At 37.2% G+C, this 60,948-nt stretch overlaps 1 protein-coding gene and 1 pseudogene across 2 annotated transcripts; both read right to left on the reverse strand.

Annotated features, from left to right (window-relative positions):
* Positions 1 to 5,159: 5,159 nt before the first annotated feature.
* LOC117406525 (arylsulfatase D-like) lies at positions 5,160 to 25,690 on the reverse strand (annotated as a pseudogene).
* Positions 25,691 to 35,635: 9,945 nt separating this feature from the next.
* On the reverse strand, positions 35,636 to 60,739 carry LOC117407505 (CD99 antigen). 2 transcript variants are annotated; one of them, XM_034012616.3, is made up of 12 exons: positions 60,438 to 60,730; positions 49,839 to 49,871; positions 49,469 to 49,525; positions 48,704 to 48,736; positions 48,552 to 48,614; positions 48,062 to 48,094; positions 46,060 to 46,119; positions 43,895 to 43,975; positions 43,370 to 43,408; positions 39,415 to 39,531; positions 38,901 to 38,957; positions 35,636 to 36,938 (listed from the first exon to the last, which is right to left on the reverse strand). In XM_034012616.3, exons 1-12 carry the CDS (start codon positions 60,493 to 60,495, stop codon positions 36,907 to 36,909), a joined length of 663 nt encoding a protein of 220 aa, XP_033868507.1. In that variant the 5' UTR covers positions 60,496 to 60,730; the 3' UTR covers positions 35,636 to 36,906. The 2 variants fall into 2 exon arrangements, with proteins under 2 accessions (XP_033868507.1, XP_033868509.2); XM_034012618.3 differs by lacking the exons at positions 35,636 to 36,938; positions 38,901 to 38,957; positions 39,415 to 39,531 and adding an exon at positions 40,151 to 42,232 and having other exon boundaries at positions 60,438 to 60,739.
* Positions 60,740 to 60,948: the final 209 nt, after the last annotated feature.

The raw sequence follows: 60,948 nt of genomic DNA on the forward strand, positions 1-60,948 counted from the left end.
GAGGGCCACTTTATCCTAGTGTTTTGAGTGTATACCAGCCAACTTCATGTCAATCAAATTGTCCTCGATTCATGTCCAGCATTCATTTCAAGCCACCAGAAGTGACCATTTAACAGCTGTCTCCTAAAAAAAATTCTTCCCGGGGGGGCATGCCCCGGACCCCCTTAGCAACTGCGACTCTGCCCCCCTAAAAAATTGTGTCCCCACCAATGTTTAAACCAAGCCTACGCCCTTGGCAGATATTGTTTATTATTTGGGACTGCATTTCCCGTTATTTACCCCGTGCAGTACACATTGGTGTGTATTGCCGGGGGATTACTGTTTTGGTCGCCAGACATAGGCTAGAAGTAAAATAATAACTTTCCAAACTGGATTACAAGGCTCTGTCTGTTTAATTACGCACTGCATTACTCCTGCACCTGTTTCCACTCAGCCACTTTGCCACACATCAATAAAACAAAATGTTATAGTCGCAGCTTGTAACACTAGTAAAAGACATTTACTTGCCTGAAACCATGCCAGACCAACTGAAGGAATCGTGAAAAATAAATGCTGCACAGCACAGTCAACTCCGTTGAAGTGAACTTTGTACATCCAACTTAAACATAAAAACTCCCTTTTCACCAACACAGTTTTAAAATGAATAAAGTCTGCTTTGATTGTAGTAAATGCAGCCGTATTTTTCCAAGCTGGCAGCAGACATAGAGGATTGTTCTGTACATTGTAGAAAATGTAAACAGTGTGTGTGTGTGTGTGTATGTAGCAACAACAAACCAGATACAAATTGATGCAGGAAGCCTTCTCGTGCACATTCTTTCTCAGCAGGGGATGTTGGGAAATGGTGAGGTGCACAAAGAAAAGAACACCATACCTACTGTCAAGCATGGAAGTGATAATATCCTTCTATGGGGCTGTGTTTCCTCTAATGGCAGAGGAAATTTAGTAGTTCAGATACATGGTAAAATGGATTCCATAGCATACCAAAAGATATTGGCCAATCACCTGAAACCCTCCGCTACAAAACAGGACGTTCCAACACAACAACGATCCAAAGCACACATCAAAATCTACTTCAGAATGGTTAAAGATGAATAAAATGAAGGTTCTGGAATGGCCTAGTCAAAGTCCCGATCTAAGTCCGATTGAGAATCTTTGGTATGAGTTGAAGACTGTGCACAAGAAAAGTCCATGGAATTTGAATGAACTGGAACAATTCTGCATTGAAGAATGGTCAAAAATCATTAAATAATAATCATTGACAAGCTCATTGACAAATATCCTAATCGTTTAAAAAAGGTTATTATTGTTAAAGGTGCATCAACTTGTTTTGCAAGAGTTTAGCAAAAAATAGCTGAAATAAATAATTGTAGACATCTATTTCTTGTAACCTTTTTTCCTGATCCACAAAAGGGAAACTTTTGCTACAAAAGATTTTTTCTATAATTATTTGTTTGAGAAATTTCTTGAAATAAAAATTTCCATTGGGGTATGTAAACTTTTGACTAATATATATATATATATATATATATATATATATATATATATATATATATATATATAGGGCTTCTGATTTTTGGTTTTAACCGATAAAACCCAATAAAGCACACCCAATACAAAAAAAATGAAATTGGTGGATAGCCAAAAAAAACACCGGAAAAACTGTGGAAATGGTTAATCAATTCACATTGACTTTACTCTTTTCCCATTAAAAAATAAAACCTACTACAAAAATAATAATAAACACATTTCCCAGTGCTGCTGGGCAATGTCCCGCCTTCCTGACTTGTATCTATCATTGATTTGTTCTGAATACATTAAACCCGCCCCAACTACTGAGTGACAACACATTCCTACATTTCTATTGGAGACTCCGCTTGCAAGATTTAAAACGAGATTACAATCAGGAATGGAGGCTTGTTAGCGGGATTTAAAGATGTATTACAGTTAAGATACAGAGGATTTAAAACAGAATTCTGGCGAAATGTAAAAGAATGCCTACACACAAAAACCCCAGAAGAATGTGCCTGTGACCATAGGGATTTCATTGTGGAAGACAGCAAAGGAAAGAAGGTACAACTTAAGTGTGCAAGTACTGTCAAGTTACAACTATACATATTTAGTGGAAAATTAGTCTTAATGCTTAATGAGAGGTCTATGCCTCATAAAACTCCCTATTCCCCTTGGTTTAAAAGGGGTTTTATTTGACTCACAAACGTTGGGTGAACGTTCCAGATATACAGTACAAAGCATGGCAGACAGCAAAAAAACAAAAATATTTCTGTTAAAATGTGATGGACAGAGTAAGAAAAGATGAAACTCAAGCAGCAGTTTCAAAAGATATTAATGTTGCAGAATCTAAATTGTGTGGATGGCTAAAGGACAAAGACAACCTAAGAGGTTTTCTTGAAAAGACAACCGCATTACCCTGACAACTGCATTATAACAGGGTAGCACTGTATTTAGAAGTCTAATGAAAATAAATTAATAAATTTGTTTACTGTACAACCCAATCTATCCAACTCTTGAAATAGTATGTAATACCCACTATTCTAACAACTTTGTTATAAAAAAGGCTTTAAAATTTTACATTAATTTGCTGTAACTACATACTGTAATTCTAGAAATATAAAATGATTCATATTCTGCAAAAAAAAAATGATATAATTTATTAGAACAGAATGGTTTCTCATTCAGCAACAGCAGTAACTTAATTCTAATTTGATTTGAGGGATCACGTCTATTCATCATCCATTTTGATGTCTTTACCACAGTCCCACAAACATTCTTTCTTTAGCTAGCCCAAAGGGAGTTTTCTCTGTCATAATTATTCTACTAAGCTTTCTAATGGCAAAAAACCCAGTCTGGCATTGTCGTGCTGAACAGTGGTATTAGCGAGCATGGGAAACAAAAATAAAGCATCTGCCCACATTGTCTATGTTTTCATGGCGCTCTGAAAAAAATAAAGAGAAAAAGAACATAAATGTGCCAGTTGTCAAATGCAACTGAACCAATTCTGAAAAGCATGCTAATTTCAGTATTGTACTGTCCTCTTGTGGTGATAAAGTCTTACTTCATGCTCTACAAGGGAGTTCCCCCAAGCTCACTTAAGAAGCCCATAATTCATAAAAAAAGGGTTCTGCTTGTCACTTATGAGTGAGAAATCAAGAAAACAAAACAGTTAGCATTTTAAATGCTAACAATGACATTGATCATTAACACTTTTCTTGGCATTTTGCACCATAAAGGATAACAATCATCCAATATTTTTGCCAATCAATTACTTTCCTACAAGATATCCCCTGCCTCCAGAGCCCGCTCCTTCTCCACCCTCGCCCCGCAGTGGTGGAATGACCTTCCTACAGATGTCAGGACTGCCCAGTCCCTGACCACATTCTGGTGCCTCCTTAAGACTCACCTCTTCAGAAAGCACCTGTAGAACTCCTGTTTTTCCCCTGAGACACATATCACCCTTCCTTAAATGCGCTTTACTTGCTCTTATCTTCCCCCTATTTTACTGCATTTAATCCTGTACTTCAGAGTACTATAATCTGCCAAGTGTTTAATCTGTAGTATTTTGTATTTAATTATATCCTGATGTAACTGTCACTGACACTGTTATCTGCTGTATTATTGAATTGTATTTTGTCACACTTGTACTTGCTTGAAACAAAGTCATTGTAAATCATTGTCTTGCTCTTAACTGTATTATTACTTGCACTGTGATTCTTGAAATGTATTTGTTTACGACTAAGTCGCCCTGGATAAGGGTGTCTGCTAAGAAATAAATAATAATAATAATATTACTATATTGACACGTGTGTCTTGTCCAGTGTTGAAGCTTTCTGTAATTTGGGCCACTGTAACACATCTGAATACTTTGCAAGCATCTGTTGGATCAATCCATCACAACCTGCTTCTGATCAGACTTGTGATTTCCGGTGGTGGTTTTCTGCAAATATTTGGGAACACCCAGGAGTCTGTCATGATGGACACAATAGCCAATGCAGCAACTTGGTTGTGGGACAAGATGGTTGCACAGGCAACTACTATCACACACCTTGTGAAGTCACTGAGATCCTTCTGCTTTCCAATTATTGTTGCTGAACAGTTGCACACAACTCTCAAACACGCAACAACACACAATTGCAGACTACGGAATTTTCTAATTTTACTTAAAGTTTTAGCAGTGTACATGTATTATGATTCTAAATCAAACAGCACATACAGTATTCAAAGAACTAGAATTTAGGAAAACTGTAATTCAAAATTAACCCCTGGATGTGATACGTGAGAGGTCCTGCTATATAAAAATGGGATCATCTCAATAAATCTCCATGTATTTTTTTGGGGGGAAGATTTTTTTTTTTTGCATATTACCTGAGAAGTCTTCTCCCAAGAAAGAATGAAAGCAGTATTTGCCTCTTTTCCAGAAACTACATTCCCTCCAACTTCATGAAATGTTAAAGTCATTAGGCAGAGGGAGGAAGTGTGGTGTTGCCATGCATACTGGCTGATGACTTTCAGTGATGTTTTTAACATTGACTGTAAATTGTTTCTTCTCAGGATTCAAGGAATGAAGTGAAGGCAGACAGGGATAGAAGAGGCTTTGTCTAGATGACCTTAAGCAATGGGGTCAGACTTAACGTTCCATTTGAAAAGTACCTATGTCAAAAGAAATGAGGGCATTTAAAAAGGAAAAGAAAAACATCTTATTTATTGTATTTCTAGCCAATATGTCCAAATAAATGTAAATGAGCCTAGAGTATATCCTAATTTTTAAACACATCCAGTAGAGGTTTAGACTACAGATTTTCTTTCCACTGAATTACTTCAGGCAGAAAACGGTATAATTTCTCAACATTTCAATGGAATACAGAGGGGTGATTTATCACTGATCTAAATCTATTAGATCATGTGTGTACAGTACATTTTTCCGCTGTCCCTGATAAACTGCTGTTTTTGTGTTTAGCCACAGGCTTTTAACGCATAGCGGAACATTTATTGCTTATTATGAATCACTTACCAAGGTATAGGAAAACAATCAATCAAAATCCTAGTCACCCCGTGCATAGAACACTACAGCATAACTGTAAAGATAGAAAAGCAAAACAACAACATGACTGCCCAAAACTGCTTAAAGCACACACACTGTAAAGACTAAGACATAACACAGAAAAATAAACAGACCAGAACATGTCTTAAATGCTAGATTTATTGGACAAACAGCACCATCTGCTGATTTATACTGCCAACAAACAGGACCAAAAGAATGGGAGGGCAGTTCAGCAAGCTGTAGTATCAAAAGAGGATGAAACAAACATAACTTACAAACTACTTGCAACCTACTAAGTCCTATGTTTCGTTTTCTAATTTTCGTCCGAGGAGTTTTCATCAATAACAAGAACAACAATCAATCAATCCTCAGTGTTCAAATGAAAATCATAATATAAATACCAAAGATCTTGCCAGAGGTAGCCGTATGATTGATGACAATTGTATTTTCAATTGGGCAAAAATTCAGAAACCCTTTTCATGTACAGTACTGGTAATGTTCATTTAAAGGCAACAGTGATACTCTGAATTCTTAATGCTACAGTAACACAATACATTTTGTAAAAAAAACAACACTTTCTCAGAAAAGGACCAATAGCTATAATTGCAAAACAATGTGTTTTAATTAGAATTGATTCTACTTTTAAAGTGCTGCCAAAAGACAGTTCCATGTTTACAAATATTCCAGTTGTCTCCGTTACCTGCCATCTATACTGATAATTATGTGGTTGTGTTTTTTTCAATACATGAGCAGAAAGGGAAGGCCCAACAACATGGCTGTAGCCATGGTTTCCAGAGCATATTACTCCAGGAAAGCTAATGCGGTACTTGTGTCAGCATTTCCTTGTGTTCTTTCACAGCCACCTGTATCCTCTGCATGATTTCGAGGAACAGTGGCTCTTCATCAGGGACAAGGGGTGTACTTTTCGAAGGCTCTTTTGAGAGGTCGAAAAGTAAAGGGGGGTTGTGAGGAGTGACAAACTCTTCATCGCACTGGCAAACATGAATTGTATAGCAGCCGCCTTCTCCTTCTGGACTGAAATTCGGAGTGAAAAAATGAACCTTATAGATAGCATCACCTGTAGATACAGAAAAATAAAATAAAGTAAGTCTGGCTCTAATGAGTTTACAAAGGGTGTGACCTCCTCTGCAAGTTGGTTCAAGACTCCCAAGACATTAGGGGCGAGTGAACCTGCTACCCTACAGCCTCCAGTCTAACATTTTAATAAATAATTGTACTGTGTAGGTAAAATAGGAAAATATATACAAAATATAGCTTAGTGGTCCTTTTCATTAAGAGATAGAGATTGCCAATTGCTACTATGGGCTTGTCTGCAATGGAAAATAATGGCCATTCTTGCAATAGAAATATCTATAGTACATTCTCAACTACAGACCCATTTATAAGAATTTATAAGATTAATACTAAATATGCAGTAACACATTCTGCTATTAATGTTCAACAAAACACAGGGAACATTTGAGCATAGGAGTCTTTCCACCCCCACCTCCCCAATTACAACATTTTAATGATGGAAAACACATTTTTAAATGGTACAGTACTTACTATTTTGCGGGTGCCATCGAACTGCATTTAAATAAATTCCACAATAATGAAACTTAAACTCATGCTCCAAGCGTAGGACTTTATCCTCCATCAGAGGCATTAGGTCGTGGCCATCAATAATCCTTTAGAAAAAAAAATACAAAATTTGTAGCACAAAGTCAGCAATATTTTTAAACATACCTAGCAAGAAAAAACTTGTATGTGCTCGTTCCTGCAACTAAGTAGTTTATTGAGTTTTAAAATATCACACATTTATTATTCATTTCTGAATAATGTGGCCCATAGCTTTAAATTAAAAAAGCAAACAAACATTGACATGAAAATATTTTTGTTTTTATCAAATGCAGGAGATAAGAGCCCTTCAAAAGTGTATTACATGTGATCGTATACTTATGAAGATATCCCTTAAAAAAGTTTACCACAACATTTTTGCATGGCATTTTTGCCATTTTACCGTGCTTGTCCCATGGTTATACTACGCAGTTACCATAGTTTACCCTGGCTTGCCATGTTTATTAATACTATTTACCATACCTTGCTATTCTTAACAATGCTTACGTATGCTTTACCATGCTTTCACTATGTTTTTACTACACTATGCTATGCTTTTACTGCAGTAAACTTTTATATGGGATAGCCTTTATTAGCTCTATTGTTTGGTCATCATGACCTAGATTCTGACCACTAAGAACTTGTGCCAGGAAATAAAATGCTCATGCTTCCACAGCATTCCTTCTCTAAAAGGTTAGGTTTGGAAAATGTTGTGGGTGGAAACATTCTTCATACATTATAAAACAGTTTTGAGCAAGAAAAGGTAGGAGCCCATGGGTATTTTTTAAGAAACAGTTTATGATATGATCCATTGTTTTAATGAGACATTTAGAGCTCAAGTACAGTAGAAATACACTGCTTATAATCTGAAGTAGTGTTGTCAATAGCAAAAGCTTCAAACTGGAATCTGCTGCATTACAGACCTACTGTAATTGCGGTAACCAGTTTTACAACATTCTTTCACAATGAGTGCGTGAAATCAGATGGAGTGAAATCTGACACAAAACAGTGTCTGTAAGCTTACAGAAATATGCATCAGACAACCTGGGGTCCTTCAGTTTGTCCTCATAATCCCTCGCATAACCCACACTGGGAAAATCCAAAAATGCCCATAGATGATTAATTATCTGATTACCTAACCTCCTGATCTTTTAAATAACACACATTGAGGGCAGTACTGAAACCCAGGACTGGGTGCCAGACTAGTGTGCTTCAAACTGTGCCAGCAATAACAACAGACAGAAATATTTGTCAATAAGGCAAATAATGGGTTAACTATCTTAAACTTAAAGGCATCTTAAATGCAGGACTAACACCCAGCATAGCGGAGTCCCCTGCTAGCGAGCTGATGAATAGAAAGCCTTTGGAATCTGAAATTTTTTTGGTTTCTTAAAGGATTCTCACCTGGTCTATAAAAACCGAGTACAGACTTAGTGCAATCTACTAAGGACATCAATACATTAGACGGTATATATAGTGCTGCCTTCGGCTAGAATAACTGGGGAGACAAAGCATTATGTGAGAAACATCCTTTCGGCTCTCCTTTACCTGTCTTTTGGCAATTCTCCTCCAGCCAGATTCACTAGTGTTGGGAACACATCCATAAGACTGGTGGGTTCATCAATCACACTGCCGGGGGATAGTGTTCCAGGCCATCTGAAAATACCAGGAACTCTGATACCACCTTCCCAGCCTCCCATACCTTTTCCACCTAACGGAAAAATGAAAAATAAACAAAATAAATCAACAAGTTTGTAGAATTGGGTTTTGGTATCAGCTTTCTCATACATTTTTTTATGCATATATTTACATGTATTTATATATTTATTTAGGTTGTGACCTTATTATAAGCTTCAAACCTATAACAAATTACATTTGGAAATAAAAGGTGATCCAGTTTTTTTTAATGTGAACATGTCTTGAAGAACTATTTTTTAATATTAAGTAGAGTAATATCAGGAGCATGCCATTTTGACTGAATAGTGGAAAGATTAATTTTTTTTACAAATTTAATTGGCTTAGCTCTAGTCTTTAAGAGGCTGAACAAAGCATCTATTATTGTACAAAAAGTATTATTTCCATGCAATCTAATAGCTGAAAGGTTGCTGAGCCTTACCTCCTTTCTTTAGGTTTTAAGCCGAACACCCACTGTAAGCTACCAACTCCTATTTCAGAATTGACAGTGAAAAATCTGTGTTCCTGTACCAGCACTAAAAAAATGTAATGACATGGTCACGTAGCATGGCCATTTACCTTGCTTTACAACTTCATCACATTTCATTGTGTTTTACTATTTGTATCATACAGTAAACTACAGACTTATAAGGGAATGTCCAGGCTTTTATAAAACAATAAATATTTCAACATGCAGACATATAATGGAGGATACAGTATTTTAACAAAAACAGTTGCATGCAGTGGTTTGCAGAACTTTTAATAAAAACAGGAGCTAATTTCTGATAAGCATGCAGTTTCATAGGATGTGGCTGAAAACCATAAGCCTTCATAACATTCATCAGGAGCCTGATCACAGGTTTACTTTCCAACTCATCTTGTGTCTAAACCTTTCCAGATTTTCATTATGCAGAACCACTGTAGTAGCAGAGCTCCGTTCGGCTGTGTGATGTCATAGGAATGCTTACCCTTATAGATTCCATTCCAGCCCCCCTTCTGTCCCCTGGAGTCTGAATCCTCAAGATGGCCTCCGTGGTCAGATGTAAAATACACCATTGTCTTGTTTGACAGGCCCAACCTTTCAACCACATTTGTTATTCTGCCTGTTCATATTATACAACATCGAGGTAAAAAAAAAAAAAAAAGTAAGATTATTAAGCTTTTAAAATTAACTTAAAAAACCCACTCAGCTGATGAGTAGTTTGTCATGAGGCTGTTTGAATACACTATTGGAATTTAGTAAGAAATAGTTTAATAATCTGGTTTAACCATAAAAAAATGAACCCATGCCTTTATTTATGTTGACTCCACCCTACATCAACCTCCTTGAAAATAAGTACTGCCATTATTGTAAAATGTTCAGTCTCCTATACTGGCAGACCCAATGTAGCAGCAGTGTTTGAGAGAATAGGTTTGATACTAAGGATGTGACCCAGTTACAAATACACTATTAGGAATATTTGGCCAAGTTAACAAATGTTTTGTCCAACTGGTCTCCAAGAGGATTTTAGCACCAATAATATACCAAGTCTACATAACTACTGTTTGAAAATACACCTAATAGATGCAGTCTAACTGTGTTACACTAGTCTTTAATGTTACTAGTTGTAAACAGTAGCTGCAAACATTCATAAAATCAGGTTCAATATAAACTTTTTGCCACTTACCTACCATCCAGTCCACCTCTTCCACATTGTCCCCATACAAGCCGGCTTTTACCATACAAGCTGGCTTTTACCCATAAAGTCCTTTGATGTAAACAACGGAATGTGGACATGAACAAATTAATGCTGGTTTCTGCAATACAAACAGCCAAACTTAAGGTATATTAAACAAGCTAACTGACCCCAAAGACTTTCTTTGCTAACTGCTACACAGAAAATACTTATCTGAGGAGAGTTTACTATGCACCTTATTTCAGCTGTCTGCCTATAGTTTCAGATGTGTGCACATTTTTTTTTTTTTTTTTTTTTAAAAAGACACCCACCCCTCGTTATATTGCCCCTTGCTATACTGCGGATTCAAATATATCGCGGTCCTGGAGTTGGCTCCCCATTTTTACTGTCTATAACTGTGTATGCCTTATACTAAGGCACTTAGAATTACTGTTAGGTTTATTTCGTATTGCACATCACAAACAACAATATACAAAACAATTAAAAACAAAGCATTAATATTGTACTGTTATCATATATACACACATTGCACAATAACATAAAGCAAATTAAATATCTGCTTGCTGAAGCGTTTTTTATTTTAGCCAACTGTCACGTGTGGCAGCAATGCACTAGCATAAGTCACAAGGCAGTGACATCAGCTCCCCAGCAACAAGCCTCCTATGTTGGGAATGGATTATTTCAATGCAGCGGGTTTGTGCATTTGAGAAAGGAGAGGAAGACTCATGAGATTAATTGGTGACTGAAGTTGATGAGAAGAAATTAGCCTCCACAGTACGAATTAAAACTGTGTGTTGCTTTTTATATGAAAAATGAGAAAAAGCAGGTTGCTTTTATTGGACCTGTATTGAACTTATATTGGACACTGATGCCCCCGATAAAACGAGGGAGTGGTTGTACAATATTTGTTAGCCTTTGTTTTTCTATGGATCTCTGGCTATGTCGCGGCCCTTGACAAAACAGACTTATATTGGACCCCGACATCCACGATATATCGAGTGGGTGGTGTACTGTATAACATAAACAAGAGCATTACAACCTTCTGCCTATTCCTGGTCATTTTACTTTACTTTTTACCTGCTTTACATATTCAATAACAATGTGACATAACCCTGTTATAGGACACAACAATATCATCTCATAATTTCATAGAATTTTAAATCCTGGTTTTAGATGGAGCACATTAAAATATGATATAAAATACCTTTCTATGAAGTATTCTGCCTCATTCAAAAGTCTTTGGGGGAGAGTTTCCAGGGTCATAGGCTGCTCAATGACATCTTGGTTTTTGATGATAATACAGTTCCAGGTCTGGACAAGTGCAAAGGGTACATGCCATGAGCCGAAACTCACAAGGACAGTAATAGTGAGCAGCACTATGAGCTTCCAGCTGACCAGAAAAAAACCAGCGAGTCGAGCAATGAGCAGTGTAAGCAGGGCCAGGCCCAGCACTTGTGAGGCTTGTCTGAAGAGAGCTTGCAGGTCTGCCAGAATATCTGTGCCTTCGCCTGGTTTGCAGTCATTGAAGAGGGTGAAAGGCAGTCCATAGAAGTAATCAAAGCCGTGGTTAACAGGATGATGGCAGTTATCATTTCGGCTGTCACAGTTCACTCCCAGATGCCATTTTCCTGTAACACCCCCCAAACACACACAAAAATACACATGTTACTGTGGCCAGGTGTTAACACAGTTATATCATTAAATCATGAATATTTCAGACTGGCATGGCCATTAAAAACAGGATTGAATAATAGGACAGATAGTTTTGTTGTCCTTGAAACTGATGAGAATTTTCAAAAATACCATACCTACAATCCCAGTAGAGTAATCGTGTTTCTGTAGCATAGTCGCAAAGGTTGTTTCATTAGAAGGAAGTCCTCCAGAAGCCCCAGTCCACAAAATGACCTGAACCCTCCCAGTGCTGCCCATGCCTGAAATACACCACACTGGAGAAATCAGAGGAAAAATGAAAATAAAGCTAAAACAATACAGTGACATTCAGCAGATCAGCACAGTTTTCATGTTTCTTATCAATGACTTTATTATGACTATTATAATTTTCCATGCCACAGCACAAAAAATGTACTTCCTGCATTACTGGGAATTGGACCCTAAGTGAGCCCTGCACAAATTTAGGAAATTAAGTGGAAACTAACAACCCTACCCATGACAGGCATCCTGACAGAGAACCCAACCAATGATCTCATTGGGTTAATTTACAGGAGTGTTTGCTTTTTCTCAAGACATTTCTGCCTCGTGAAATAAACGTGGACATGGTACCTTTTTGCGTTTACATGTAAAGCCTCTCATTTTCCTGAGAGTTGGTTAAACAATTTTCGTGTTGTGCACTGTATCAAGCTGCCTCATCATATCCTCTTCCCTTATTATGGATATTTACACCGAGTCTCTTCATCACTCCAGCGGACGTAAGTGGAGGGTGGACACAGGTTTTGCTCAGACATAGCTGGGAGAAACTGCATGGGAGCATAGATATACACATTTAAACATAGTACTTAGTAGTACTTTACAATAAAGTTATTTTGACAGTTGTTTGGAAAGATATTTGCAAGTGTATTCTGAAGTAATGTACAGTAGTTGTAACCACCTGAATTCACAAACCCACGATGCTGTTTATCAAACATTTTTAGTAATACAGTACACCCTTACTATAATGCCCCTAATTATGTCACCAACTCACTAAACTCTGCCCGAGCTGCCTCTCTCTCCTCTGTCCTAATTCTCCTCGACCTCTCTGCTGCCTTTGACACTGTCGATCACTCTATTCTACTATCCTCTCTCGCTAACCTGGGAATCTCTGCCACTGCTCTGGCCTGGTTCTCCTCCTACCTCTCCAACCGCACTTACCTGGTAACCTGGCGTGGAGCAACCTCCACACCTTGCCCTCTCTCAACAGGAGTCCTCCAATGGTCAGTCTTGGGTCCTCTCCTGTTCTCTCTCTACACCCGCTCCCTGGGCCCCCTCATCGCATCCTACGGTTTCTCATACCATTTCTATGCTGATGATGCTCAGATTTTCCTCTCCTTCCCCACCTCTGACTCCACCATCCCCTCCCGTATCTCTACCTGTCTGTCTGCTATCTCATACTGGGTGCACTCGCATCACCTCAAACAGAACCTCTCTAAATCTGACCTCCTGTTCTTTCCCTCCTCCCCCTCCTCTGATCTCTCTATCTCCGTTCCTCAGGAATCTACCACACTCTCTCCCTCCTCCTCAGCTAAGAACCTCAGAGTCACCCTGGACCCCTGCCTCTCTTATTCCCAGCACATCTCCACTCTGGCACACACTTGCCGATTCTTCCTGAGCAACATACGAAGAATCCGACCCTTCCTCACCAACTACGCCACCCAGCTCCTGGTCCAGGCCCTGGTACTCTCTCGCCTAGACTACTGCAACTCCCTCCTGGCTGGCCTCCCTGCATCCGCCACCCGTCTGCTCCAGCTCATCCAGAACTCCCGCTGCTCGCCTGGTGTTCTCTCTGCCTCGCTTCTCCCACGCAACTCCACTGCTCCGCTCACTCCACTGGCTCCCAATCACCGCTCGCATCCAGTTCAAGACTCTTGTACTAGCCTACACATGCCTTGACCAGACTGCACCCAGCTACCTCCAGTACCTCTCTCCCTCTCTCTGTCAAGTGTTATTTAATCTGTAGTGTTTTGTATTTATTTATATCTTGATGTAACTATCATTGACACTTATCTGCTCCGTTACTGAATCGTATTTTGTCATACTTGTACTTGCTAGAACCAAAGTCATTGTATTTATCTTGCTCTTAATTGTATTACTACTTGTACTGTAATTCTTGAAATGTATTTTTGTATATGACTGTAAGGTCGCCCTGGACAAGGGCGTCTGCTAAGAAACAAATACTAATAATAATATAACAAACCTGGCCCCTGGCCCTTGCCCCCCCCCCCAAAAAAAAGATCATATAAACACACACTGTCAACATCCCGGTCTGTATGCACGGGATACCTCCGCAGTGAAGTCAACTCTTTTGTCTTAATAAAAAGCGCGCGCTGTGTAACTACATCCAAAACGAAAATAATTTTATGTTGCAACAAAGCGGGAAACTATATTGATCATTTGTAAAGGAGTAATGCAAGCATATCTCTGTCATGAATATAGGTTGTCAGAAAGCATTTTTTTGGCTTGTTCAGCAATGATGCGGCAAAGCAAAATTGATTAAAGAAAAAAAAAAAAACAACAACAAAAAAAAACTTGAGGATCTGATTAACTTTTCATGTCAAACTTTTCATGTTGGGATGATTTGGAATAAGAGCTCAGTTTGGGATTCTTGCATGTTGGATTAAGATTTGGTGCACTTTGAAACGATTCGTCACAGATTGATTTTGAATAAATGTTCAGCTTCAATTCAGGATTTGTGCTTTCTGTACTGTGTTTTAATGAATAGGACAAAGCAAAGGCAGAATACTGCATACATGAGAGGAACAAATACATATAATTCTCATCTCATTAACTTTCCAACAGTTTATTGTTCATTTTGATTGTCCTTCCGCTATAATGAGCACCTCGATATAACGAACAAAAGGCTTGGACCCCAACAGGTTTTTTATAGCGAGGGTGTACTGTAGTTTTAAACACAAACTTAGTACATACAATCTGTATGATACTTGACAAACGCATTTCAATCCATGCATGATTAGCATTATGCAAAGTTTTAGGGAAGATGGAGAAAAGCAGGGTTATCTGCAACCTCAATCTGATAAGGAAAATACTGCAAACAAAAAATTAACTTTCCTGCTGCCATGTTTGGACCATGGTAACTTATGTATTCCCATGTGTCTTTAGGCAAGGCACTTGAGTGAGCTAATTAACATTTTCATGAGAAACTTGTGTTTCCATGTGTAAGTGATGTTGATTTCAGGAGAATTTCCTTGATTCTCATGAGTAAATGAGACTTTCCCGTTAAAATACTACGGACGTTTTTTGGGGCACTTTCACAAGCTTTTCTTTCCAACATGCACATGCATGGCCACTTCACGTGAAAAAAAAAAACACACACACACATGTAAACTGGCCCATTGACAATCGGGAAATGTCATCACCTTTACAATAGAGCTAATGTCAAAATAACCCTAAGCACCTAACATCAGCGCTCATGTAAATAAATTGATCCGCTTGTCTGGAGAACATTGCTTTTTCAGGTGTCAGGGTCATTGGAAGAGAACATTTTTATAGATCCCCTGAAACCTTTTTGCAAAAGAAGGGAATAGAGAGAGAACACCAAGTACTTCTATCGGATCAGCATTGTGGTTTTATCCATTTCAGGTTTTACTGTGAGGTTTTGCTCAAATACTCCAAGCAGTATAGGGACAGTAACAAGCTAAATGAAGCTAACTGTTAAATGTCTTAAACTGCTATGCAATTGAATTCTTACTTCTTTTCCAGGTGTAACTGTATAAGATGAGAATTCAGAAACATCAGACCTTTTAAAACTTCCAAAATCAGAATCTACCTCATCTTTACCTTTGCACTATCAATGTATTCTCGTGGCTACAGACCTGATCGGATGGGGTATCTGCCTGTCATGAAGGCAGCTCTGCTGGGGGTGCACAACAGAGCTGCAGCAATGTGCTGGGTCAGCTTCACTCCCTCCTGGGCTAGCCTGTCAATATTGGGGGTTCTACAACAAAAATATTAGTACATTTTATTCTGAAGTAAGAATTGTGGTTTGTTTGAGAATAAATGCAAACAAACAAATATACCTATAGCACTTGTTCACAGTATATGAAGTAACCAAAATCACTTGTTATTTTCAAGAAGACGACACACGGTAATGTGTTGAACTGAATTTCAAGCAGGACCAGTAAAACAAAAGCGCTCATATATCATGTTGTTAGGGTGGGTTGGACTGTTCTACCACAAACCCCTTGAGGCAAAGACAGTGAATATTGTACAGGGTGCAACACATCGTCTCTCCGTCTCTGTTCTGCACGCGTTTCTATGACTTGATAATGATAAATCAATTGAAATACCTAACAGTGCTGTTGCCGTAACATCCAATGTCACCAATACCCAGATCATCTACCATCATCACGATAAAATTGGGCCTTGCATCAGTATGATCACTTGCTCTCAAATACTCTATACTGCAGAGCAGCTACAATACTGCAAACATCCAGGATCTGCAGTACAAAAAGAACAAGCATGGCCCCTGAAGAAATACATCAGCATTCTACAGGAGAAAGAATTCAGTACTGGGAAATGCCTTTACGGTTATAAAATATTTTGCATTTTGTGGCCCCATAAAGTATTTACAGAAAGTGGGTTAAAATGGAGGGAAAAAAAAGCCATTGCTTGTGTTTTCTATTTTCTAATTTGAATACTGTACAGTATTGGCAACAAATGTTGCATACATTCAGATTTGGTGGCTTTTTAAAATCTTAATAGAAACAGCTAGAAACAGAAATGTAAGTGTGATGTGTTACATGGCAAAAGACCACCTAATTTGCCTAAAGCAGTCTACCAGTTTTGGTCTTATACTAAACTCTTTCATATGCTTTAACAGATCTGATTGACCCTACTTCACTGATAACTGTCTGAATGTGTTTCAGTCTTCTGGCTTAGTAACAAATACACTTTAGCAAGGACACGTGTACCTGATTTTATTACAACTGTAAGCATGTATATCCTGCAACACGTTTTAACTACGAATGAAAAATGACATAGCTTTAATATAATTGTGTATGCTCCCTGTTAGTCACATACAGGAAGTTGCCTACAGTACATACTAAATAAATATAAAAAAATAAATAACAAATAGGCAGCAATAGGTCCTATTCACAATTATTCACCTCAAAACTGCAGACTGCTGTTCGAGCAGACCAGTAAACTACTGTTGTACAGACAGTGTATGTCCACATGTAGTTTACTGATGCCCATTATTTTTCTTTTTCAGTATAAAACGACAGTAAATGTGCAGTTTTCCCATGGTTATACTATGAATGTAAATCCGGTGAACAGCACTGCATGAAGTAACTGAAAGAGTATAGCCATGACGATTACCTTTGATTTATGAAGCACTCCATGTTATCTGTCTATTGTTGAACATCTGGAACGTCAACCTATAGAATGATTTTAAAAACAAAACAAAAAAAAAAACAGTTATTGTACTGTACTGTAAAACGTTGCTGATATGCATACGAAGATATACAGTAGTTAAATCGACAAAAATAAAAGCCTAACACTAAACCACTACAGTACTGTAAATGTTACTGTATTTTTGTAGTTTAGTGTGGTGCTGTGTTACTTATTTTAAAATAATTGTAGTTATTTACTTCTGTGTTTGAGTGAGTTAAAAAAGATGGCGACACAATAAAATAAAATAAAATAAAAATGTATCAGTGTTAATTCTCCAGGGTGGGGCGACGACGACACGTCACCGAAAACCTGCTGTACATTTAAATTAGCTATATGTTGCAGTTTCTTCCACAAACTGTATTCTTAAATACAACCTTTTCTAAATATTATTTCTACAAGCATAGCGTACCTTTAACTTCATAGCAGCTGCCCCCTCTCCCAAACCCTACTCTTCATAATGAGTCTGAACTCTGACTGGAAGGTCACCTGGTTATATTACATAACTTTTTTTTTTTTTTTGACATGTGGCAAAAGAGTCAAGTGGGGAAAAAAGCCAAGCAACACATGGTATACATTTCTGGATAAAAAAAAAGATGCATGGGAGTGAAAAAAAAACCCCAGCTGTATTGCGTTTTAATTGCCGTAATGTATCATATGTGCAAAATATAACATAAAAGTTAGTGTTGGCTAATACAGAGTTGAATGGTATAACTAAGTCTATACCGTTTTATCTTCACATAGTGTGTTGTTCATAACCATTTGTAGGACGAAGCAGCCCAACAACAAACCGTTTCAAATTCAATTCTAAATAGATTTTAATAGTGTCTTAACTAGTGAGCTCTGGAGTGCACATTGTTTAGTTTCAGCTTTGTTAAAAGAGCCTAGTTAAACTGCCAAAACCAACAGCGCCGATTTAGGGCGTGGCAATGCTTGAGAGACCATTACATTTAAGCATAAATAATTGAGAAAACAAGATTGTAATGCTGTTATAATGGTTATTTAAAAAAAAAAAAAAAAAAAAAAAACCACACACACCATAACTAAGCAGTTGTTTGTATTTGCCTTCTGTCCTGAATTAAAAATACCATAGTTCCCAATTTACAAAACGTGTTGACTTGAACAATAATGTACGATACAGTACATTAATTGTTGAAGTTATCGTTGTAGGGCCAGAAAGTGTTGCATCGTCAGAATGTGTTTACGTGGACCAAAACCTAATCTCTGCAATGTAAGAAAGTGGTACGTTGGCAGATTTTGCTACAGGGGCAATCAATTGCTATAGTCATAAGGTTTGTAGGAAAATGTAATGCAAATGCTAAAGTTAATTATACATTCTTTTTTCTACAAACTTAAAACTGGAAACAGACAACCAATTTCTCTTAAAAGAAAAAACAATTCATGACGAACAAGACAAAATGAGAAGTCACCGCAAAGTTGCACAAGTAAACAAATTTACAAGAGCCAATGTATTGCATGTGATAGATATTTGCATACTACGTTCTTAATGGTGGTAAAATATGATAAATTACATTAAAAAATATGTAAAAGACCAGATTTGAATGGGCGTTTCCATGCTTTCTTAGTAGAATCTCTTTTAGGCATGCGTGAGCAAACACAGTGGGTTGAGTACCACTTTTTAACATGAACCTGAAAATAACACTACACCGTTACTTCATTTACTAAAAGGTACTTAATTCCAGTGCTTTTCTAAAAGGGAAATCAAATCTTAATTCTATCCAAGTCTTTAGAAAAAGAAAACAGTGTTAAGGTAGAAACTCATGTCAGACTTGTAAGCATACTGGCTCAAAAACTGCTGGAAAAGTCAAATGTCTGAGGGCTCTATGCATTCATTCCGCTCTAAATTCTAAGGGGTGGTTCTTCTGTTGTCCAGTTTCCTAGGTTGAGAGGTGAAATGCAACCTGTTGCACCACATTAGGTATTCAGAAAACAGGCTGTTCAAGAAATCTATCCAATTTCTTCTTCATGTTTTCAAAAGAGTCTTTTCCCATGTAGTCCATGTGTCCTTCCTCCCACTTTTGCCTTCCCTCTGGGTCATATGGCTCTGGTTCGGTACCAATTGAGAGCTCAGATACAGAGGCGGCAAGATCCAGCTCTAAATCCAAAAAAAAAAAAAAAAAAAAAAAAAACTTCAATAAACCTTCTGCTTCAGTATGACACAATACGTTTTAATACTGCAATGCTATCTTAAAATGTTACTACCAAAAGTGATGTGCAGGTAGCTGTGAGCTGTCAGCATCAACTAGTTAATTAGATCTGTGTTTATGAAATAGCTGTCATGTAGAAAACAAAGTTATAAAGTACCATTTTCCTGGTGAGGGAATTATTGAATGTGTGTGCGTGCGTGCGTGCGTATAATATAAAAATTTAAGAAACCAGACCCCTCTTGCCCTGTACGTTTCCCTTCATCCACTAGAGAGCAGCCTCTAACCAGAAAGTAAACTGCTGGGCAAGATGAGACTTCACACTGTCATGCTGCAGTTATTCTGTAGAGTGGCACAAAAAAAATGTAGTACTTTTCTTACATTAACTGTATACCCACAAACATATCTAGAATATATATATATATATATATTTTTTTTTTCTAAAATGTTATCATTAACTATTAAACACTGTATAGTGCTACATTTAGCAATACTAAAATAAACCAAATAGAAGACACTGAAAAGACCTTGTTGAAACATTGTCATTGAACGTAAGTTTCTTTTAGTATTTCCTCATGTTTTACCATGAATCTGTACAAACCTGCACAAGAGTGAGGATTCACTTTAGAATCTAACATAGATGCTGCAGCCCATTTGTTATTAGTGAAGCATCTCTGGTGGTCAAGATACAGTACAATTAAAGCTCACAAGTGAATGAAAAAAAATATTTTCCAGAACAGCAGTATTTTATTTATTTATAATATGTCTATTATTTTTCCTAGAATAGGTAGACTCCTTTTTTATAGACAGTTATTTGATTGTAAATAAAGTTGTTACAATCATTTAATCATTTACACACATTCTGAATTACATTTATTTTCATCAATTCATCTTCAGAATTGAAGGGAGAAGTTTCAAAGGAACAAATCAACAGACTTCTAATAAGTCTTATTTTCTCAAAAACACCATTTTGCATTGCCTTTCAAGTCATACAACACACTCACAGCTAACTGATACATACAGTGTTAGAATCAGATAAGACGATTAGTGCCACATATTTATATTATATACCATTGTTCCCAAATGTTAGTTTAACATGAAGCAAGATATGTTAATGTACCGGTTCCATGTATGCCTTCACCGGTTGGTGAAGGCATTTGGATCTCGGACTCTGGAACTTTGTCATCAAAACTGGGGGATTCCTCGATATTTATCAACTGCTGAGTCAAAAGCAACCATTTAACAAGAACGCTTAGGATTGTGTTTTCATGAGTTCCAAAACTTATATACGAGACACATTATAAACATGACATCAATACTCTATGCTGTAGGTACTCCATGGTAGAATCTTTTTTAAAACTGCTAAAAGTTTAATTATAATTGCATATTTGATCTCTTACTTGCTTAGGAAATGATTAACTTATTATTGCTGTTTCCTTCTTTCCTTCCTTCCTTCCACTTGTGGGCAGCCTCTCCTGAGCCAGGCAGAGACAGCCAGCAATCTTATGTATGTGACAGAGCATGGGCTCTGCTCATGGGTGGATGTGTGTGTGTGTGTGTGTGTGTGTGTTTGGAGGCTTACATGGTTAGAGAGGATAAGAAGTGAAAGCCTGGGTGTGTGAAAGCCTGTATGGCATAAGTTTAATGGTAACATTTTTAGTGTGTACTTTATGGCCCCTGAGCCTTTTGTTTGTTTATTAGATTTTTTTTTTTTTAATAAAACCTTGTACTTGTTTTTGTGTATGGAACCCCTGAAGACTGCATTAGATAGGCACAACAAGCCCTTTTGTATATTGACAATGTCACAGTACACTGAAAATGATATACAGTTAAGTAGCTCATAGAAACAAATCTGTGTTTTTTTCATATGGTGTGTGTATATATATATATATATATATATATATATATATATATATATACAGTGCCTTGCGAAAGTATTCGGCCCCCTTGAACTTTGCGACCTTTTGCCACATTTCAGGCTTCAAACATAAAGATATGAAACTGTAATTTTTTGTGAAGAATCAACAACAAGTGGGACACAATCATGAAGTGGAACAAAATTTATTGGATATTTCAAACCTTTTTAACAAATAAAAAACTGAACAATTGGGCGTGCAAAATTATTCAGCCCCCTTAAGTTAATACTTTGTAGCGCCACCTTTTGCTGCGATTACAGCTGTAAGTCGCTTGGGGTATGTCTCTATCAGTTTTGCACATCGAGAGACTGAAATTTTTGCCCATTCCTCCTTGCAAAACAGCTCGAGCTCAGTGAGGTTGGATGGAGAGCATTTGTGAACAGCAGTTTTCAGTTCTTTCCACAGATTCTCGATTGGATTCAGGTCTGGACTTTGACTTGGCCATTCTAACACCTGGATATGTTTATTTGTGAACCATTCCATTGTAGATTTTGCTTTATGTTTTGGATCATTGTCTTGTTGGAAGACAAATCTCCGTCCCAGTCTCAGGTCTTTTGCAGACTCCATCAGGTTTTCTTCCAGAATGGTCCTGTATTTGGCTCCATCCATCTTCCCATCAATTTTAACCATCTTCCCTGTCCCTGCTGAAGAAAAGCAGGCCCAAACCATGATGCTGCCACCACCATGTTTGACAGTGGGGATGGTGTGTTCAGGGTGATGAGCTGTGTTGCTTTTATGCCAAACATAACGTTTTGCATTGTTGCCAAAAAGTTCGATTTTGGTTTCATCTGACCAGAGCACCTTCTTCCACATGTTTGGTGTGTCTCCCAGGTGGCTTGTGGCAAACTGTAAACGACACTTTTTATGGATATCTTTAAGAAATGGCTTTCTTCTTGCCACTCTTCCATAAAGGCCAGATTTGTGCAGTATACGACTGATTGTTGTCCTATGGACAGAGTCTCCCACCTCAGCTGTAGATCTCTGCAGTTCATCCAGAGTGATCATGGGCCTCTTGGCTGCATCTCTGATCAGTCTTCTCCTTGTATGAGCTGAAAGTTTAGAGGGACGGCCAGGTCTTGGTAGATTTGCAGTGGTCTGATACTCCTTCCATTTCAATATTATCGCTTGCACAGTGCTCCTTGGGATGTTTAAAGCTTGGGAAATCTTTTTGTATCCAAATCTGGCTTTAAACTTCTCCACAACAGTATCTCGGACCTGCCTGGTGTGTTCCTTGTTCTTCATGATGCTCTCTGCGCTTTAAACGGACCTCTGAGACTATCACAGTGCAGGTGCATTTATACGGAGACTTGATTACACACAGGTGGATTCTATTTATCATCATTAGTCATTTAGGTCAACATTGGATCATTCAGAGATCCTCACTGAACTTCTGGAGAGAGTTTGCAGCACTGAAAGTAAAGGGGCTGAATAATTTTGCACGCCCAATTTTTCAGTTTTTTATTTGTTAAAAAAGTTTGAAATATCCAATAAATTTTGTTCCACTTCATGATTGTGTCCCACTTGTTGTTGATTCTTCACAAAAAATTACAGTTTCATATATTTATGTTTGAAGCCTGAAATGTGGCAAAAGGTCGCAAAGTTCAAGGGGGCCGAATACTTTCGCAAGGCACTGTATATATATAAAATCAGACCCAGAAACAGTGCTAATTAGCACTTTCAAGAAGATTGGATTCTACATTCATGTCCATATTTTTCCAGCATCTGTGATACAGTGTGAATTAGTGTATGTTATCTGTTGAAGTTCTCTTGAGTCTGCCTGGGAGCTGTGAGTTTTGCCATGCTCCTTGATCTTTGATACTATCATGTCCTGAATTGATAAGCAGGCTATAATGACCATTCAATTCATGAAGGTATGTCCATGGTCATCATCACTGAAGGGATCCAAAGAGGAAATCCCTTCAAATCAATTGTTTGTGACAATCAGCATGCCAGACAATGAAGTATCCGGATACGTCAAGTCTGACAGGAAGTCCATGAAGGCCTCTGCATTAGCCCTATGAGGGAAAGCTTGTTCAACCGCAGACATTAGCCCTAGAACTCCCCTCTATACTATACTGACATTTATAAAGATGAAGTTGAGGTATGATACAAGTTCTTTTGGTTAGGGGCAGTTTGGTTAGGGGCAGTTCCATTTCAATGGACTTATAATAAACTACATTTATATTTTATTTAGCCCTAAGACTGAACAGACCTCCATAAAAATGCCATTATTAAAAAAGTGTTATTAGTATTCATGGGGGGAGGTCTGGGATGCCACTGGAGATAATTATAGGTATAATGCTGATATTACACTGTTACCAAGTACTGGTGGCAGCTTACAAAAGGAGGGAGAATCCACTTTGGAGTCTAAACTAGCATAACTGTTTGCAGTTCTAGACCTCTTCACCGCTGAAGATTCTCACTAAAATTACAGGTGACAGATAGCAGATTCTCAGAGAATTTTTCTGGCCACATTGGGGGATGGAAATGAAGTGGCAGAGGGACAGTATGTCCCATGCCTTAACCATACCTTTGATTTTACACAGGCTCCAGATTAGATTTCGACATTTTTCTTCCTCCAAGATGTTTTCAGAACAACATGCAGGGAAGGAATATACGGTCCAATTGAAATTAAATCTGAATTTACAATTTAATTTATTTAATATGTGTCTTAATTGTGATTAATTTCCTAGAATATGCAGAGTCCAGGTTTAAAAATGTAAAGTTAAAATATTAATTCTGACCTAGAAAAAGCCGACACATGGAAATGTAAAAATGATAACAGTATGTACAGACTTTATATCACAATTAATTCAGAAATACGAGTTTGAGTATGGTATATTCATTTCTAGCATTTCATTTTCAGAAATCATCCAGCACACCAACAGCTACTTGATATATACTGTACATGTGTTAGAAAAAATAGATGATTATTGATACTAGATGATTAATGTATAACCACAGATGCTAGTTTAAAATGAAGCAAGATAACTTTAATGTACCAGTTCTACATCAGGACTAGGTTGTGGTGAAGGCTCTGGAACTCTGTCATCTGAACTGGGGGATTCCTCGATATTTATCAACTGCCGAGTCAAAATCAAGCACTTCACATGAAGGCTTAGGAATGTTTTTAAAAAGCTCCAACACATACAATTTATAGTGTGTTAAATAGGAGATCTTATTTTGTCCAGTAAAACTGACACAAGTTGTATCTATTGACAAAATAAATCTAATACAATCGAGTTTTGTGCTGTAAAAACTAAACTATTTTAAAAAAATGGGTAACAGACAAAACACTTCAAAAGCATCTTTCAATCAAAAAAAGGAGTGAAATGCAGATCTTGAATTAATTCACATCAATTACAAATACTAAAATGTTTCTGCAGATATACAGCTACTGAATTACAGACATATTAACAAAATGTGTTATAACTATTTCAAGCGGTCTGTGGATTAGAATACTGTATTCAGGCATATTGTAATTGAGGGTCATAAGTCATGACAATGTTACTTTAAAGCAATGCAAGATTATTTCTATGTACCATTTCTTCTTTAAATACTTTGGCAGGTCTGAACGGTGGTTGCAGAAAAATCTCTGGCTCAGGAGGACTGGAATCTGAACTACAAGGTTCCTTCTTCTGTACAAACTGTTGAATCAAATTCAATCAATTACATTTGCAGAAAGGAGAACAAGTATATCCATATGCAGAAACAACCCTTAATTGTTGCTACTAAGTGTACAGCATTCTCTCAATAGTATATAATCAGTCATTAACTTATTGTACAGGTAAGCACCAATAAAAGGGTTTTTTTGTACAGAATATATCTTCACAGAATATATAAATACATCAACATATTCAAACAATGATTAAAAAGGGAGTTCAAATAGAAATGCATGTATATTGATTCACTCATGAAATTATCAGGTACTGGGATATTTTAATCTAAACAAATAGCAGTCATTTAACTTCAATTTTACATGCGTTAAAATGGCAATGCTCAATGTTATTCACTCTAGGAAACACCTGACGTTCATGCAATATGAAGGTAGAGTTGGCTGACACCGAGCATAAATAATTATATTGTAAAATCAGACAAAGACTACAATTATGTTTCTAGCCAATCTAACCCCGAATACAATTAGCTAATTTGTATATGTAGAGTAATCGCCCCCTAAGATCGAAGGTAATCAATTTAGATATTTGAGATATTGTTACAAGCAAAACCTGCAAGATGGTTGCCAGACAACCTTGAATAGTAGGCCAGCTGAAGGGCATTCCCAATATTATACTATGCTAGTGAATCACCTCCTCATAGGGATTCTTCATGAGCACAGGATGAAGGAATATTTGTTTAATAATAGATATGTATATACAGCTAATCAAACCATGGGAAGCTCTTTAAAAGAAAACAAAGTGACACATGTGCCTTAGGCACATTCATGGGCGTTGTGTCATTTGTCACACCCATTGTGAAGTTTTGGAATTTTCCTCACATTGTATATGTGGATGTTTAGATCAATACCCATGGTAACAGACAGGAATATTTCACCAGAAATTGTATCTGTCATTTACATAACCACTTTTTTTATTATTTTAGTGTTTATCTGATCAACAGCTCAGGTTCTGAGAGTGGTAATAGTCCAGAAAAGGGAAATGTTATTAATTTTGATTTAGATCTTATGAAGTTGCAAAATAATTTGCCTGATGGTGTTTCAGACAATGAACATGGAGCATGCTATGTGTATATTTAAAAAAAAAAAAAAACAACAACACACACCTAGATTCTAAAAGCTCTGTACTCAATTTTTATTAATGGGGGCTCCCGAGTGGGGCATCCAATAAAGGCACTCTGTGTGGAGTGCAGCATGCCCCCTATAGCCTGGAGATTGCCGGTTCGGGTCCAGGCTATTCCACTGCCAGCCGTGGACGGGAGTTCTCGGGGGCGGCGCACAATTGGCCAAGCGCCACCCAGGGTGGAGAGGGCTTAGGTCGGCCAGGGTGTCCTCAGCTCACCGCGCACCAGCGATCCCTCTAGACTGGTCAGGCGCCTGTGGGCCTGTGGGCCTGTGTGTAAGCAGCCCAGAGCTGCGTGGTCCTCTAACGCTGTAGCTCTGAAGGTAGCTGCATGGCGGCCTGCAGAATGAAAAGAAGTGCACGGCTGATGGTACACGTTTCAAAGGACGCGTATACACGTCTTCGTCTCTCCCAAGTCAGCGCGGGGGTTGCAGTGGTGAGCCAGGCTTAAGAATTGGGGATTTCAAATTGGGGTAAAGAAAACAATTGGCGATTCCAAATTTAAAAAAAAAGTTAAATCAACACAGGTTTTATTTTAGAAAGGAGCACACCCAATAAGCAAGCCAGAAACAAACAACTCAGACATTATATTAGGAGCATGTAAGCAGCCCAGAGCTGCGTGGTCCTCTGACGCTGTAGCTCTGAAGGTATGACATTTAATAGAGAAAAGTGTAAGGTACTGCACACAGGCAATAAAAATGTGCATTATAAATATCACATTGGAGATACTGAAATTGAAGAAAGAATCTATGAAAAAGAAAGACCTAGGAGTTTATGTTGACTTTAAATCAAGGGAAGTAATGTTAAAACTTTACAATGCATTAGTAAGACTTCATCTAGAATATTGTGTTCAGTTCTGGTCACCTCGCTACAAAAAGGATATTGCTGCTCTCGAAAGCGTGCAAAGAAGAGCAACCAGAATTATTCTGGGTTTAAAAAGGCATGTCATATGCAGACAGGCTCAAAGAATTTAATCTATTCAGTCTTGAACAAAGAAGACTACGCAGCGATCTGATTCAAGCATTCAGAATTCTAAAAGGTATTGACAATGTCGACTCAAGGGACTTTTTCGACCTGAAAAAAGAAACAAGGACCAGGGGTCACAAATGGAGATTAGATAAAGGGGCATTCAGAACAGAAAATAGGAGGCACTTTTTTACAAAGAGAATTGTGAGGGTCTGGAACCTACTCCCCAATAATGTTGTTGAAGCTGACACCCTGAGATCATTCAAGAAGCTGCTTGATGAGATTCTGGGATCAATAAGCTACTAAGAACCAAACGAGCAAGAAGGGCTGAATGGCCTCCTCTCGTTTGTAAACTTTATGTTCTTAGCAGCTATACATTTTTGCTATTGCCCAAAAAGGTTATTTAGTTTTATTAACAGTTTATGACTGAGTGCTTAAGTTATGCATAATATATTTCAATAAATTAGTCATTTATGTTTGTTTTTTTTTTTTTTCACTGGCTATATAAAATCAGTGGTACTCAATTCTGGCCCTCAAGATCCATTCCAGTCTAAGTCTTTATTCCAAGCAGGTCCTAAATTAGTTAATTGCCTCTTAGCAGCTTCAGTTGACTATTTTAGAACCTGCTTGGAGTAAAAACCTGGACGGATCTCGAGGCCAAGAATTGAGTTCCACTGGTGTAAATGATTTAGAAGATAATACAGTATAATGGATGTATTATACAATGGATATTGTGGTTTTATGACAGGCAACATTTAGTTTATTAAATGTATAACAAATTAAGAAAATAAGAAATGAAGTAAACCCTGTCTAATTTGGTGTTGACTTAACTACTAGGCTTTGAGGTCAAATGAGCCACTAGAGCAGGGGTGGGCAATCCTGGTCCTGGAGGGCCGACGTCCCTCCTGGCTTTTGTTCCAACTGTGCCTTAAATGACTTAATTAGACCAATAATCTGCAATAATTGGTTCAATTAAGTAATTTAGGGCACAGTAGTAACAAAAGCCAGGAGGGACACCGGCCCTCCAGGACCAGGATTGCCCACCCCTGCACTAGAGGCTGTTTCCATGTGCTGTGCCCAAGGAAAGGATATTGCTGCTCTCGAAAGAGTACAAAGAGCAAACAGAATTATTCCTGGTTTAAAAGGCATGTCATATGCAGACAGGCTGCTAATTTGTGGCTTGTTTGGACATTTTATCTAGCAATGTAAATAGGATGAAAAGAAGTCTACTGATCATCATTTTCTGGACTCGGAAACACTGTTTTCCAGGTAAATGCTATTTACCTGTGTAACCAAGTTGAAAATTGGCTCCATGACTATGTGAAATGTTTACTTTAAAATTATCTTTAGCTCTTTCTGACTCAAGTCTATCTTAATATTTGGACATTCACAAGTGGGCCCGAGTAGGGACTAAACCCTATTTATATAACCATATTTTAAGACATATCTATAACTACAATAATATAAGGCTGACTATGAAACCAAAACAGCAAAACACAAAAAAGATTCAAAATCATGTGAAAGCTATTTGTATGTGTCAAGCTGAACTGTCCTGTCTTCATCAATCAGGGCATAAAATAAAAAAATATGGGACATAGTGCATAACTATAGAATAAGCAATGACATGTTCACAATTTGATAACTGGTTTTCCAGATATATGCAAAAATGTAAGTGTGACATACAGACAAACAGACCCCCCCGCCCCCTATATCCCTAGAATCAGATCATGCCAATAACCTGTGTGTGACAGACGGACAGATGTACGGAGAGACAGACCTGTTCATATAACCCCAGAATCTGATCTGAATATGAACCCCAGAAACTCTCAATAACTCATGCTAAATAATGTTAATGCTAAGTAGCATGATAATTGGATGTGTGGTTCTCCATATAATTGGAAAAATGTAAGTGTGCATACTGGTATTTACATTATTTAGCATACTGAGAATATTAGATTGTGGAGAATATAGGGAGATGTCCGTGTATGCATCCATGTGTATGTCACATATCTGGATTATAAATTGTGGCTGTACATGTATTTGCTAATTCTTATTCTATACTATTCTGTAATACTGTTGATATGTCATGGTCATCAACGTTTCCATCATACTGATTACTGATAGCTCTGGTTTTGAATTTACAGCTGTGGTGGGGGATGTATGTTGCTGATATTGTCGTTGATATTTAACAAATTCAGTCCACTCACCAGGGTGTCGGCATCCAGAAAGACACATTTGGTGTACTTGATTAGCGCCCAGCAATGAAGTTTGGTGAAGGTTATCCCAAGTTCTGGATGCTTCATCAAGGCCAAGCGTGCAGCGTCTCTGCTGTCTTTCTCTTCCACCTCAGTAACCTCAAACACGCACCTGAGGACCACCCTGAAGATATATAGAGGAGAGAGAAAGCAGGCAATGAAATGTAGTGCAATTCTACTCAAACACACCACATTCCACTGCTTTATCTTCAACGCAGATTTACTCTCAGCAAAATAACTGCAAAGATCATATATCTAGGCAGGTTGCAAAACACCAACCCTGAAACCATCTTCAGTGATTAGATGACACAGCTCATTTATCTACTTAACATACAAGGTCTTTCACATATCTGCCTTTTGACACTGGGTAATTTCCTCTAGCAAAATTTGTTCTGATAGAATAAAAAAAAAAAAAAGTCAAGCAATCTGAAAATCTGAGTTCTAATCTTGCCCAAGCAGGTAACACAAAGTATATTTTTCTGATGACTTTCTAGGGTTTCGGTGTAATGTGGAATTTAAATTTACCAAGTCACAAAAACCTGCTTTTTTCCCCCAAATGTGATGCTTGTGAATTTACAGTAGTGCCCATGAAAAAGGAGAGCTTCCTTTAACAGCTCTGAGTATTCTCAACCTTGACATGAAAGTGCCATTCAGTCCTGGGCCTCTCATAAAACAGAACATTGTGTGCCTGGTTGTTCTGAATTGTGTAATTTTTTTGTAATGTGAACTCATGTTCACTGGGAGAAAAGCTGACCACCAAAATCATTTTACTTGTGACCAGAGGCAGATTCAAACCCAAACCTCTGGAGGAGAATGTGCAAGGCCCTAAATAAAGAGTCAGTCTGGCGAGTGTAACCAGCACCATGGCAACTGACGAGGTCACCTTCCAAGCTAAAAGCTATCTGTTAGAGCAGGGGGTAATGGAGTAATTAAAGCAGACAGTCAGTCTTCCACAAGAGGCAAAAGAATGAACACTTTGTTTCTTTATTATAAATTGTTGAGCACAAGCTTGCCACCTTAACAAATAATTTCACTGAATCTCCTGTCCTCCACAGAGCCTGAACCTGAAACTCTTAGAACATGAATGGAATCATATTAGCAATCCCTGGCAAACTGCTGGAAGATATTTTCTTCTTGGGGAATGATTGAGTAATTCACCCCAGATTGACAAATTAAAGGACTTCTCCAGTATGCACTGCATTCAGGACTAGTATACTCATTCTGGATGGTAGGCTGTAGGAACAGTTTGTGTAGTAAGCGGTTTCAGAACTGATACAAGTGCTACTAGAGGTGCTGATAAAAAGTTATGTGAATTAAAACGAAAGCATGAGACCAACATTGTTTGTTTTCTGTCAGCCAACAATAACAGTTGAAATGCATTTGTCTCTTGATCATTGAAATATGACTAGATCTTCTCGTGTTTCCATTTCATACTCCCTCTAGTAGCACTTGTATCAGTTCTGAAATGGCTTACTACACAAAACTGTTCCTACTGCCTACCTAGAGAACAGTAATATGCATGGAATTATGGAAATTATACTGATGATTAAGGTACTATTACTACTAGAGATGTGAAATTAAAGCTGCATTCACACTGGGTCCGTTTCAAACAGACTCGGTCTGGTTCGTTTCATTTGAAACAATGTATCAGTGTGCTTGATGTTCTCACTTATCTGCGAGCAAAGGGACAGAGTTCATTTGGATGCAAACTAAAGTGTGTTTTTTGGTCTTTCCCTTTCAGGACCGAGTACGTTTGTGTTCACATTGCATTTTTCGAGTGAACTCCATTATGTTTACAATATCTGCAAGGCGTATTGAAAGATGACAGCTATTGATGTATTGCTCTGGTTTTTAATATAGCATGTTTTAGATAATTACATGTTGCTGTGGAAGAAAGCACTGGGGGAGCACTTTGCTAATTTAATTAATGCATGTATTGAATGCCTATGTAACAAAGGGGCTGGCGTGAGGCAAAGCACGGAGGAGCCTGCCCTGCTACCAAAAGATAACACACATACTACCTATTGTATTAGTTGACTTATTTCATCAATACTTTTACAGTTAATGGCAGGTAATAATTGCAGTCCCGACTATGCCACTCTAGTTTTTATATAGAGGTGAAAGGTCCCCTAGAATGTTTTAATTAATTTCCACCCCAACTATAAAGGCAAACCAGAATAAAGTACTTAATCGCTCAAAGGTTATTTTATTTGGAAAAGCAGATGGACACTCACCACACACATAGAAAGGAGTTTACCACACCCAAAGGTTTGTTTAAAATGAAACAATTTATTGTTGTCACAGTACCATCCTACTTTAAAAAAGTAAGCCAGTTCTAACAGCCAATGTTTCTCAGCAATTATACACAGAAAGGCGGATATATGAACAGGTCATGATTAGCAGCCTTAAATACTTCAACGGGTTTCAACAAATTAACAAATAATATTTCAACAGATATCTATTCATTAATAGAATTTCAATAGATATCAATAATCATTAACACCACATAGTATTTAAAATAGGTAGCAACAGTCACTAGAAGTACATAGTAGCAGTCTCTTGTAAATTAGTACACTGAAGAAAAAGCACCAATCACTACCCACCCCAATGGCTAGGGTCCTGATATCCCGAGGGGACACACAAGCACTTGTAGCCGGGATGGCCCTAGGCAGCCAAGCACAGCACCACCAGTTCCCCCTTACCTGAATGGTGCCATTTCATTGATTAAGCTTTTTGCCTACATGATCAGCCAATCACCACCAAACCCTCTATTGTACAGAGGATGGTACACTGAAAAGCTCCTGTTCCCCTACAGGTAGCAGCACTCTGTACACACCTCACGACACCAGGAATGCAATGTAGATCAATTAAACAGTCCTCAACCAGGCTGGGACTTATCTTGTCAATTTAAATACAACATTCATTTAAAAATCAAACCTAAAACTAGTAACATAAAATACAAAAAAGAACTACACAAAACTAACGTGGAGGAAACAGCTGCTCTGTCCTGTACCAAAAGTTAAACTAAACTGCTATACAGAACCTGAAGGAGAGTGAAAGAGGTCAATTCATATTCATAGTCATGGTCTCTGCATAACTGTCAACCCCTGAAGAAATCACAGGTCTACTTGACTAAGCTACTTACAGTCCAATCAAGCTGATTTTCCTGCAATGTATGCACAATAAAATAAATATTCATATCTGAGTGGCTCCCAACCGATGTAATACCTGCAGTTAAGGCCTTCGTTTGTTCCTCTTTGAAATTATTCAACTTAAAAGCCCCACAAAATCAAAAAAATGTTTTCTCCACTTGTTGACAGGTGGCTTGAAAGCATATATATATATATATATATATATATATATATATATATATATATATATATATATATATATATATATATATATATATATATATATATATATATAATAATTACACACATATATACATACACACTGAAATTTGCAATAGATATTCCACAGTGGCTGTCGACATGCCAATGCCTTAAACTGTTTACATTTATGCTGATGGTGTTCTTAAGGAATGGACTCATGGAAAATGCAATTGGCATATTTATTCAGGGTTTTAAACTCCGGATCTCAGGAGTGACACGTGTTTGTGTCCCATCCAGGTTCTTACACACTCATTCTTAATATGTATGAATTGACAGTGCACATGTACAGTAGGTTGAGCAAGTGAGAGTAGGTTCAAAAGTGTAATAACTGGTTGTATATACAAACCTGGCCCTTTTGTGGAATGCCTAAGCTTGCTTGCAGAGTAAATTTGATGGACCATGACTATAGCTATAGCCAAAAGTTTTGCATCACTTAGAATTTTAGGACTGAGGCATAATTAAAAAAAACAATATGAACATCATGTAATCAAAGAAATTACTAAATCATTTCGCAAGAGTCTACCGAGAGCCATAATAGTACTACAGTAGTTCATGTTAGATTTCAAAAAGTCACATTTTTCAATTGTCAGTTTTTTGTTAAGTATATGGAAAACGACAAAGCATTAGGCAATTGAATACTAACATAACATTATTCAGCAGCTTTCACTTGACTTGAAGCTAAATGAATTAATTCTATAGGGTGATGTAAAACATTTGGCCATAGCTGTACAGTCACCCCATGACAGTAAGGGCTTTTATCAAGAAGGCACAGATAATTGTGCCAAATGGTGTGGTTTTGTGATGTGGGCAATGCTGAGATCACCAAACTCATTTCACTTGTAACCCAAGCTTGATTCTGGTGAATTAGCATGCTGTGGCACATAGCCCCAGTTGTGATTGGCAGTATTTCATTCTTCAATGCATTCTTGAAATACAATTTTTTTTGTTCCCTGGCACTATAGCACATTGTAACAAGTCTGACAAAATGATGTGTATGTTATCCTGCTGTCCATGACTGAGATAATACTGTACATTCAAACTATAATTAAAGGCAAGTTAAGGATTTAAATTACTTACCGGTGTTGTGTTATTTTCAGGTACATGGTAAAAAGTGGTATGCAGTGCACTGCGCTTGCTCGCACATGCCTAAACAACTTCCGCTAAGAAACACGTGTCCAGCAACACAAACACCATGTGTGTGCTCTATGCAGAGCACCACACAAGCTATCCAAAGCTATGCTTTTCAAATCAGTTACACAGTTTCCCTCTAGCCAACGTGGTGTAGACTATAAGTAAAGTCCCCGTTCACGGTTTGTATTTCCATGCTTGAGAAGTAAAACAAATTATTATTATTATTATTTATTTCTTAGCAGACGCCCTTATCCAGGACGACTTACAATTGTTACAAGATATCACATTATTTTTTACATACAATTACACCATTTATACAGTTGGGTTTTTACTGGAGCAATCTAGGTAAAGTACCTTGCTCAACGGTACAGCAGCAGTGTCCCCTACCAGGAATTGAACCCACGACCCTCCGGTCAAGAGTCCAGAGCCCTAACCACTACTCCACACTGCTGCCCAAATAAAAGAAACACCTACCTGGCATAATAAAATAGAAGATTTAGACGTATCTTGATGATGATAATATCCTCCTTCGGTCAACACTGTGTATTGTATATCCTCCTGTCGGGCCCAAAGAACAGAAAATGGCCAGGCTAGAAAATCTCTTGTAAAGACAAACAGATGTCAGGCAAAATGTTTTCCCTTTAGCCGCAAGCCACACAAGGACATTGTATTTATTTTTCCTGACATGAGCCCCAATTCCTACTACAATGAAGACTCTTGTTTCATTAGATATTTTAGTTTTCACTTCTTGAGTTGAAAATCTGGTTGTATGTTGGCTATGAGGGATAGCTAAATACTGTACTAATCCTCTACTATAATTTACCAGTTAATTATTCTCTGGCGCAGATATTCAAGAGACACAATAAAACTATGACCTACAGTACAGTGCAATCCTAGAAACACTAAACCTTTCAATCTGTCCTTGCTTTTGTGTTTATAACCTTTGAGTTTTTAAGGTAAACATCAATAACTCTCTCTATTATAGGCTGTGAAACACGAACAGACCCCACCCATCTCCGGCAGCTTTTAGTCACACTACTAAATGCAATCCAGTGAACTGTCAGTACCGGCCGGTATCTGGCATGAGGGGATTACATTGACTATTAGGCAGATTCAAATGGCAAATCTCACTAAGATTTGTTTTAGGCATATTAAAAGAGTAACTGAGCAAATTCACCAATATGATGCTCAATTAGATTTAATTATGTCAGTGTTTAAGGACATAAATCTCGAGTAGCAGCATCCATGCAAAGAAAAAACAAAAAAAAAAAAAAAAAAAAAAAAAACTGGGTTCAGAAAATCATATCTAAAACAAATCTTAAAATTGATGTTCCCAAAATGGGTGTTGACTACATCTTAAACTACATTGTGTTCTGTACTAAACTGAGATAATGTGGCACCAACATGCATTCTATAATTCTCAGTTAAGTTTAATGGCATCAATACATTACTTTCAAATGCAGATTTTTCCCCAAAGGCAGCCTTACAGAAGAATGAAATACCAAACTGACATACAGTAATACAGCATAAATGATAACTCACATTTCACAATAAGACCCATTTCAAGGGAGCTGAACAAGGTCTTCAGGCAAGGCAACCCTAACCTGCAACACTGCTTCAGGCTTAACGTAAACCTCATGTTAAACATAAAATGCTAGCACAGGTAGATATTGGTTCAAGCATTTCGAATAGAAAGTGCTGTATGCATCTTCTTCAGAACCTGTTGGAAATATCTTGCCATTCATTTAAATCTAAATATGGATGAATGCATATATTTAAAAACTATAGTATGCACTCTTACATTTTTTTTTATTCTACAAGTTTAAAAACCCAGGAGAAGTTAATTGTAAAACAAAAAGATCACAGAAACAGGACTACAAAAAAAGGCACAACTTTATTTAGTTAAAGTCAACAAAATAGTGCAAGATTCCAGCTAAAACAGTTCTGGTGATATTTTTTCTTTTTAAAACCAGGTTCAAGGATTGCAGCATTACAACTGTGCTCAAATGCAGCCACATTTACCACATTAATAAACCCTAGTTCTTGTCAAAATCTGATGTATGGATTGGGTGTTAACAGCAAAACATGAAATTAGGCATATATACTGCTGCATTCAACACAAACAAAGGAAAAAGTGTATACAAGGAACTTTGCATTTTATATTTTAAAATGTACAGCCTAGTAGCTCAGAAAAAAAAACACACATTTAGCCAAGTTGGTTTTAAAAAATGGATACACACCACTTTCTAAAATTACAAAAAGCACAGAAGTCAAGAAATGTCCCCATTCTCTCTGCTGTATGCAGATTTAAAATGTCAAGAAAATTTAAAAACAAACAAAAAATGTATTTGCCTTTCCAGTATAAAAAATGAAAGCAACTAATGTATCCAAATAATTCAATATTAAAAGAATGAAAGTCCATTTTGTATTGCAGTTAACTAGACATAGATTCTATGGAAGCGAGTGTTACAGTTGCATCAATCTTGCACTTACTGAATTACTAAATAAAAAACAGTGTCAGAATCTTTAGAAAACTGTTTTGCATGCTTAAGTATCTACATGACAAAATGCAACAGTGCCATATTTGACTAGTGTTTTCTGTAATGAAGGGTTTGACTAATTAACAAATATACCAATTAATAAAACCAAATTTCAGCCTAAAATTGTAAATTTATGTCTTAATAAATGCAGCCTTGTACACTAGATGGTTCAATTAATGAAGGGCGCAGATACACTAATTTAAAATATAATAAGTAATAAATCAATAGAATCCATTCAAGCCTTGAGTTTAACTGTAAACTGATTTCATGTCTGAGGAAGTCCATAGCATCTTGCACTGCAAATTTCTGTCTGCAATCTTTTTTACAGCATATAAAATCAAATTGTGCATTACAGCCAAGCATGGTTTGTAAAGCCATTTAAGCACAGCTTAGTTACTGAATGACTTTAAAAACAAACAAAATACTAACTCCTTGTGCAAAGACCCCAGGATAGAATTTAGTTGTTGCCCTCAAAATAGCAACCTTTCAAAATGTTAAATTAGCAAATTCAATGTGTTTAGCAAACTGAAGGAAATACAGATGATTCAGAAAGGTATTTGATGTACAGCAGGCTTCATTCTTCATGTAGATGTTTGCATAAAAGGGTTATGCCGATTGTTTCAGGAGATTGCTAAAAACTGAAAATAGAGGAGACATAAGAAAAGTTAAAACACAAAATAAAACAAATCCAAACTAGAACATTCTTGTAAGACACATCAACTTCATCCATCACTTTTAGCTAGGAAGTTGGACAACTTACTGCTAGCAAGGCCACCTCCAATGATCTTATCATCAAGTCTGCCCGATTTGCAAGCTTGTGCCACACACATACCGTATCCAGCCTTGCGAAGATAGTAAGTAAAGTACAAAGGCAGGTCTTTGTGGGTAAAAACTTATGGAAATAAACAAAACATGGCTTCGGAAGTGAGGTTTAGTCAGGCCATGTGATAGGCCTAAATTAGACTTATTTTGGTTAATTTTTTGTTTTGTTTTTATTAATGTAATTACAAAGATTTCCTTAAAAATTGATGCCCCAATGTATAGCATATTACCAAATCATAAGCAAGATAATTGATTTTTGGTTAATGCTCCTTTAACACCAAATCTCTGTACTCCTAAAAGTGCATTCTTAAGGAACAAGACAGCATTGATGAGACCATCGATGTGTTTCCTTCACCTAGTATTTTATTTCAAAAAGGACAAATGTTATGTAAAGGGCTCTTGGAGAAAAGGAAGGAAGGAAACCATATCTTAAAGTACAGAAGGAGAGCAGGACATTTCAAAAATTACATTTTACAAGGTCTGAAAAAACACCCAAAGCTCTATGAAAAACAAAACACAGACTGACACTCAGGCCTGGTCCAATATTAAACTGATTGAGGCCTGATCCAATATGATTAAGGCTGTATTTCTTGAATCTATTGGCATGTAATGTGCATTCCCAGTAAAAATTCCCCATTTCTGAACAATTATACATATTTTTTTCATCACTTAAATTCAGCAAACATTTGCCCTTAATGACACACTACCTGTTACAATGTATTTAGGAACCTGGCAGCCAGTTTAGTTAGCTTCCAGTGAATGATTGAACATAGCACTATTTCTTTAAAATGTCTTCAAAAAGAAAAAGAAAAAAAAGACACCAGCTGCATAAAAGATGAGAAATATTCATACTAAAAGATGTCTTATTTTCTTTACATTTATTTGTTTTCATTTTGTTTAATAATTCAGCATTTACTGTTTTCCAGGCAAGCATTTAAATAGGTAGGAACATTTGTTTTTATAGTAAGAGAATCATACATTCTGAATGTGATGAAACTATTTGCTTCAATACATAATGGGCCCTACTTAACACATATGTGCGCAGACGGGTGGGCAATAAAAACACAGTTGCTAATCACATAGGTGGGCAAATTGTTTGCCCACATGTGCTCCTGATTCTGGTTCACCAACGGTCCACAAAACTATTTAACCCTTTGCCATCCATTGTCAGCGCACAGAGACTATCAGACATTTGCAGAGCTTTTTTCAGATGTTATAGTAATAAAATAATGACTTGGATCGCATTATTGGGGAGTTTGGTGATAAAACGAGTGATCCGGAGATGATTGATCGGTATGTACGACTATTATTTTTATTTTATTTCTTACATAGGTGAAAGCGATAGCGAACGAAAGGGTGGGGCGGGGCTGGAGATGCCTAGTGAGTGCTTTGTTGATATGCAGGGCCATTTAAACCTGTTTGACTGTGGGAAAAAAACACTTTTAAACAGAGTGTCTAAAATTAACTGCTCGTGTGAAAATTAATTAGACCTGACGTGCACTTAATAAATGGACTGCAGAGGGTTAAGTACCCATTTTAGACTGTGAAATAAGCAAATGTTTTGCCATGAAATAGTCCTACACCATTAAGCTTATACAATTATCACAAAATGTCCATTCCTTCAAAAACACAAATCTGAGGAACTGGTTTCACCTTGAATTATTTTATGTAAAACAAAGTTAGAATGCCTTTTTTAAACAGAATCCGTGAACTACTGTACTGTATGTGAACATTTTGGAAGTAAAAGTGTTTGGTAGTCAAATTCAACAGATTCTTACGCTGAGGGTCGGACTGGTTTCCATGTTGGTTGTTCCGATTCACATTCTCTGCACCACCTGAAAAACGCATGACATTTGTTTTGCTATTTTTTTGCATGTGTAACATATGTGCTGTTTCTGTTGAAAGACAAGTCAAGATAATTATGAACCTAAATCACAATGCATTTACTATCATTCTAAGTTTGCATCAATTTATTTATTTTTTTCTAACAAACTTACGAACATAAAATGGTTAAGGTACTCTGAATAGACAAGTTTTCCACCCATTTGTGTTCTATTGAGATCAATATTCCAAATGGGTTGCATGCAAACCCTGGAGTGTTTACTGGCGATGAGGTCACCGTTCGGCGCATGCACGAAGCTCCAAATTATATCTAGAATATAATGCACATGCAACTCTTGTTACTCTGTTCCAAAAACAAAAGCAGCCCTTCAAGCATACAGAAATCTAGGTATATAAAACCACTTCAACAGTATGTAGAGAAGCTTTTCACAGAGCTCTCGTCATACTTACCTCCTTGGACTTTGAAGCACAGCTTTTTCTTCTGGTAAGCGAAGTAGCTTGATGCAGCCCCAACTACAGCCATTCCCACAGCACTAATAATGCCAGCAAGTTGGCCCGATCCAGCTTCTAGGTAAAGAAAGAGTGCTGTCAAAATACTGCACTTAAAGTAAAACAAAAAAATAACTTGGGCAATGTTGTAACAGTTATTTCACTGAAGTTATATTTGACTCTCTAATCACTACCACACAAGGGTTTGGATTTTTATATAGGCATATTAGGGTGTTCTGTACTTCAAAAAAAAGACTGCTGAAAATATGTAGCGCAATTTCAATAATCAAGGCATGCCATTTGATGACTCAAGGATTTGGATTTGCAACACATAGAAGCCAGATGCATGTTTTAAGATGCTCTCCACCAGCCAAGTACAATCAACACATTATATGTATATATATATATATATATATATATATATATATTATATATATACATATATATATATATACATATATATATACATACACATACATATACATATATATATATATATATATACATACATATACATATACATATATATACACACATACATATATATACACATACACACACATTATATATATATATATATATATATCACACACATACACTCACTCTCGCAACACCACTTCTACATCAAGCTTAGCAAACACACTTAAACAGAACAGTCCTTGAATTGAACTTAAACAAATAAAACAAATGGACAGTCTTTCAGGGGGAAAAAATATTTTATTTTACTAGGATACATTTATTGTACGGTGTACAACCCATTCACAAAATACATTTAAAAAACTAATGCCCCTTTGAAAAGTAATTTTATTCACTTTTAGACATTTTACAAGAGGGATTCTCTTTTAATCCAAAACCAAATCAGAATAGGAAATAACTACAAATCTGTTTCTTTAAAAGCATTTACCTGAAACAAAAGGTCACATTTACCAATACACGTCAAATGTTACTGTAAAAAGGACAGATCTATGACCAGTCACAATTATAAAAAAATAAAAAAGCCATCAATTATTGTCTTCAAACCACCAAAATTAGGTTTAAGCTGCATCCACACTGGATGCAAGCAAATAATCTGTAAGTCACTGCAGTCAAATGGGTGTATCCACACCAGCAGCGAGCAACGTCACTTTTTGAATGTCGCGTCGCTAAAATAGAACCTTTTTTTTTTGTTTCGCAACTGGAATGAAACTGACCAATCAGAAGAAAGGTTAACATCCTTAACACACGCCTCAAAATACGTCATGCCTGAAAAAAAAAGTTAATCATGGACGACAGTTTATATGCGGTACAGCAGTATCCATTACCATATGATTGCAAATTAAATGAGTACAAAGACATCCAGAAGACAGACAATGCCTTGGTGCATTTATTTCCAGTCTCTTGGATTGTTTCCATGTCGCATCTGGTGTGGATTGACATTCAGCGACTTCGCTTGCGTCGCTCTGTCCAGTGTGGATGCAGCTTCAGTGTAGATATAAAGACTTTAAAAAATGCAGTGCCGCCATTTAAAAGCACATATACAATTGAGAACTGTTAGAGTAAAAGTAGCATTTACTGGATTTAGTGACATGAACCAGTTTGAGATTTCGTTTTATGAGTAACATGAAATCTCTATTCATAATTTCTCTTTGGAATGCAATAGCAGGAGACTCAAAGTAAAAATGCTATAGCAATTAATTGCCACTGTAACCACTGTTCCTTTTCATAATGTCCCACCCCTTACATTACCCAGCTTCTTGATAGAAACCAAAACATCCATCATGGCAACTAGAGAGAGGGGAACTGACTGGAGGGGACCATGTTCACTAAAAACAAGAGGTTTGGTAAATTTCCACATTTAGCGGTCATGTTCCAACTTTTTTTTTTTTATTCAAGCCAGCACATGCAAGTGATCTAGTCGGCTACCAGCACAATCAATCCTTATTGTTAAAGGCACAGTAACATCTGCAAGACGGGCGGATCCGAGTTGTTGGCGGCGACAGTCACTTAGCCGGGCAGCTTGCCCAGCTGAAAAGTCCTGGAGAAAACCTTGACTTAACATGCTTAAAAAAGGTAATATTTCTAAATCTCAAGTAAGATGTTTGATAAACACATTACTACAAATATATGTGGATTTCTGTGTCTCTAGGTGGTATTTCAATTGCAATTTTGGTGCTAAAATACTTTTTGAAGCAGATTTCTTGCCATGTGGTCGTGACATCAGCAAAGTAACTTCTAAATACACAGAATGCCTCAGGATACTTTTACAAAACTAGTTTTGCAACAGGAGTCTTGTAAATATAAAAAATTAGACCTGCTAAAAAACCCTGCTAAACCCAGGATACTAACCTTTAAATATACCTGATCTGTTTCCTCTGAACAAATTACCAGACACTTGTTACAGAACACAAAAAGGTAAACCTGAACCACAAATGTGTGCACACTAGATTAAAGCTGTGCTTTGTATTCTAAAAAAAGAGAAGAATAACTGGAATAGGACAATCTAGAGTTCCCTGCTACACCCACAATTTAACAAGGAGGCCCACCCCAATATCCACAACATTTCACAAAAAGTTGTGGTAAAAATGTACAGCTTCCAGAATATTAAATTTAAGTGACAGTTGGCCTCCTATGCATTCAATGAATTGAAAAGGACTGTCACATTAATTAATGACAACATTGAGTATCTCCAAGAGATGTTTTTTCAAAGGCTCAACAACTTGTTGTAAATTCTTTATCCAGATTAGGACGTGCTCTGGCATATTAGCACATAGTAGCTCCAGGAGCTCTTTCCATGGGTTGTCTGGAATAGAAAATAAGTGTAGTGAAGTTTTAGATTGTGGTATGAATCTCCAAATGTACTTTCATTGTTTTCCCCCCCATAGTAGACTTGGCATCTGCAATAGCAGCCAACAAAACCTTCCCTAATATTTCAGTGAAGAAACCCCAAATAAAGAATCTGAACCCGTTTACTAAAGTCTTACTGAATAACAAATTAATTTGAAATAGCCATCACAGAATGTGCTCTGTCAACAAGAATGAGTTATTACTAAATCTAATCCACTTTAGGGGCTTTGACATGCCTCCACAAATGTCTGCACTCCAGACATGATTGCCTAGCATTGTAAAAGGAGACAAGTACAGTAGACCATGTGTAACACTAAAGCCCAGAACAAACTGCCCAATGTGATCATTGCATCTCAATGGAGGAGGCTGTGTCGCAAAAAATCTTTGCAAGCAGGCATCACACACTGCCCGATAAATCGCAGGAACGGAACACACAATTTGTGATTCTCTCCCAATGCCCCCCCCCCCCCCCCCCCCCGATGTCTGACCTGCCCTGGATGCATAAAGTACAACGGCAATAGGGTGAAAACAGTTTATGGCAGTACCAATATCTACAACTTTTGTTAGAAGACGTGAAAAGCGCATATGACTTTAGACATGCATGTATTCCCTCTCTCATTAGGCAGTGTGTCCTAGGCTTAACCATCCTTCTGATGTAGGAAGACAATACACTATTTACAGATGTTACTTTGTCTAGCAATTTCATTCAATAGTAACCAATACATTTACACATTAAATCCAAACCCTTATGCCGAAGTAAATGTTTTGTTCTCTACTTAAAAATCAAAGCTTAATTTAAATCTAAAAATAACTATTTTCTTAAAACAGAATACAATTCCAGAGATTGACTAATTTCCAAATGCCCATATAGTTCAGAATGCAAGTACAATTTAGTTTTGCTCTTGTCAGCTTACACAAGATTTTACGTGGCATGCTATATCATTTTTAAAAGCACATGTTTTAATTGAAATTAAGTACCAGCATTTTTCTGGTAAAGGTGTGACAAATGCAATAAATGTCAAAGTAGTTTTTAGGTACAAGGAAATAGTCTAGTCAGAAGTTATTTTTTTAAAAAAAAAGTAAATTAGGTTACCTTGAACATCTCCACCTACGTTGGTATCTGAAGAGCCACCTAAAAAATAAGTAATTCTTTAAAAATAAAAACCAAAACAGCAGAGAGAGGACATCAAGGTTCTATGAGTGCGAATTACTTGCTGGTTTATTTGCATGCAAGATATGTTGACAAATCATTTCAAAGAAAGAAATTAATGAATAACTCTATACTGTATGCATGTTCCGTTTGTTTTAAAACTGTCGTTCATCAGCTGTCTGTCAAGTTGTGCTGCTGTTCAAGTGGCAATTACATAATGTAAAATCAAGGGGATCACTTCGCTGTCAGTAAAACTGAGGTTGTCAGCAATACAGAGAACACACATCAAATCTTTTCTGTAACTCCATACAGCTTGCTACAACACACATATTAGTATTGTGTATACCTCACTAAAGCATTAGCAGCCGTTTCACAGAACCTTGTTAGTGCCGAGCCAGATAGAGCCATTGACAAAAATGGTTTGGCCTTATGCGACCCATGACATCAAAAGTAAAGCCCACATCATACCTGCACTTCTTCCTTTGTTCTCATCTGGATTGTAACCACCGTCAACAGCATCTTTCAGGTCATCCAGATCAAAGTTTCCACCTGCAAGACATATTTAATAGACAGATAAACTAAGTGTTTTGTAAATGAAGCCCAACATTAGCCCATTGCAATAGATTAACATTCCAAATACGATTTTTTTATTTGCCACACAAAGACTTGTATATGCTAAAATGCATTAACTACTGTATAACAATTGCATACAATACTTCCATACACTAAACAATTGTCAACTGGAAAAGTGGTTCTCTGGATCAGCGGTGCACAAACTTTCTATGACATCACCTTTTCTTAGCATACATTTTGCTGCTAATAAAGACCCTGAGAACAAACATGTATTATGTCATTGCAATCACTCAGGCGAAACAGTCTTGTAAATTTGCCCAAACATCAATATTGTTCAACAAAACTATCAGTAAGTATTGTAAAGTCTTCGCGTCACAGAATACGTTTTCACACATGTATCTCCAAGCAGAATACACAAGCAGAATCCCCCAGCCAAAAAATGCCTGGGGGAGCATCCCACTGAAGAATGCTTGGTCCCGAAAGGGTTAAACCCAGGAAAACACACCTGGTAATATTAGTGGTTTTTATTTATAATTTTTATTTTTCACACTTTGCGCCAGATACATGGAAGCCACCATTTCGGCTCTGTTCACTGCAGTTTTACTGACACTCGCCACTTCAAACAGTTTCTTTGGTTCTACAAGGCCTACAGTACGCTAACATCTCACTTGAAAGACAAGAACTTTGATTAATTAGCCATCATGTATATTTATTTAAAAAATGTACAGAACTGCCTCTTTAGTCAGTCACACGCCCCCGGGGCACCATTGCTCTAGATCAGGGTTGTCCAATATGTTAGACACTTGTGAATTTTGAATCCATTTTTGATTAGTAAATAAATGAGTAATGGACACTGTCATCAGGCATTTCAATGCTTGCACAGCGTATGCATGTGTACTTTGACCTCTGTGCGTTTGTTGGTAAAACTGCAAGACAAAAAGCAGCGCATGCAAGTGTTTTTTGATAGTTGTGTTCTTTATTTCCTAGGTTATCTGCTAAAATGGCATTGTCGCTCGCCCAAGTTGTGTGTGTAAAAATCCTCCAAACAGGTGAAAATGCCAGATTCCGGCACCTTGGAGCTGCTAGTTATTGGTTGGCCTTGCTTTCCTCTGCTGGCCTGGAGCAGTTATTCTGATTAGTCGAGCTGACCACGACCGACAGCTCCCTTTCTCCATACAACATTGTTCCTGTGGACGAGCTGGATCTGCTGATGCTGCAAAGCGGAAACATGACAGAGGGCTTCTGTGCTGAAAATGATCTGACTGAGGGTGAACATCTGGTTTTAAAAATTGCCGCTACAAGCTGTGTTCTATTATTGACTCAACATTAATCAGCAATCACGCGGATTAAGTCAACTGCTTTTTTTTTTATAATAGTGTTGAAATACATTTACCTGTATTGTGCAAGTGTATGCAAAGCATTTTCTACTCAAATTAAAGCACGTGGCTAGTCAGAAATTTCTATTGGACAACACTGCACCAGATACACATGGATGTGCATGTGCCCACCTCCTATATCCCCCAGCAGGGATGCCAGTATCAATAAAGGAGTAAAAATTACAATGAATTAAATCCACTGTATGCACCTTTTAGTACATTTTCTAATCAAGTTTCATCTCATTTGGAAAAGCAGCTCTCTAGATACAGTAGGGCATTATGATCCCCACCTTCATCCATTTAATAACTGGTCTGGGTCTTCAAGGACACTAGTACAGCACTAAAAGCAGCAGAGGCAGAAATAGGAAAACCAGAGGAATGATGTATTGGTTGTTGCTGTACTTGAGACTATTTGTTGTATTGACTTCAAAATATAGGCTATAACAATCAACAAAGGTGAATTCATTAAACAAAGACAAAACACACACCAAAAATCTCAATGTTCAACAACTGTATGTCTTACATGTTTACACATTATTTTATATATATATATATATATATATATATATATATATATATATATATATATATATATATATATATATATATATATATATATATATACACACATATATAAAGATAAGAACTCCTTCTTTACTACTGGTTTTACTGGAAAGAGTTTACCTGAACCTGTGTTGGTGCCACCTGGCACAGGCTTTCGGTCTGGATCTTTTGGCTTGGAATCTGACAAATGAAATGAAACAAAGTAATTTGGTAACATTTATGCTATCCATTCTAGAATCAAGCAGTCATTACCATCAGTGCTATGAAAGCATGTGGAATCTACTGAAAACTAGATGCAATTGTAAGGGTGTCCAAGAAAAAAAAAAAAAAAATAATAATAATAATAATAATAATAATACTAATACTACTACAACTTGGTATCTTTTTTAAAAAAAAGGCTTTAGATACATGCAAATCTCTAAATGCGACATTAAATGTGTACAGGCACCTTCAGTTAACCCCCCCCCCCCCCCCTTCTCCAGATCAATAGTATGTACAGACGTGCTCAAATTTGTTGGTACCCCTCCACAAAAAACGAAGAATGCACAGTTCTCTGAAATAACTTGAAACTGACAAAAGTAATTGGCATCCACCATTGTTTATTCCATATTTAATAGAAATCAGACTTTGCTTTTGATTTTTTATTCAACATAATATTGTAAATTATAAAAAATGAAAATGGCATGGACAAAAATGATGGGACCGCTAACCTAATATTTTGTTGCACAACCTTTAGAGGCAATCACTGCAATCAAACGTTTTCTGTAGCTCTCAATGAGACTTCTGCACCTGTTAACAGGTAGTTTGGCACACTCTTCCTGAGCAAACTGCTCCAGCTGTCTCAGGTTTGATGGGTGACTTCTCCAGACTGCAAGTTTCAGCTCTTTCCATAGATGTTCGATAGGATTCAGATCACGACTCAGAAGGCCACTTCAGAATAGTCCAATGTTTTGTTCTTATCCATTCTTGGGTGCTTTTAGCTGTGTGTTTTGGGTCATTATCCTGTTGGAGGACCCATGACCTGCGACTGAGACAGAGCTTTCTGACACTGGGAAGTACGTTTCGCCCCAGAATGCCTTGATAGTTTTGAGATTTCATTGTACCCTGCACAGATTCAAGGCACCCTGTGCCAGGCGCAGCAAAGCAGCCCCAAAACATAACCGAGCCTCCTCCATGTTTCACTGTAGGTATGGTGTTCTTTTCTTTGAAAGCTTCATTTTTTCGTCTGTGAACAGAGCTGATGTGACTTGCCAAAAAGCTCCAGTTTTGACTCATCTGTCCAAAGGACATTCTCCCAGAAGGATTGTGGCTTGTCAATATGCATTTTAGCAAATTCCAGTCTGGCTTTAAGTTTTTCTTTCAAAAGTGGAGTCCTCCTGGGTCTTCTTCCATGGAGCCCACTTTCGCTCAAAAAGCGACAGATGGTACGATCAGAAACTGACGTACCTTCACCTGGGAGTTCAGCTTGTATCTCTTTGGCAGTTATCCTTGGTTCTTTTTCTACCATTTGCACTATCCTTCTGTTCACTCTGGGGTCGATTTTCCTCTTGCGGCCGCGCCCAGGGAGGTTGGCTACAGATCTCCTCAGACAACTGTCTCCTTTGCTTTCTCTGGTCCATGTTCAGTGTGGTGCACACAATGATACCAAACAGCACAGTGACTACTTTTCTCCATTTAAATAGGCTGAATGAGTGATTACAAGATTGGAGACATGTGTGATACTAATTAAAGAAACTAATTAGTTTGAAATATCACTATAATCCAATTATCTTTAAGGGATATCAACAAATGTGGCCATTTTAGAATATCTTTGTAGAATAAGCAATAATTCATCTCTTCACAGCTTCTTTGCTTTATTCTATGACATACCAAAGGCAAGCAAGTATACATGGTAAAATAGCTTTTAATTTCATCACTTTTCAGGAGGAATGAAGCATTATTTCAATGAGCTGTAAGGGTACCAACAAATTTGAGCATGTCTGTAAATTATACCTGCAACATAGATCTGTGCTTTCTGCAAGTCCGGAGCACCCAATGTATTAATTGTGCATATCAACCTTGCTCAAACCTCAAGTGAACTCTCATATTGTACGTGTTAATGTTTAGTGCACATCATGTTTACCTCCTCCACCAAGAGCGTCAGACAAGTCGAAGTCTATAAAATTAAAGAAATGCATTTAATTCAACACACATTTAAATTTTATGGGACAAACTACATCATTGAATCAGGAGGCTTCCACGCGACAGATAGAGATTTTCTATCATGATACTTGACCAAAAAAGCACCATGGCTACATGTAGGTCAACAAAATTGTTTTTAAATGAACAACTGTGACATACTTGGTATAAAAATATTTCATTGAAGTTTCACCTTTAGAAAATCATTTTATTGTACAACATACAGAGTAGCCCCTCAGGACAATAAGAATGATATGAACCATTTTCTTGCCATCAAATAGAGCTCTGAATGAGCTCCTGCTGCAATACTAACAGCTTTTTATAAACAGGACCTTTGAGGGAAAACTCTCTACAGGGAGCGGTCGCTAGAGACCTTTCCTTCTATACAGATAGTGTTTTAATAAGGACTTCACTAAAGCAGAGCAACACATTACCTGAGTTGCCTTTGTCACGTGGGGCAGGCTTGGCAGCTGGCTTTGTAGGCTTTGGGTATGTTTCTATGTATATAAAAAAATGTAACACCAATTAAACCTACAGTTTTTACATTCACCATACAGATGACTAGTTCAGAAATCTAGCACGTTACCTCCTCCACCAAGGGCATCCCCAAGGTCCAGTTCTAGAAAATAAAGAAAACTGTTTAAATTGCAATATACTCAATAGCAGGGTTGGGTCAATTAGTGTTTCAATGCCAATTTAAATTTAATTCCTAATATATGCCTCCAAAACACAAGCGTGGCGTAAAAAACCTGCACCTGGGCCCATCTTTCTGTTCCTCCGCCACTGCTTCAGACTTTAGGAAAACGTCACTTTTTTTTTTTTTTTTTTAACAATTTAATTTCATACATGCTCAGCACCAATACATAAAGAAATAGATTTAGTTTCAAAATAACCCTTGTTTGCAACATTTCATTCCATTAATGACAATTTATCATTTTAAACTGCTAATAGAAACTATTCAGTTTTTTTTAAATCGACATGCGTTTTTTACGGTAATTGTTGCGATTGTTCAACTGCTTTCATTTAAAGCCAATTTAATTGACTGACAGCAACTTCAATTTAAGTAATTTGATCAATGATGTGTTGAAACTGATTAAAAAGCAGAAGGGAATTGATTTGTTTAGTGCTCCTAGGTTGCAAGTCAAAATGTTGTGGCTTCTTTTCAGTTTCTCATCCCATATCACGATCGACAAGCTTATTATATTTACATTATTGGAAGACTTAAAGGGTGAAGTTGCATAATGGTTGTTTATACTGCACATACATACATACATCAAATTCCCCAAAAGAGGTGTAGGGTTTTTTGGACCATGGAATACAAGGTGAAAAGTAATTTAAATTATTCAATTACCATTTGAAGGCTCCTTTGGCTTTTCAACTGCAGGTTTGATGGGAGGTTTTGTGGGGACTGAAAGACAAAGCAAGTACACCACATTTGAAACCAGTACTTGGCCATGATGCATCATTTATGTCCATTACCTTAATTGCTGGGACATGAACCACCACCCCAATTGTAGTATCATACCTGTGCTTAGGTATGATGTAATAACAAAGCATCTCTTACGAGAAACTGTACTGACCAGTTATCAAATATATAAATGTATTCTGCCTAAAAACAAAAAATCTTGAACCAACATTCTTTAGTAAAGGGTTTGTCCTACTGTAATGTCTTACTTGTCATGTTTAGAAACCAGTTAGGACCCAAATATGTTAATACATACCTGCATCATCGAGAGCATCAGAAAGATCAAAATCTGAAAACAAAAAAACAGGCTAGTAAGAATGTAGAAATGGGAGTTTTTATGCACAAAAAAAAACAACACATCTACATAGTACTGCATGTCCAGAGGTTAAAACAGTAGTGAAAGGGTTCATTTTTACTGGACAATGCCAGTAATGGAACAAAGAAAACAAAATAAATGTGGATATAAACATTAAGACATGTGGATATAAACATTAATAATTCATATCATGTCATGGTCAACACATTTAGCATACAGAGTACTGTATCTAACTGCAAATATAAAGTCACTACCGTGGTGGAGGCAGCGCTTGTAATGCAGAGCTACAGTAGTATATACTGTAGTCTGCTAATCCAGTAAAATAGATATTTAGCCAAAATTACACTAGCAACCAATTGTACCTGCTTTAGTTCCAGTTTCAGAATTCAAGGTTAAATGTCAACTGTCATTGCATGCAAAAACATGTCAGCTTTGAGCCACTACTTTAGGATGATGCCACAATGAAGAAATCCCTGACCATCATCATAAATCTATTAGATCTTAAAGTGCACCCCATCCCCTCCACCCACACTTAAACAGTATCTGCATCCATTATCCAACATCACACCTGCACTAATCTCCCATGAACAAGATGGCGGGTCAAAACAGAATTCCATTTACTGTAATGGATTTCTTAGAAAAAAAATAGTGCAAGTACTTTATCCAAATACTACATTATTTTTTTCATGAAAATTAGAATGCTTTCCATTTATGGCAGAAAAGTTGAATCAGTTATAGCCTATACCAGTTCACCATGTCAAAAAGTTAACTACAGCAGCAGTGTTCGAAAGAAAAGAATTAAGGCTGAAGCGATGCATCAAATCTTATCGTTTGACAACTATCGATAGGCAATCCTGTGCATCTTTTTATGTAAAGGGTTTAAGCAAAAGAGTTTTTATTTTTATTAATTTGGAATCTGCATTTATTTTTTGCATTAAGTGCAGAGCTTCTCTGCTCCCCTCAGGTCTGACTCACTGAATCTGCATGTGATTGAGCTCACCTTCTCCCCCCTGCCCCACCCCCTGTTTACTGGTGGGATTGGATCTGTGCAGGAGTCTTCAAAGTAACAGAGCAAGTTAAGAGTTGTGCTAGAATTACAAATACCGTATCGAACGAGCTACAATGCTTTCTGATGTTTGACAATTATTTTTTAAAGTAAGACAAAGTGCCAGTCATCGCTTAAATTAAAACAAAATGTGGACACTATCATGTTCCTTAACACAATTCAAATATAAGCCATGGACAACACTTGTTACTAAACTGCTGTGGACAGTGATAACTTTTTTAAATCATTTTTGTTTTCTCTTGCTTGGTTGTTACTCTGTATAGATTTAAACAACTGGTACAAACCAACACGAAAAAGGGGAAAAAAATGTTGAATTACTATATGTATAAACGGATTTAATCAATTTAATATGCATAATAGTTTTACTAGCAATGTCACACAGTAATCCACAGCTCCACATGTATTACTGCGTTTGATTCTCTTTTTTTTACCCTTTCATAAAGTTAATGATCACTGCATCTGCTTTTTTGGAGAATGATACATCAATAGTGAAAAATTAGGAAATCGCCCCAGCCTTATTGTTCATTAAATGGACTAGAGAGCCACCACGTTGTTTCACCTCCACCCCAGTTCTTTGCGTCTGGCGTGCTGGTTGGCACAGTTTCTTTTTTATTGGACATGTTCTGTCTTATTACATAGTTGCTGGGTAACTGTCAAAGACAATATATTCCTGTATGAGTCAACTTATAAATATGTTCCAAACCCTGCCAGTCACACAACAAACAGGATACAGCAACTAGATATGATAATGTAGATTCTACGTGCAAGACTTATTTCATGCTGGAACTAAATTGTACTGACCAACTGATCCTTAGGAGACTTGTATTCAAGTACCGTATAAATCATTAAATATACTGCAAGGCAATGCAATCTCAAAATGTTACTATGTATACTGTAGGTCCTGTAGACTAATGCTTCCTTCCCAAAGTCCTTTAGCAAAGGCTGACAATGCGCAGAATGACGGGAGTGTAATAAATAAAAATACTTTGACACTGGCTGCAAAAGTACTGCGACTATTGTCGTTTGATACACAAATAAGCTTACCTGACTTGAAAAATATCTTGAACGACTGAAGCAAATTCCTACTTGGTTTGATTGAATGAATCATCACCTACTTCACTAAAGTAAAAACATGCTTTTGTTATTTTGAAATACCACTGCTTCATATTATTACTAGTGCTTAACAGCAAACATTTTATTTAGAGTTGGTGTTGAACTTAAACCCTCCACGATAAAATACACCCACCCCCCCAAAACCTGTATTTTTTGGCACTGGGAGAGGCCATTTTGATGGAATTCCATCTGCAGATGGAAATCTTACACCCATGATATCACCATTTATTTTTTTTTGCCATTGACACAATTTCATTCAAAATTAAACCCTAAACTGCAATACCACACAAACAAGATACAACAATAATACACATTTGGAGTGATTTAAAATTTCTTGATCATAAAGCTCAGTAGAATAAACTTGACTTCATTGTTTGCCAGGAAACACAACCTCTGTGTAATGCAAAAACAAGTCTCATCTAAAGCAGAAACTGGTGAGTCAGACAAATATTCTGGCATCTCCAACAACACCATTCCCCATTGATGCAAAACAAAGAAATGGGGGGGGAGGAAGGCAAAAACAACTTGGCACGAGGCCAGGGGTACTACATTCTGAAGTTCCTTTCAAAACAGGGTTAGAATACAAATGTCAGTTTTAAAAACAGGTGCTTAAGTCTTCAACAATATCTTTAATTATCTTATACTGTTTGTGACCCTTTATGCTTGTTTATTAAAGTGAATATCCTTAGGACTACTTTGTTTAAAATCCAGGCCTCAAAAGCAATGGCTTTACCAGACACCAGCACACAAATCATTGTTGGTCTACTCTTGTACATCTTCGTGATAAGCAAGTTGAATTTGTAAAGCAGAATTTACAAATATGGCAGACCGCAGTCAAGAGACTTCCTCAAAAACACACTGACATGCAGGGTTTTTATGTAAAAAGGAGCCTGGCTCTTTCATGCTGTGGTTAAGATGCTCTCTTGCAGCATTTGTGGTAACCAGTTAGTGCCCAGCTTCCTCTATGCTACACATGCACACCCCATCTCATGTTTTCTCCGTTCAAGCAGATTCTGGTTTCACAAGTGTGGTACAGGTACTGTACATGGGCTCATATCCACAGGGCATTAAAACAAGCCAACTGACCAAAATCTGTACATTAGCAAAAAAACACAAGGGTTCTGTGTAGGCTCACAAGCAGAGGCCGACAATTGTTTTGTATTGTGTGGCAGGTGGACCAACATCCAGGAATAGCAAGCACCTGTTACAACATACAATAACATTGCTGTAACATAAGCAAACATTCACACACTTCCTACAGTACATCCTCTAAAGTCCTGTACACTTCTCCAGGCAGAAAAACAAAACCATATGCTTAGTAAGGTTAGAGATTAATTAAGAAAGGGTCAATGGTATTGTGAAACTGAATTTAACAGGAATGGGTTGCTTGTGTATTTGATGGTTTAAGCATGTGCTAGACTAGTAGTGGTCTGCTTGTAGTGCCCAACAAAGTACTCCATTAGTGTAATGAAGGAGTTTTACTTCAGCACTACTCACAGTAGGCAGAATCAACAAGACAAATGTACTTTTGGAGCATCAAACTGCAATACAAGACTGCCTGAAAATGTGTGTGGAATTGGTGACCGCACCTTTAATTGTGTACAGTTGTGATATGGGGAACAGCATTAGACAAGTCATGGTCCAACAGCATGTACTATAACAGACAGCTCTTACGATTACATTTCACAGTTTATTTTTCAGTAAAAACAAGGTTTAAATTGCAGAGTGTTCATTCTGCTATTCCAACATTAAATGCAACACAGCAAGCACATTGTCTTGTATCTTGGATATTTTCATTAGCCCAATGAGATCTAAATTTAGTGAATGTTTATTTTACTGCAGTCAAGTAAGCTGCAGTGCATTTCATTTGTAATTCTCCAAATATTTAGCTTTTTTATTCTCAGCAGTAAATTGCTTAATTACAGTCTCAAGTATTTCTATGCATTCTTTTTTCACCTTTTGGGTCAATTTGAGAAATAAACTTTTTTCCCCTGCAACAGCTGGCCCTGGTTTAGTACAAAAGTCATGCTACATTACTGTTTTTTTATTGTGGCAATGTCTTAAAATGACCGTGCTTGCTTCTTTGGCAAGATGCATCAGCTCATCATCCAACTAGAGAATCTAGGCTACTGCGCAATTAAATTACAAATTGCTATAGAAGAACAGACAAAAAATATATATGTTTGTAGGACTCAAAGCTTTATTTAGGCACTCTGTGATTTTACTGGCTAATAACGTAGGTTTACTGGAGTTCACAAAAAAAAAATCTATGTTAATTATTCTCTATGTTAAGTTTTCAGGGCATTTTGTTAACGCACAACAGTTTTTTTTTGTTTTTACACAACAGTACTCGCACACGTTTGGTCACCATCACAACTGCTGCAGGAAACAGAGTATTCTGCTGTTAATATAAAGCACCTCTCTGCACTTAAGCATCTGTAAATCAGCGGACAAGGTTTCAGCCGATATCCCATCATGCCTTCTTAAAGGCATACAGGCTACACATGAACCCCCAATATCTCCGTGGTTAGCTTCGTGGTTGTTGAGCCTGTTGCTAAGCAAATGCTGCATTGAAGTTCCTTGCGTTTTCAAATGGAGCGGGCATTACTGGATTTCATTTAAAGTCACTAGATTTGGCGAGAAATTTGCTTAAATTGGCAACACTGCTTGAAGGCGCAGAAAAAAAATGGATTTCCACAGTTTATTATTGCCTTGACACAACAAGGAAGAGAGATCGCTTCATCGGTGCCCAGGCACTGAATTTAAAGCGGCTGTGTGCCATTTAAGCATTTTCATAACACATCGGTAAAGATTATTTAATTCTTTAAAGTTAATTCTTAAGTCAAGGATCCGCCTATAGAAAAAAAGCACCAGAAGAATTTTTATGCACGATGATATGATCACTAACCTACACATTAGATACCAGTTAACGAACGCAATACAATACTGTACAAATAAGGTACAATGAGGCATACCAATTTTATTTCCACCATCTAATGGTCAACATAACTAGTATTCTAAAAGTGCTGCTGTAAACCTGTTTTCTGCCATAACACATATAACACATACATCAAAACAGAGCTCTCCTTCCACATGCTAGCAGTACATAGGCAGGTTACTATAAAAGTTTAAATTCACCTGCATGGATAATCAAATGTATATACTTCCTACTATACAACTGAGGTTCAGATTCAGGCCCAGGGTCTGGATTAAAAAGAGTCTAATGTACATTTTGCATTTTAGTCATTTCCTAAGCAATGAAACTCCTAGGACAGCAAATCTGCTTAAATACAGTAGGTTATTCATTACTTGAGCAGTTAATTTTAGGTTATTACAGAACATAGTGCATACTAAAATATGGGATACTGTTCTAACAATCCAAAAAGTGAACAATTTCCCATTTGATTTATTGTGCAATCGTCATTGTGTTTACTGTGATTCTCAGCATCCTACACTTTGAACAAGATGTAACGTGAACATTTGTCCATTGTTAAATCGTGGATCCTAAAAAGTATTAGTTCCTGTTAGTTTTGTACTATAGGTATACATCAGTTTAGTTGGTGTATCATTGTGAAGTTGGTGAATCATTGTAAAGGGTGGAGTCATGCGCTTCCCACTCTTTGGCTCAAGCGTCTGTAAATGGTTTCAGCCCTGCATGCATCATACTTTCCAGTCAGCAGTAAACTATTAGTGGTGGTGCAGACCGACAGGCAACAAAATAACAACTTTAAAACAGTCAGGAGCTGAAGCTGTGGGAAAGATTTTAAAATTACTGTAAACTAAACACATTTCAAATACACAGTACAGTGGCATTTCCAGCACATTAGCCATTTTACACAAAACAATGACTTGTTTTTGCATTCATTGTGTATAATAGTTATAGGCTTGAGCCACAGCACTGACAAGTGGGTTAAAATTAAGAAATGTGTCAACATGGTGGATCTCAGCTTGATTTCTATACGCTTTTAACATTAGCCTATGTGAATCACTCACATCTTGACGATTGACACCAAAGTTCTTATAGCAAATAAAATAGTGCCAGTATCAAATTCACACCGTTACTATTGTGCAGCTAAACAAAAATAATGGTCTCTGGCTCAAACCTGTAAACTTTCCACATACATTTCTTAATATAGTTTCATTCTTTACCCTTCCCCAGGAGAACGAGCCACTGTACAGCAGATGGAAAACTCCATCTTGTTACATAAAGCACAAACAAGCCTGTGTACAGGGTATAATAAATCACAACAGTCTTGGTTCATCTACTTGCTTCTTTTTCTGCTAAATGTACCCAAAAAATGTTCATAAGTCAAGACCTGGTTATATTATACAAACACACATTTTCTGTGAGGGGAGAGCCCAGGGCAAGTACTTGAAAGTTCTTCACTGGAATGTAAAATGGCTAGAAATCTACTCATCTGAACTTCCAAATTTAAATCCTGCAGCACTTCAAATTTGAAGACCGAGATACAAAATGTATGCAAGGTCAGTTCCTGTATCATAAATGGACCAACAGGTCAAATTCAAATGACTGTTTGCATTTTTACAATGTCCACTTTATTAAACCAGTTGAATTTTGTTGTGGTCGTAACTTAATGGGCTTGCATATAAAATCAACCTAATCTTAAAATAAATAAATAAATCTGCTACTTTTGGTACCTACAACAGCTGTTGGATAAGCCTACCACCCTTAAGCAAATTACTAACACATTATTGAAACATGCTGGGCCTATACACACGATTTAATAGTCAGTATAACCACTACCACACTTGTAATTCAAGACAGTAGTCTTATTAGGTGAAGTTAGTCCTCAGTTAATTATGTGGTCCTAAATTCCCTGACAAAAAACCTATCATGCTCACAAGTGAGGGGGGAGACTTAACTACTTCACTGATTATAATACATAACACATGCATTTCTTTCGAAGTTCAATTACAACATATGTTTCTATACAGACGTGCTCAAATTTGTTGGTACCCCTCCACAAAAAACGAAGAATGCACAGTTTTCTCTGAAATAACTTGAAACTGACAAAAGTAATTGGCATCCGCCATTGTTTATTCCATATTTAATAGAAATCACTTTGCTTTTGATTTTTTATTCAACATAATATTGTAAATAATAAAACAAATGAAAATGGCATGAACAAAAATGATGGGACTGCTAACCTAATATTTTGTTGCACAACCTTTAGAGGCAATCACTGCAATCAAACGTTTTCTGTAGCTCTCAATGAGACTTCTGCACCTGTTAACAGGTAGTTTGGCACACTCTTCCTGAGCAAACTGCTCCAGCTGTCTCAGGTTTGATGGGTGCCTTCTCCAGACTGCAAGTTTCAGCTCTTTCCATAGATGTTCGATAGGATTCAGATCAGGACTCATAGAAGGCCACTTCAGAATAGTCCAATGTTTTGTTCTTATCCATTCTTGGGTGCTTTTAGCTGTGTGTTTTGGGTCATTATCCTGTTGGAGGACCCATGACCTGCGACAGAGAGCTTTCTGATACTGGGCAGTACGTTTCGCTCCAGAATGCCTTGATAGTCTTGAGATTTCATTGTGCCCTGCACAGATCCAAGGCACCCTGTGCCAGGCGCAGCAAAGCAGCCCCAAAACATAACCGAGCCTCCTCCATGTTTCACTGTAGGTATGGTGTTCTTTTCTTTGAAAGCTTCATTTTTTCGTCTGTGAACATAGAGCTGATGTGACTTGCCAAAAAGCTCCAGTTTTGACTCATCTGTCCAAAGGACATTCTCCCAGAAGGATTGTGGCTTGTCAATATGCATTTTAGCAAATTCCAGTCTGGCTTTATGTTTTTCTTTCAAATGTGGAGTCCTCCTGGGTCTTCTTCCATGGAGCCCACTTTCGCTCAAAAAGCGACAGATGGTGCAATCAGAAACTGACGTACCTTCACCTTGGAGTTCAGCTTGTTTCTCTTTGGCAGTTATCCTTGGTTCTTTTTCTACCATTTGCACTATCCTTCTGTTCAATCTGGGGTCAATTTTCCTCTTGCGGCCGCGCCCAGGGAAGTTGGCTACAGTTCCATGGACCTTAAACTTCTTAATATTTGCAACTGTTGTCACAGGAACATCAAGCTGCTTGGAGATGGTCTCGTAGCCTTTACCTTTACCATGCTTGTCTATTATTTTCTTTCTGATCTCCTCAGACAACTCTCTCCTTTGCTTTCTCTGGTCCATGTTCAGTGTGGTGCACACAATGATACCAAACAGCACAGTGACTACTTTTCTCCATTTAAATAGGCTGAATGACTGATTACAAGATTGGAGACATGTGATACTAATTAAAGAAACTAATTAGTTTGAAATATCACTATAATCCAATTTATTATCTTTTCTAAGGGGTACCAACAAATGTGTCCAGGCCATTTTAGAATATCTTTGTAGAATAAGCAATAATTCATCTCTTTTCACAGCTTCTTTGCTTTATTCTATGACATACCAAAGGCATGCAAGTATACATGATAAAATAGCTTTTAATTTCATTACTTTTCAGGAGGAATGAAGCATTATTTCAATGAGCTGTAAGGGTACCAACAAATTTGAGCACGTCTGTAGCTTTTTTTTTTTTTTTAGGCTACATTGTTTATAAACAGGTATGCACAGGGCCCCAATGAAATACCCTTTTTTTAAAACCGTTAATGGGTATCTTAAAACTGTTCCCACACTTTAATTAAATAATGACTTAGAAAATGTTCTATTCACAAAAACGTAACTCGTGACATAGGGGGGCGCCTGAAAAAAATAAACAAGGACCAGGGGTCACAAATGGATATTCGATAAAGGGACATTCAAATGGATATTAGATAAAGGGGCATTCAGAACAGAAAATAGGAGGCATTTTTTTACACAGAGAATTGAGGGTCTGGAACCAACTCCCCAGTAATGTTGCTGAAGCTGACACTCTGGGATCCTTGTTGAAGCTGCTTGATGAGATTATGGGATCAATAAGCTACTAAACAACCAAAGATGAGCCGAATGACCTCCTCTCCTTTGTAAACTTTAGGTTCTTGTGTTAATTACGTGTTTGCTGAAAGGCGGCAAAGTAGGTATATTTTAACGTATTTTGTTGCATTAACAATTTACAAGTTTGAGATTAAACAATAAAATGTTTCTGATGATACTTATTGCTTAATCATTTTTAAAAACATTTTATAAGTTTGTATTAGGCCTATTGTGCTGTAAGCGTAGCCAACACGCCTGTATTCTGGTATCTACAGGGCTGTCTTAGTGGATTTAACTTAATAATAATAATAATAATAATAATAATAATAATAATAATAATAATAATAATAATAATAGATCCAATTCCATTTAATACAAATATTCGTGCTTCTGCTTGTTCATTTTCCAACGTTGTGCAAACCGTATCCTTAACCAGTGCACATAAAAGACTGTATACTTTCGTTTTATACTTGAGGGTATACACAATGTAATTTTGTTATAAAACAAAACTGTTACTTGGTTCCCCACTAACACACAACCTTGCTGGGATGTTTAAATTGAGTTACGATGTTGCAACAAGGTTGTGTGTTAGTGGCTTCTCAATGACAGCATGAACTTCGCTACTGTCTTAAATAATCGCCGGTCTCCGATATTCGCCCGGTTTGCTAGCAAATACTGTAAATAAACGCCAGTGGCGTTTAATGGAAGTTTTACGGTTTATTGGTTTTAATTGTCAGAAATACTGTACATGCTCCCCCTATTGAAGTTCTTCCTTTTAAACAAATAATCCTAACTGCATGTATTGACATGTACCATATCGAAACCTTAATGTATCTTTACATGAAAATGACTTTTTCAGCAGTCAAGAAATGTTTCATACATTAAGCGTTTGCTTTGTGAACAGGCCAATGTCACTACAGTAGAAAAGCCGCAAACCATTGTTTCTGGGGTATGTAAATAAGAATATAAGCTGATGCCTCCACCTACACCGAAATATGAGATTTGTGTGACGCAGCAAATGGTATGATAAAGCAAACTTAACAAAAAGCCAGGTCTGCACAGAGAAGACCTTTTTCAGTTCAAACAGAAAACAGACAAACAAAAATAAAACTTGCGCTGGACATGGTTAAATTATATTTTGCAACACAATATGAACATGTAAAAGTATTTCCTTACTGACGAGATCTTGTTTGCCTTGTAATTATGTAAAGAACACCACATTGAGATAGGGTAAGGCGCTTTAATGTTGGGGAGAAATCCGCCAATTAATGCAAGAAGAAAAAAAAAAAAGTGTGTCAAAAACAAATCCTTACCACCTTTCTTTTGTTTAAAGAACATCGTTCAAAAGAAGATTAAAAACTAAAATACATAATGCATTCAATCACAAATCCAAATTCTTACCTTGTGCCGCTAGTACAAAAGCCAGGCTGGCGAAAACGACAACCCTCAGGGACAACATTGCTTTCTGCCTAACTAAAATAATTAAAACAGTGAAGGTAATCTAAAATAAAATGTCCCAAATGTCGGTTCCGTCTAAAAATACATATATATATTCCTCGTTAACATATAAAGCTACGAGAAAACGAATATTCACAACAGGCACGCGCTCTACAGATAAATCACTGAAACTAAGAACTATGCACAAATAAAACACTTTTTTGGGGGGGTTATCTTAAAAAAGAAAAAAGTTTCGACTGACAACCTAATTATAGGTGTGTGCTCCAATCAACGCTCAAAAGGTTCACACAAATAGCCAGTGAAAGAAGTATGTGGGAGGGATGCAATGTTCAGATGGGTGTTGCCCAGACCTCGCCCTTCCAAAGTTTTTTTTTTTTTTTTTTTCCTGGGGGCGGGGGGCTGCTTACCGATTACAATTCATTTAGCCTACTTACACAAATAATACTGTGTGTAT

This window comes from Acipenser ruthenus, chromosome 8 (assembly GCF_902713425.1).
Source record: "Acipenser ruthenus chromosome 8, fAciRut3.2 maternal haplotype, whole genome shotgun sequence".
Taxonomy (NCBI): domain Eukaryota; kingdom Metazoa; phylum Chordata; class Actinopteri; order Acipenseriformes; family Acipenseridae; genus Acipenser; species Acipenser ruthenus.

Bases quoted from the DNA above. Each gene is read 5' to 3' on its own strand.
- LOC117407505 (XM_034012616.3), bottom strand. From the start codon at position 60,495: ATGTTGTCCCTGAGGGTTGTCGTTTTCGCCAGCCTGGCTTTTGTACTA. The intron at 49,872-60,437 runs GTAAGAATTTGG...TTTTGTTTTCAG, and splicing joins TTTTGTACTAGCGGCACAAG to ATTTTGATCTTTCTGATGCT. The intron at 46,120-48,061 runs GTAAACATGATG...TTCATTTGTCAG, and splicing joins TGACGCTCTTGGTGGAGGAG to ATTCCAAGCCAAAAGATCCA.